The following is a 72,089-nucleotide window of genomic DNA, read 5'->3' as shown; positions in this document are numbered from 1 at the left end:
AGTGTAGCGCCTGCTGGCGCCAAGTTGTCACAGCAATCGCGTGATTAACCTGTGCTTTTAATACTGAACTTGAGTCGACTAATGACTTTATGGCTCCGATTATTTTTCCGAAGCATCTTCGTTTTTATCCTTTTTCCTAACTAATTAAAATAGCTATCATTTTTTGATTATATTATTCTTTCTTTTGGACTTTATTGAAATTCCAACACCCGACAGTTCATGTGACTTTTTTCCTTTTTTATTTTTTCTTTTTGAGGGAGAGAGTCGGATACCCTCCATCAATCATAAAAATGACGGAATTTTTGCGCAAAATTGTTGTCACACTTCTCTTGCTCACACAAACATAAACATAACAAAAAATAAATTCGTAATAGCATAAATATACAAAATGTGTCTATAAATAATGAGTTTGAGGCAAAGTTCTATAAAAAAAGTCAAAATAAAATATACACAGGAACAAACTACGACGATGGAGGACGTAGGCCCATCATATCATAAAATTGCGCCGTACGAGGAGTCACCTCTCCACCAGCTCCAGTTCCAGCTCCAGTCTCCGTAGGAGGAGGAAGACTCAATATAGGACCACTCCACCCAGGATCAACATGAGGCTGAGGTTGCGGAGGCTGCTATGATGACGAGCCTACCTCGTACATCCCACCACCTCTGAAAGCCGAGGTAGCCTCTCCTACCGGTGCAGCATGAGCACCCTTAGAAGAAGATCCCGAGCCCTCAGCAACGTCAGCACGGGCAGCCTCGGAGCGACCACCTCTACCCCCTGATGAAGTACGACGACGTCTTGAGCTGGACCTCGCCGGATCCCTCTGCCCCTTAGGTCTCGCGCGGGTATGAGAAGCGATAGGCTGGCCCTGCAAAAAGAATTAAATCAGAAATAGGGCAAAAATTGAAACAGTAATGCAAGGAAGTATATAAAGAAAGACTACCTCTCGGGTGACGTCATCCCGATGGTAAGTGGCCGCGTTCCTCATCCGAACGAGCTGGCTCCGGAAGGCATCTATACATCGTGCCATCGCCGAAACCACCTCACGTGAAAACTGTCAGAAAAATAAGTCAGTAAACATGCGTGATATATGGACAAAAAATAAAAAAATTGTGGGTAACTAGGCTTACTTGAGTCTGGTGGCGAGGAATGGACCGCTCTACGAAGCGCTCACCCTCGGGAGATGGAGAAATCATCTCCTCAATCGGCCCGTACATCCCCTGATAGTGGATGGACATACGGGGTGGCACGAACTCAGCAGCACCGTCCTGATAAGACAAAAAGGTCAGTAAAACATTACTTGGGGCTACTTCGTGGAAAGTAAAGAACTTAAAATCTTACCCTTACATCCTCAGCCGATACAGGGGCAGGAGCTAACAAAGGGAGTAGCTCCTTAGCATAGCACCGCCCGAGGATCACATAGGACCGCCAAGGGGTACCAGCTCCCTCAGACATGCTCGACAACCGCGCCTCGTCCAACATATGACGTGGTGGAGCAGTAGGGACGACGAAGACATCAGAAGAATGTTGTCTAGCAACCCTCTCTCCTAAGTACGCGACCGCTCCATAAGTCCCCAAGAAATAGCGACGCTCAGCAGAATACTGTACGGCTAACCCAGGGACTGTCCAACCGCCCCACGGCCGGTACCTCACCTCAGGACCCTACAATGAACATCATTCGGGCGAAGGTATACTTAGAGCATCGCGAAAAAGCAAAATAAAAAATAAAAGTCGTACCGCGATAATCCGGTTTCGGACATGTGTAGTGGACATGTCCACATGGTGGCCGCCCCAAGAGGCGCTCACTGGAAATCCCCGTGGCGATGGTCTCGCCGGCGCAACAGAAGGAAAATACTCGTAGAACCAGATCTACAAAGAGTTAAAAGTGTGAGTAAATGCTAAACTAATATGCAAAGTTAAACTTTATAGGGAGTGAATGTTTACCTCTACGACCTTCCAAAAGGCAGACAATTCAACGTTCGTCCCAAAGGACCGGTGTCGACACGAGTCCCTCAGCGCATGAACAAAGTCAGCATAGGCCAAGCTGGCCCAGTCATAAGTCTCGATCCGGTGAAGATCACGGACAGCAGGGAGGTAGTAAAGCAATGCCCTACTAGCCTTGTCAGGGGAGAATGTCCCTGACAATAACATCAGCACAAAACTGAGTCGTCTCTCGGGTGGTCTCATCGTCATCAAGAGCCGCTGCCAGCGTCGAGCGGCGAATTCCCCTAGCGCTAAATTCAGTCGTCTCGACCTCAGCTCAGGCCCGAATAGCGATCGGCCCCAACAGCTCCTCGACCTCCGAAGAGAAGACGTCGATTCCACTGTCAAACGGCAGTGGCACAGAAGTGAACTCCAGTCCTGTGATGAGACTGAAGTCTGTAGGGGTGACCATCATCTCGCCCAAGGGGAAATGGAAGGTGTTGGTGGTGTCCCAGAAGAACTCCACCAAAGCGCGCATTACATGATGACCCTCGCTGGAGGCAATCATAGCCTCAGAGGTCTCAAACAGAGTAGCTAGCCCGCAAGACTCCCATAGGAGTCTCGTCTCAAGATCCCTGGCGATGTAAATCCTGTACAAATCGCCCAAACCATCACATCCAGAGTCGTGATGTCGTGTCCTCTCGGGCGCGATACCATGTCTCACCCTCTCAGAAATTTGGTGGATAGGGGCGAAGAACAGGGTCCGCTCATCCCACTCCGGAAGTCGACCAAGCGAAGTGGAAGGCGTGATGTCATCCTCTACGGGCTCATGCTCCCGTCTAGTGTTTCGGGACCGTGAACTCGAGCCTCGCTGTCTAGCCATGCTACATTGTGCAAAATTATCATGAATTAAGGTTCTATAGTATCTAAGGTTCGCCTAGCCGCATGATACTATGTTCGCAAAAACAGAGTACGTAGTACTAAAATAGAGCACAAATTCAAATTGAGCATAACGGCATTTTTTCAAGCAATCAAACAATCTCTTTCAACACTATAGTGATTATTGTGAAAAATTGGACAATAATTGCTAGCAAAAATATCAAGAACAAGTCACATTGTTCTTCACGACCTTAAGAGGTCCAACAATGGCAAATTGCTCATTTCTTCACCAAATTGAGTCAAACAAGTCTCAAATTACTCCCAAGGCAATATATAAACATAATCAAGCAATTTCATGGCATAAAACTTGATAAACAAAGCAAATTGAGCATTCTAAGTTTCGAATTTTCATGAAATTCGTGAATGAACATGCCAAATCATGAAAACTGATGTGTGTTTGAAGAAAACTTACATAGATCGGGAAAGTAGATGAAAAGAGCTTTTATTTGCAACAAATTTGAGCGAATTCGGTTGAGAAACGAGCAAGCACTGAGCAATTGAAGTTTTCGGACTTTCTTTCGAGCAAAATCGTGACGAGCAGCAGCCAAATGAAGGGGAAAGGGGTATTTAAGGAAATCCTTGTGCTGACGCCAAGCCCTATGTATTGGCGTCACAAATTAGGCTTGGCGCCTGGCGCCAATATCAGCGTCTGGCGCTATTGCTAATAAGGTGGCGCTGATGGTTTTTCAGCGGCGCCAAATCACCCAGCCACCTGATGAGGTTGTGCTAGCCTTTTGCAAAATTTTTGAGTTCCTTGGTACGCCAGTTAGCCCCTCTAAGCAATTTGACATAATTTAGTAATCGGCTTGATTACGTAAAGTGATCGACCTGATAAGAGATCGTCTCACTTAGCTTAAAGCGCCTAAGCATTGGCTCATTAACAAAAGGCACCGACGTATAAGTTCAAAAGCAAAAAAGCACCGACGTACAGGTTCAAAGCAATAGAAGCGCCGACGTACATGCATAGCGGGAGCAAAGTTCAGGCAAACTTTTCAAGAACGACAGGCGTGGATCTTCGGTAATTTCCTTTGGAAAATTATCGCATCAAATGAGGATGACTTCAAGAGAAGATATCTTCGACAACATTCCCTAGCTTGCGGAGAGTTGTCACAAACAACTGGAGGTAATTTCGTGCGAAGTTTTCTTCGATCATATTCCCTAAGGCATGGAAGATGGTCATAATGCGGATGAGGATTATTTCAAGAGAAATAATCTTCGATAGTATTCCCTTTGATGTGGAATATTATCAATGCGGATGAGGATTGTTTCAAGAGAAATAATCTTCGATGGTATTCCCTTGGACGCGGAATATTATAATAGCGGAGGAGGATAGTTTCAGGCGAAGCAATATTCAAATTTGGAAGCAGTTACGGGCGTAGCGGTTTTCAAGCAGGATGTCATTCTCTAGCTCGTAGGAGGTCATCAAAAAAAAATCGGTTACTTTCAGAGACGTGTGCTTGACGGTGCAAGATACGCGTTTCTTAACTCTTTTATCTGTTTAACTAATGCTAGTTTTTCAGGTATTGGCTTTACTAGAATGATTTAGGATCGCAGAACATTCTGAATCATTCTCCGACCCTATCGATACTTTGACTTTCGTTTTTGAAACTTGCGTTTCTCCAAACTCAGTCAAAGTGGGGGCTTCTGTAGACACCCATTTGTGTCTCCCCAAAACCAAACCCAGTGATGAGTACCCTTCACGTCGAATCGTAATCGAATGAAGCAAAAGTGTGGAAAGTTTAGTGTTGCGGAAAGTTTTATTTTCTTTTCTCTTCTCTCTGTTTTTGAAAACTTATTTTAAGAAAACAGCCAATCCAGTCTGGTTGGTCGAAGATATGGGTCCAATAATAGTGTAGTTGGATGGGGCTTGCAAAGACCTTTCCAACGATATATTATAAGCCCAATTCCGATGAATATTGACGAAGTTATGGCCAATTTACCAAACTGGGCCCGGTTTGAGCCTTATATACGGCCCAATGATTTAGGGGAGGGCCTAATATGATTTATCATTCCTAATGTAATTAGGAATGGTTTTAGTCTTCTAGATTCTTCTAGAAGGTTCTTTTCATTCCTAATTCAATTAGCATTGATAAATTGACTTTTGTTGACTTTTCAGAGTTTTAATCAAAATCAAATAGCTTTTTCGAGGAAATTATGTGATTTTATCCTCCAATACGGTAAACTTATCAGATTTTCGAAAACGCGTTAAAAACAGGCTTGGCGCCTAACCCCAGGCCTTGGCGCCTAGAACCAGGCCTGGGGCCTGGCGTTAGTGTTGGTTCCTGGCGCCAGTTAGCCAAGGGTGGCGCCAGCTCTGTTTTTTGTGCGTCAGACTCTATTTTGTTTAATTTATCTTTTTGGCTGATTTTCTTTATAAATATCGTATTAAAAACTCCGTTTCATTCATCATCTACATCCAATTCTCACCTACAATTAGCAATCATTCATTCTCTAATTCTCTCTTAATCATTCACCAATTTTCATGATCTACAATCAGTTTTAATTAGCATTCATTCATCGTTCTTCTCTAAACTTTGTTTTTTCAAACAAAATTCCGCATTCGCAAGATCTAGAAACACCTAGCCATATTCGAAGTTGCCTTCGCCCTAGACGTGAAAGGTTTAATTTCTAAGGGTTTGGTCCCAAGTCTCTATTTCAATTATTTAATTTAATTGTTTGTTTATTATTTTCCTTGAAGTTACTAACGTGTGTATTTTGTAATTAGAAAGAGGTACGAGACATCAAAGTAAGTACTTTAATGGTTTTAATTGATGTTATGATGTAGATATCATGTTTACATTGTTATTATCATATTCCTAGTATCATGTCTAGGGTAATTTTAATATTAAATATGATTGTTACGATGCTTCTTATGTTCTTCCAAATATTTATGATTGTTAGTATCATGTTAGGGTTAAAGATTTGATTTTTATTGCTTTAGTGACATGCTAGGGTTTGTTATTAATCTTGTTAGTATCATGCCTAGGATCTTACTATTATTATTATGCTTTAATATTAACATGATTATGATTATGATTACAATTGTTATAATTTATGATGATTATAATTATTATATTGATTATTTATTATGTTGCTTGATATCTATTGTTATTGTTTCATCACGCCTTTATGCATGTTTAAAGGGAATTTGTACTTGTCATCATGCTTAATAAGATAATTAATAATCTTGTTTAGGGTTAATCGTGATTATAATTCAAGTGATCGCCAATAATAATTTATTTGTGCATTAAATTAAACCAACATAGATAAACAGGTTTAGGGTTAATCCTATTGATTGTATGTTAGTCAGAAAGCGCACATGAATACGATCAGAATAAAGTAGAGGTCTATTATTAGGGCAGGTTCAATCTCTTTTAGGTTGGATTTGTACCTTCATCCCCGAACCCCTGTTTGGTTCTGGACCTTATGGAGTTGACGATCTCTTGGATCGTTAAGGGGTGTAACCTTCATCCTTGCGAACGGTTTACAAGTTTCTAAAAAACTTGTTGGCGACTCTTTTGCTCTATCTTCTTCTCTTTTGGACGCCACCGTACTTTAGTGTATGATCACAGTGGGGTTCAAGCTAGTGGGATTAAAGCTTGAAGTTATTCCCTACAAGGATACAAAATGAATTATTTTGGGTTTAAAAGCACGAAAAGAGGAAAATAAGTTATGGTTTGGGGAAATGGGCTTAGAATTGGGTTGGTTTATGAAATGTATTGGAAGACAAAGAAACCCAAGTCCTAACTCCATCGCCGATGAAGATGCCGACCACGCTGGCTCTTTACTCATCTCTCAACTATTGGAATCACGATCTCTAGCGGTGTTACCTCTCTTATACTTCTTAATTTTCTAAACTGTGGTATATAAATTGTTATTGTTTTTAAAACTTGCAATTAAATTGTACTTATCTAAACTGAATCATGTGATTTTTGTTAGATTGTTTGCGGTAGAGCGAAAAACTTTAATTGAGGGATGAAATTAGGTTTTTGTATCCTGAGCGTTAATTTGGAGGGAAATCTGTTAAATTGAATAAGTAGGTTCGGTTATTGGTTATCGGACTAATATGATTTGAAATGCCTAAGAGTACTAGTCAACTGATTGCTTTAATCTTCTTCTATTTTTGTTTAATCTTCTACGACTTTCATGATTATTGTTACATCTCGCTTGCCTATGGTACTGGGAATAAAATTAGACACGAATTTATCATGACCCAATGTATAATTTATGTTAGTGTCCACTTAATTAAATAAGGACACACCATTGTGAGCTAATATGTAATTTCAAGTTTTTGCAAGAGTATGGTTTTCTTAAGTTGTTTATCTCAAGTATTCTAAACCCTTTACATGATTAACCTCCTGGAAAATGTATCTCTAAAATCTATCAATCAAGTTGTGATTATCAAGAATTCAACTCATCTGATATGAACAAGTAAATTTTATATTACATATAATCAATCAAACAAAATGTAGTGATTTCTTTGAGGTTGATGTTTTAATTTTTAACTAAGCATGATGTATCTCAAAGATAATTCAGTTTAAATATTAATAATATCTCTCTATTGTCTATGTCATTAGAGAGGGTAAGTGAGTTTTTAAGAAAAAAGAAACCTACTCTGCATGTGATTATGTGTAGGCTTCCTATAGACTATTCTAATGATGCTTATTATAAGATAAGTTTCCAATGTTGGTATATGTTTGTGGCTTAAGTAAATGTCATGATATAATAAGCTTTGTTTAATGTGATGAATGATTAGACCCTAGTCTTATCTTACATGATATTACCTGATGGCTTTGTATGATATTATTCATTGTGAGAGGTACATAGCCTGTATAGGTGCCTTGCATGTTATTCATTTACCTTGAATGCTGCTGACTGTTTCTCCATTCCCTATTCTGCTGGTTAACTATATATTTTTGCGAGAGGTACAATTTATATATCTATGAAGCACATTGTTTTTTTTTATCAGTTTTTAGACAGATTTTGGAGAAATAGAGTTAAGGATCAGCTTTGGCTTTGGATGTTTGTGTCACATACAATTTTTCAGCACTCCTACAATTGGCAATACGTATCATTGATGCATGTGGTAATGATGATGGAAAAGTTCAGAAATTTTATCTATACGTACGAGTCATCTTCAGCAGGTACTTCTCTACAACCTAGTTGTATCATCCCACTTTTCTACACTCCTAAGTGTAACAGTTCTAACACGATAGCAAGGCCTTTGATCTTGGTATTAGCATTAAAATGCTAGCAGGTTAGCCGTTTTAAGAGTATAATAGTTTTCACTTTCATCTGTCCAAATAATTTACTATATGTGGGTAGAGTTTTGCATTTTGTTTCGGATATGCTTGTATATTACATGTACGGTGACCAACTAGCTATGGCTATGGATGGAGGTCGTCTTTTTATGTATGGGAAGCAATATGTATCACTATTGGAAGACAGTATTGGAAGACAGAGTTGTAACTCTGTCATGGTCATGGAATAGCTTTCGGGATTTATGCAAATGATTTCCAGCTGCTGCAACCTAATAATTTGGTGTCCCGGTTGTAGTAAGCTAAAATTCCTTATAGTGTCATGTTGTGGTTAAGATTGCATTTTCTTGGTACGTCATGTAGCAAATGGAAATCACTCATTTGCTTTTACGGTGCATATTTTTCTTATATACCTTTGCTTTTAGGCCCACGAACCTTTATTTTGAGAATAATTGAACTAGATATTAGATATCATCACTATCAAGACAAAATTATCGTTTTCAATTCATTTTAGTTTAAATTTTAAAATGATGTTCATAACTCTTTTAGAGTTTAGATAATCTTTTTGTAATTGTTGTTATATGAAACATGAGATAATTCATTATGAAGTAATAAATGATAACATGCAAATTATGCTACAATTTGTGATCGAAGAATGAAAATTTCGACTTATAACTTTGTTAAACATAGGTCCCTTGATTCTAGAGCTTACTAGTCACTATTTTGTTGGGAGATTGCATCTAATTAATTATGTGCTGGAGATAAATATTTGTACTAAATGAGATAATTAACCAATTCTAACCTTATCTTGTAAAAAAAAAAATATTATGCCATCAGTCATGGGATAAGGGTCAGGGAATGCATAGACTATAGGGGTGAGCAAAAAATCAGGGTACCCTGAATCGGAACCGCAGGTTCCGGTTCCGGGTAGCAAACTGGAGAACCTTTATGGGTGTCATAAATGGCACCCATTTGATGAGTATTTAGGTTGTTTTTACATTCTTTTCATAGCTTTCATGCTTAATAAATGGTTAGTTTTAAGCTTTTGGTCTTAGTCTTACCTTTCCTCTCTTATTTTGTAGCTTTTGTGCATTTCTATGGTTTTTCTAGTCTTTTCTCTTTATTTTCTCTATTTTCGTGGTTGTAGGTATTGTACAAGGTTCGGGTCTTGATATTGGTGATTTACTAAGGTGGAGGAAGCTTTTGTAGCAAGCTCATGGCAATTGGAAATCTCAGGATGCAAGAAAGTGGATTCTCCAAGTTCTAGCTCTTGCGCTCTCAAGTCGTGCTCTTGTGAATATGGGGTGTTAAACCCACAATCATGTGCTTTTGGGACTACCTCACTTATTGTACCTCATCATCATGATTGTGCGTTCATTCAAAGACCTTAGCGAATGCACGAAGCCGCAAGAAGATCGAAGAAACCCAGAGATGCGCGGGCACGCAAGGCATGGGTGTTGGCGCGCCACCCTTGCAGCACGGGCGCGCCCCCCCTGCAGCGTGGGCGCGCCTTCCTGGGTATTTGTTTGCTCAGTTTTTTTTTTCGCGCCTCTATAAATATCTTTGTAAACCCAATTTTTGGGGAAATTTTAGAATAAGCTTCATTTCACATTTTTTATCATTTTTCTTAGCTTAGTTGAGAACTTCTCTATCTAGTTTTAGGGTTAGTTTAGGAGTAGATTTTAGAGAGAGAAAGTGAGGAATTTCAACGGTGATTGAGAGATTGAAGATTCAATGGTGAAAATTGCGTTTAAGATCTTCTCTATTATCAATGAGCATTTTTAACTCTATCTCATTTTATTGCTTAGTTTGATTTCATATTTGTTTGGTTTGATTTTGATGTTTCATTGTTTATTAGTGTAGTTGTTCTTCACTATTGTTGATTCGTGATTTCTTTGGTTGTTAGTTGATTTGATGATGATGTTAGAGTAGTTGTTTGTTAGGAATTGGGTGAAACTTGTATGATTGATTGATTGTGCTTAATTTGGAGATTGTGTTGATTAATTGTTGAGATTAAAGTGATTTATGGAAGTTTGCATGTGTGTAATTTGATTAGGCCTTGAGAATTATGCTAGATTGCATTGTAGTTTCTAATGATACGGACCATTGATTTAGGAATTGCAATTGTCGATTGAGCTTGATTAGTGATGCTCCTAGTTAGAGTCTCTTGTAGTTGGCGCTAGTTTGACCTCTAGGAGATAGCTTATTAACTCTTTTGATTGAGCTATCCATTTGTCTTCACAACCATTTATTAGCATATTGTTCCCGAGTTGCTACAATTGTCATGATTACTTGTTGATCCTCGTTCCTAGTGCTTTATATGTTTGGTTTCTTTGTTTGTTAGTTGTTAGTGTTCTTTGTCTTCGACCTAGCTTAGGCACATAATTGAGAGCGCTTGAACATAACCGTTCCTTTGGGTTCGATCCTTGACTTGCCTCTATACAAATATATTGGTTTGTTAAGTGTTTATAAATTTTGTTTGACCGAGGGAGGATTAGTTTCAACGACCTAGTTCTACCCCTCGTCAAAATGGCGCCGTTGCCAGGAAATAGTGTCTGTGTTTGAGTGGTTTTTATTGCTTGAGTCTAGGTCTTTGTATATACTTTTCTCTTATTTGTTTTTTTGTTTGCTTTGTGAAAAAATGGCATGTCTATCTTTTCCTCAATATGATAATGAACCTTTTTGTGAATATTTCAATAGACTAGAGGGATTTCTTGACTATCATCGTTGTCGTCTTCGGGAGGCTTGTGAGATTTGTTATTTTGGTTTGAATGAGCAAACTAGGGATATAGTTGAAGGAATGCATCATGGTAGATTTAGAGAATTTTCAATTGATGATGCTTGGGAATTTTATGTTTGGTTTGCTTGGGAATAGGGGTAATCGTGCTTCTAATTTTTATGTGCAATGTGTTAATTCTTCTAATGCTAGCATGATTTCCCATGATGTGTCACATGATCCCATAGTTGAACCTATCAAATGCTTCCTACTCTATTTCCTCTTTTGTTCATGATAATGAATTGCATGCCCAAGTTAACAAATCTCATATGTTTGAATGTGCCCCCACCCCCCAATGTGATATCTATGCTCGTGATCTTAATGTTGATTCTTCCAATCTTGGTTGTACTTCTTCTTCTCTTGTTGAGCCTCAAATCTCTACACCTTTTTAATCTCCTAATGCTACTTGGGAAGCTTAATGGAGGAGAGGATTAGTGAAGAGCTAGAACGCCAAATATCATCCTTGATGCTTGCTATCAAAAACTCCAAATCCAATGTGTGTGTTGAGAATGATAATGAGGATATTCACGAGAAACCAAGAGTGTTTGAGATTGCTATTAGTGAGCATATGAGTGAAGGAAAGGGAGTAGAGAGTGATGATGATTTTGATGATATTTTGAATCTTGACATCTCTTCCTTTGTTGACTGCGATGAGTCTCAAGTGTATGTATGAGACTCTTCCACCCATGAGTATTTAGACTTGTTTGAGGTTATGTCTAATGTGTTTATTGAGTGCCAAAGGAATTCCCATAGCCTTTTAAGTAAGTTCATTGAGAATGCTTCATGGGAGAGAGATGATTTTGAGATAAATTTGCATCCATTCATGCATGGTTTTGAGACTTTGGGCTTTAAGGAAGTTGAGGGAGTTGTTGTTCATGAATGTAGTGGAGGAGATTATGTGGTTCCTCTTGGGAGTTGGATGTTTGAGGGAGATGGTGATCATGAGTGTTCTTCTTTTGAGGATTCTATAATTAATTTCTATGCTCTTATGGGTGATTTGAGGCATGGTGGTGAGGAAGAGTCCTGTAGTGAGACCATAGCCCCTATTCCCTTCTTTCATGTCCCTTTCTCAAGGAGTTTCAACCATATCCCCTACACTCCTATATTCCTCCCTTCCTTTGTTAATGAGTCCATCAGGGACCCTCTTGTCTATGATGATTTGTATGTGGCTCATGTGTCTTCAGTTGAGGAAAAGGGTGATGTTGCCACCCAAAAATATTTTGAGGACAGTTTGCCTTCTTTTTCTTCTTCTTTTTCTTTTTCTTCTTATTTTGTTGAGTTTTCTTTTAATTCTTCTTCCTTCTCTTGGCATCTCTCTTCTCATAGGTGTGCACTAAGCTTGTTGCATGCCTTATTTTTGTCATGTGCACACTTACTTTCTTATAAAATGTGTAGCAGTGCATTTGACAAGCTCTTGCGTTCGTTGCAATATTATTTACTAGAGCGGTTAAGCTTGGACCTTAAGCAAGCCTTTCTCGGGGAGTAATCCCTATTTTATTGCTTTCATTTTCTTTTCTTTTTTAGAATAGATTTTCTCAGGGAAATGTTTGTGTGCCTTTTGCTAGGTACATGACTTGATATACTTTAGTGCTTCGATTTGGATCAAGAATCAAGGAAGTTTGACTCCTATGTTCGCTATCATATGGAAGGAAAGGTTCCATTCTTGAGAAAATTAGCTTTGAAAGGTTTTATTGGGTCATTTGCGGGTATTTACACCCACTAATATCCGGTAATATCCTTCCTTGCTCTTTCTCAAGTGGATGATGACTTGTTGGACATATGTTAGTTTAATTAGATTGATCTCCTTGTTTTCCCCACCCATGGATGATTTGATTTATGTTTAAGTATATTGTCTAATTCAAGCTTGGGGGAGGGTATTCTATCATGTTTGGTGGGATATTGATTCATATATGCTATGCACCTTTGTACATGCTTTTCCATGTTTTTTATTTTGAAAAATCTCAAAAAGATTTTTGTTTCTATCAAGGCAAATTCGCAATGTGTTTTTGTTTTGTTCTTAATTTGGACATATTACTTTTGGACTTGTATAGTTGAATGTTTTTCTTCTTAAATGGTAACAGTGTGCACGGTTTGAGAGTACGCTTGGTTGATTCTAGGATAAAGCATGCTAAGGTAGTTGGTTAGAACTACTGGGACCATGAAACCGAATTCTACTTGTTTGTGGCATGTTGGTAGTTGCCTCCTATAGTCGAATTGATACCAATAGTGAGTTTTTGTTACATCCATGTGAGGTTCATTATTTTTCAAGCCTTCAACATATATTTTCATGAGCGGCATGGATCCTTGACTATTGCGGACCTAATCTAGAATCTTGACTCATAATTCTCAAACTCGAGACCGAGCCATCTAGGGAGGAAAAAGGCATCTTTTCAGGGTGGTAATTTTTCTTTTCTAGGTTAGTTTTCTTTCTTTTTAGTTCATTGGGTTTGCATTTGCCTTCTTGCTAACCATTTGAGTTTTTTCCCTTCTTTTCAAGCCACATCCTTAGATCTTGAGCCTTTTGTTTCATTTTGGTTTCCGTTCTTGGTTTTTGTGAAGCAATGGATCATTATTGTTGGAGTTTGTGGTGGAGGAGTTTGGATATTTGGTTCTCTTGAAAGCAAGTTTATGTTGTGATATTTGTGTGAATAATGGCAAATGAATAAATGAAAAAAGATGTCCTAAATTAAAGAGCCATGGACAATTTCTTTGAAAGAAATGAAAATACAAAAAATAAATAATAAAAATTAAAAATTAAAAAAATTAAAAAAAAAAAAGGTGAAAATAAGAAAAAACAAAATTATTTTGATGTGATTCTTTTCCCCTTTTCAAGCATTGAGGAAAATGCTTCCTTTAAGCTTGGGAGAGAAACGTTTACGCTCTTTGTATATATGATTGTGGTTATAGCTCTGAATAAGCTTGGGGGAGTTAGTTTGTTTTTGTTTGGCGATTTCTTGGTTATAAGGATAAGGTTTGATCATCCTTTGCTTCACTAATTATGAATACCGCCAAATTTTAAAATTTTAAGCCTACCCTCACCCTTTTTTTCCTTACGTTAAAACCATTAGGAAAGACCTTTTGACCTAGGGGTTGAGTCATATATCGGGGGAGGGCATTATGAGTTAAAGCCAAAGGAAAGGGGATGCATTGTCAAGACGTCGAGTAGCCCAAAATTATCTCTTTTTCCGGTTCCTTCGTGGAACTTTTGAGATGCTCACTTGGGGAAGATATGAGACTAGTACGGAGAATGCGGTAAGATCGTTTAGGATGAAAGTGGATTGCGTTTCACTAGTTCCTATGCTTAGCATATTTATGTTTCAATCAACCTCGGGTATCTTGAAACATGCACTCCCTTACTTGTTTAGAAAGATTTGCATTCATCTGTGCTTGTACATTTGGAAAAGTCCTTTCATGAACATTTGTTTGCTTTTCTTGTATTTTAGTTTCTTTTTCATGCTTTGCCTTGTTTGTATTATTACGAGAGTTATAGGTTAATCTCTAAGGAAACCTTTACGAGCGCATCACTCGTCCTCTAGGGCGATCTAGGGATTTAAATATGTTGTCTATAGTTGCTAAAATTGACCGTGATTTCTACGAAAGTGAGTTAGTGTATATTCTTGTCTCTTCTTTTCATTTTGTTTGTTTGAATAAGCTCATCATTTCTCCCTTGGTTTTGTTTTGCTCGAGGACGAGCAAAAGGTAAGCTTGGGGGCATTTGATGGGTGTCATAAATGGCAGCCATTTGATGAGCATTTAGGTTGTTTTTACCTTCTTTTCATGGCTTTCATGCTTAATAAATGGTTAGTTTTATGCTTTTGGTCTTAGTCTTACCTTTCCTCTCTTATTTTGTAGCTTTTGTGCATTTCTATGGTTTTTCTAGTCTTTTCTCCTTTCTTTGCTCTATTTTCGTGCTTGTAAGTATTGTACGAGGTTCAGGTCTTGATATTGGTGATTTACTAAGGTGGAGGAAGCTTTTGGAGCAAGCTCATGGCAATTGGAAAGCTCAAGGTGCAAGGAAGTGGATTCTCCAAGTTCTAGCTCTTGCGCTCTCAAGTCGTGCTCTCATGAATATGGGGTGTTAAACCCACAATCATGTGCTTTTGGGACTGCCTCACTTAGTGTTCGTTATCATCATGATTGTGCGTTCATTCGAAGACCTTAGCGAACGCACGAAGCCGAGAGAAGATCAAAGAAACCCAGAGATGCGCGGGCGCGCCACCCCTTGGCGCAGGCGCACTACCCCTGCAGCACGGGAGCGCCTCCCCTGCAGCGCGGGCACGTCTTCCTGGGTATTTGTTGCTCGGTTTTTGTTTTCGCGCCTCAATAAATACCTTTGTAATCCCGATTTTTGGGGAAAGTTTAGAATAAGTTTCATTTCACATTTTTGATGATTTTTCTTAGCTTAGTTGAGAGCTTCTCTCTCTAGTTTTAGGGTTTGTTTAGGAGTAGATTTTAGAGGGATAAAGTGTGGAATTTCAATAGTGATTTAGAGATTGAAGATTCAATCGTGACAATTGCGTTGGAGATCTTCTCTATTATCAATGAGCATTCTTAACTCTATCTCATTTTATTGCTTTGATTGATTTCATATTTGTTTGGTTTGATTTTGATGTTTGATTGTTGATTAGTGTAGTTGTTCTTCATCTATTGTTGATTCTTGATTTATTTGGTTGTTAGTTGATTTGATAATGATGTTAGAGTAGTTGTTTGTGAAAAATTGGGTGAAACTTTTATTATTGATTGATTATGCTTAATTTGGGGATTCTGTTGATTAATTGTTGATATTAAAGTGATTAATGGAAGTTTGCATGTGTGTAATTCGATTAGGCTTTTAGAATTATGCTAGATTGCATTTTAGTTTCTAATGATATGGACCATTGATTTAGGAATTACAATTGTCGATTAAGCTTGATTAGTGATGCTCCTAGTAAAGTCTCTCGTAGTTGGCGCTAGTTTGTCCTCTAGGAGATAGCTTGTTCACTGTTTTGATTGAGTTATCCATTTGTCTTCACAACCATTTATTTGCATATTGTTCCCGAGTTGCTATATTTGTCATGATTACTTGTTGATCTCCGTTCCTAGTGCTTTATTTGTTTGGTTTATTTGTTTGTTAGTTGTTAGTGTTCTCTTTTTATCTTTGTCTTCGACCTAGCTTAGGCACATAATTGAGAGCGCTTGAACATTACCGTTCCTTTGGGTTCAATCCTTGACTTGCCTCTATACTAGTATGTAGGTTTGTTAAGTGTATAAATTTTGTTTGATCGAGGGAGGATTACTTTCAACGACCTAATTCAACCCCTCGTCAAACCTGTTGTAACAGGTTCCGATTCAGGTTCTGAATTTATTGGAAACGGAACCTGTAGGGTACCCTGTACCTGATAAAAGTATCACTTAATTTCAAATTATACACTAATTCTTACTTAATTTTTAAATAATAAATATCAAAATTACAATTATAAAAATTTATATATTAAATTTGTTAGACAACTACTATTAGTTTGTCTTATTTGCAAGTTGCAAACATTATAAATTACTGACAACCAGTTTTTTATTAAAAAAATCCGCGAAATAATTAGTGAGTATATTATAATACAGGGTACCTTGAATCGGAACCGGAATCTGTAGGTTTCAATTCCGGTTCCCAATTTCTAAGAACTTGTTCAACAGGTTCCAATTCCGACTGTTGCAATATAGGTTCCTGAAATTTTTCCAGGGCACCCTTTTATGCTCAACCCTAATAGACTATAGTGTTGACAAAGGAGAATGGAATAATGTTGCACGGATTATGCTGTTAAATTCATTCTATGATAAGTGTATCAAATATTGTTATATGTAATGGTGATGTAATAATTTGATTCTACATGATTATTATATAAGTATATAGCCCCTCTAGTAAATTGTGATGCAGCAATATAAGTTGATAGCTCCTCCTGTGAATTGTGGTGCAGCAAAATTATTATGCTGAGAACTTAAGATAAACATTTTTTTTTTTTTAGCAGTAGAGACAAACAATGTAATGCATCAGTTTGGGGACTCGGAGAAGTAGAAACAAATGGGGCTGACAAATGAAAATTATTACTTATTTCTTACTCATACTCTAAACTAATTAATGTCAAATATATGAATTGATGAGTAAAGTTGTAACTTATTTTTGAAGTTACATTGTATGCGTGTACTCTTAATTTTTAAATATCTATGCAATTTTCTTTTCTTTTCTTTTTTTTTTTTGTTTTTGTTTTTGTTTTTTTTTTTTTTGTTATAGTTATATAGATTCATTGACATATATTAATGTTCCTATGTAATAAAAAAATAATAATAATAATAAAAAAAAAAATAAAAAATTAATAATAATAATAATAATAATAATAATAATAATAATATGAATACGAATAAGAATAATGATAGTAGCCGTTGCATATGGGACATGTCGTTGTGTTAGCCTTTGCCATTGCATTAGGTGTTTCATGATAATTAGTAGTTAGTACTCTATTGCCACGGAATGCTGCCGTTGCATCAGATATTGATCTAACGCAACGGATCATTGATGCTATCGCATTAGGTGTCATATGTCGTTTCATTAGACCTATGCCACGGTACATTGTCGTTGCATTAGGCCTAATGTCACGGATTTTGGCGCCTAATGCAACGAATTTAGGGGGCTGCAATAGATCAAAATGTAGTAGTGATAATAACTTCACACCTTTGTTTTATTAATTGTCACCATAGTCAATTTAGGGTTTTTATTATAGTAATTTACTTGAACCTCAATCTTACAAATGCAATGCAAATCCCCTTTCGTTTGAAGTCATAGATTATTCCACTAATTAGATTTGACATTGCGAATATACTAATCATCTAAATGGTCATGAAAATTCAGGAATTCTTGCAAATGACTAATTAGACTCCCATTTGATCACTTTGATAAAGAATAAGATTTATCAAGAAGTAGAATGACTAGAGATGTGAATTTATAAATTTGCTTGTCATTTCAAATGGTATTATGTGGTTCTTTATGATAAGGCTAAATAAATTATGCCCCTTGTGGCAAATGTCAATTGTAAAGCCCTCGAGCCTAACAATTCCTTCAAATTTTTTTCTAAAAATCTAGGTTTCTCTACACTTCATAGTAAATGTTTTTGGGTTTCTCTACTCAACTTGTAAGGTCTGAATTCTGAACTCACTTTACTTTTATTTTTGGATTTTTTGTTTCTTAAAATTTCAGCGTGTTTTTTTTTTTTTTTTTTTTTTGTGTATATTTTTTTATATAAAGAATTTTAACAATTTTTTTTGGTGTTTATGATGCGTTTGAAATTTTGTGAAAGTGGAGTACTTGGGATATATTCTTGGTTCATGTAATCCCCCACATTTTTTCGGGAGTGTGACTACGACTTTATTATTTTTTTTTTTTCCTGTGGGTATGAACATTATGTAAGTTGGGATGTAGGGTGTAGGGGTGACTAATTTTGAGGAATTTGGATGATGTCATTGAACTGAGTATTAAATGCTACTAAGGAGTATCATTTCGGGATGAAATTGGATTACACTAGTGCTACCATTAGATCAGATGAAGAGATTCCGATGCATTGAGGTAGGAGATTATGAGTTTTCCCAAGATTTGTTAGAGATTGTGCGAGAGCTCAAAAGACTTGAAATGAGTTCGGAGCAAATATTCGAGTACAGAGCTGAGAATCTTGCTCTCAAAAAATCATGTACAAATCTTGTTGTTAAGGATATTGTCTTTATTGTTGAATGTAGATGCAATGAGGATCTTTTGAAATTCTTTCTTTTACCAAATGTCATGGTAATATAAGTTAAGCTATTGTTTTAGCTTGGCCTCTCTTTGAAACAAAATGTCCATATTTAACTTAGGAAAAATTGCCCAAAATAATCTCAGCTTTGGTCCGTCTGCTAAAAATAATCCCACATTTGGATTATTTTTTAATAGTCCGACCTTTAAAGCCAATCTTCTTTAACCTTGGTGACATGTAACCGGTTGAGTAGGTTTTTTTTTTAAAAAAAAAATAAATTAATTTACACTTGTTGCCTCTTGATTGGTCAAAAAATTTAAAAAAAAAAAAACAAAAAGAAGGGAAAAACTAATTAAAAAAATAAACCTAGAACCAGGCCACCATCCTACCTAGACCCGAAACCACCGCCACTTGCCCATGCCAATTGGAATCCCAACTTAGCCAACCAAACCTCAAAACCCCCATTAACCCAAGACTATTAAAAAACAACCAAACCAAATCTCAGGAAACAATTAGGGAGTTTGATGCGGACAGAACTGGGGGCAAGGGAGGTCAACACAGCCGAAATTGTTTCCTCAGGGGATTTCGGCACGGCTGGAATCAGGGGACATTTTCGGCACGGCTGGAATCAGGGGACATTTTCGGCACGGCTGGAATCAGGGGACGCGAGATGGGAGAGGTTAACAAGTCTGGTATCAAGGGCATGGGGTGGTCAGCGAGGTCGGCATCGGGTGACGGGGAAACGAATCGCGGGCGGATTCGAGGGACTATGGAGGTCGGAGGTCGGCACAGCCGGCTACGGTACGGTGGCATTGGTAATCAGCGCGGCAGGTAGGTTGTTTGGCTAGTGGTTAGGTTTTAAAATTAATTAATTTTTTTAAAAAAAATCTTTTAACTTTTTATTTTTTAGACCAATTAGGTTCCGACACGTGTCAAGTAAATTGCTATAAAAAATTAACAAGTTAATTAACTTGTTGGGACTATCTAATGAAGATTGTTGTTAAAAATCGGATTATTAGAAAATAATCCAAAGGTGGGTTTTTTTTTTTAGCGGACGACCCAATGAAGGGATTATTCCAGGCTATTTTTCCTTTAACTTAACCATAATTAAAAACTTTGAAATTTTAGGCTCCGTTTGGTTTAGTGTAAAAATTTTTCTTAAAAAGTGAATTTTTTCCCCATTTTTCTTATTTTCTTTTGTTTTCTTTGTAAAGGAGTGGAAAAAAATTTTGCCAATGGAGGAAAATTGCATCTTTAGTCGTAGAACACATTTTCCTTAAGAAAATAAGGGAATAGACATTTTCCACACTCTTTTTTTATTGTCCTCTCATCCATCATCTCATTTTTACCTTTTTTTTTAGGAAAATTAGAAATTAATAGTCCCACCATTGTCATTTTTGCTCAAAACAATCCTACATTTTCGAAATCTGAAAACAATTCCACCTTTAACCCTCATATACTCAAAACATGCCTTTTCACTTACAACCTGTTAACAACCTGCTAAACATGTTGTTTTTTTCGTAATTATGTTCTTTAAGCTTAAGTCACCCTCTTCAAGTTCCTTCAATGGCCACCACCCCCCTTACCTGAAATCCGACCACTGCATCCACCCCCAAAACCTTGAACCAGGTTACCCATGAATTTCCTAAATCCGACAACCCCTTATCAAAAATAAACTTCAAATTGCAACCTCAAATCGAAAATCAGTTATGAGCACCATTTATTTTCCTCAATAACACTACCATTGCAGAGATCCAATCACTCTTAATATCCAGATTCTAAGCTATAATTTTTGTAACCCCAATTAAAGGAAACTTGTCTTAAATTAAATCCATCGAAGAAAGCTTGACAAAACTTCCTCATTGTTCTTCATTGCCATATTTTCCCAAAGAAATTAACACCCATTTCTTCGAGTCGGTCTCAGCCCAGCAATTTGCTGGGGTTAAATTTCCGAGCACGGGGGTGTTTTGGTATTTTCGCATGGGCTTCAACTTAATATGTATGTATTGCTACTGTTGTATACGTATTAAAATACTAATATATAATATGCCTCTCCCGTTTCCCGTTGGTTTAATTCCCGCTTTTCCTTTGTTCTACTCTCTTCCTTCTCTGAAGCAAGCTTTGTAAAGCTGTTCATTTTCTCATCTCTTCTCTAATAATCTGAATATCGTTGAGCAATTGAAGTCCTTCAATTCTAAAGAAGACCTTGTGGGTTGTTGGGGGAAGTGATATTTGATCAAAAGTTCTTCGACGAAAGAAAATTTTAGAGAATTTCGTGCGCAATTGATCGACAAAAATGAGGTGTCGAGGTGAGTCTCTGAATGATTATGTAATTACTGTTACAATTGCATGTGACTTACTTGGTTAGCAAATTTCAAGCTAATACATTTTATAAATTTTGAAAATTCCAAATTCCTAATTTTGAAATTTATGTTGTTGTATGTTCTTAGGTTTCGTTGTTTATATTTTTGCAGTTGTACAAAATTTAGGTTGTTGTATGACCTAAGTTTGTACTAAATTTTGGTTTTATACAACAATTTAGTTGCTTTTTACTTGAAATGTCAATAAAAACTTTGCAGAATTTAGGGTTTCGTGATAATTTGTGATTAGGTTTGTGATAATTTTTGAATTAGGGTATTTACTCCTAAATTAGTAATAAGTAATATAGATTTTAATAAGACTTTTATAAAAATATAAATGACAAGAATTCTATTAGCAAGTAATATAGATTTTAATTGTGGTTGTAATATGACTGTATTATTAATATAAATGACAAGAATTCTAATAGGTAATAGGTGTTAATATGGCATTTCTTAGCTCATCATTGAAATTATGGCACTGATGTTGTTGTTTATGATGTTTAAGCATGCCCTGAAGTAGTGAATGAGGTTAGGTTTGCTCCTCCCTGTAACTAATAAGTTAGGTTGTAGTGATTATAATTGTCTTAGGGTTTCAACAATGATTGAGATCAAAGTAATGGCAGCTTTAGTTGATGGTTTTTTTAGTCTAAATTAATTCTGATTGTTTTGATTATCATGTTGGTTCTTGTTGTTGTTTGTTGCAGGTGAGAGAGGTGGGAGTGTTGTGAGAGGTGGGAGTGTTATGAGAGTGAGAGGAGGTTGGAGAGGTGGGAGAGGTGGTAGTGTTGTGAGAGGTGGTATTGTTGGTAGTCTTAGTAGAGGTTGGGGTGGTGTTGGGAGAAGGGTTGTGAGAGGTGAGAGAAGAGGTGGTGATGATACACCTTTTGATCCTTATTTAGAAGAGGAACCTTCATTTGAAACGTATTCTATGGATGATAGTGAAGAAGAAGAAATATGTTCAAGTCGTAAAATTCATAGAGGGGTAAAGTTTCTTTTACCTAAATTTAGACACACTAACTATACTGTTGTTTTTCCAATGATTATCTATATTTGCTTTGTTTACCAATGTAGGTAAAGGAAAAGGGAAGGCCAAGGGGAAGGCTAAGATGGTGAAGCCGAAGAGCGTGATAAAAGACATTAATCCGATTGTTTACACGGTATTTTTATAAGTTTGCTTTGTATGTGGTTTTATTTAGTTCATTTTGATTGATATCAGTTGTATAAAGTATTCTGATGATTGTTTCTTATTATTTTTGTTTGCAAAAGGATAATTCTAAAAGTGTAGGCGGTAGGCTAAAGGAGGCTGGGAAAGTTATCGAAACGTTCCAACAATACGAGAAGATTGTATGTTTGTTGAGAAATTTGTTGTTATGTTTTGAAGCATGAATTTGAGACGTTAATGAAATTCTGCCTTTATTTTGCAGTCAATGAATGTGAATTGCCCTCTTGAGACATTTGGGAGGGTATTAGGCAAATTTGATGAAACAAAGACTCGAATAGTCAGAGATATGGGTTTTGGCACATTATTTTATGCTATTGGGAAGAGGTTACCTCGACAGTTGGCATACTGGCTGTGTACTCGGGTAGATGTTGATAAGAAGTGCCTTCGCATGACAGATGGGATAGTTAACCCTTTTTCTTCTATTCAGGTGCATTGGGTTCTGGGCATACCTCACGGACGGAGACCGGTACCAACAAAGGTAGTTGATCAGGAGGTAGAGGACAGTTTCTGGATAAAGTACCGCACCATTTACAATTCTAGGACAGAAGGGATAACAAGGAAGACTTTTATTGAAGCTTTGGAGGCTCCATGTACTGATGAGGACAAGTTTCGGCAGCTTTTTGTGTTGCTGATGTTGAATACACTCTGTTCGACAACTTGTCATCGCATGAAGAAGAAACATCTGCATGCAGCTGCAGTTGCAAGCAGTGCTAAACTGTATAACTGGTGCTCTCTCATTTTGGCTGAGTTATTACATGCGATGACAAGCTTTTCTAAAAGGTTTAATAACAATGGTTTTTCCCATGGAAGTGGTGGGTGTACTTTATTTCTGTCGGTAAGTTGACACCTCTAAAATATCTGAATGTAAACCTTTTTTCATTCATTTAGAAGTCATAAAGCCGAAGTTGATGTTTGTTTATGTAAAAGAAGTTTTTGTATCTTGATAGACTGAACAAAATTCCACTTGAGTGGAATGAGTTTCCGAGGCTAAAAGTATGGACTACAAAGGAGATGAGCAAAGCTTGTAAAGAAGATCCTTTCCCAACGGGTGACTTTGGAAAAAAGGGGGTAATTGGAATATTTATTTTATTAAATAGCTACAATCTTATAGTTGTATAAATTTATTTTTTACTTAGGATAGTCTCTAGACGTTTCGTATGGTGGGGATGCTGGTCACCCGTTGAAGGCAAAGGACTGTTTTCCAACTAAAAGGAAAAGAGACGAGGCGGATGAAGTAGTAGCTGATATTGATGATGAGGATTTGTCATGGCTTACCATAGATATGAAAACTAGAAGAACTCTAGTTAAAGAAGAGTATGCCTTTCAAAGGAAGAAAAAGAAGCTAGGAGGTAATTACATAATTTTCTCGTGTTATTGGTACGGTTTGGTTCATAGCGGTTCATAGTTAGTTATATAATTGTTTCATTTTTTTGTTGTAATAAAGAAGTACTGAATGAGGACCCTGAAGAAGAAGGGAGGAAGAAAAGGTCTGGACAAGATGAGGTGAGTACAAAGAAGAAGAAGAAGAAAGCGGAAGAAGAAGAAGAAAGTAAGGATGACAGCAAGAAAAAGAAGTCGGTAGGTAATGTCATATTCTTGTGAAATTAAACATATTTTCCAATTGGCTTTGTGTCTCAGTAATTGAATTTTTTTTTAAATTGGTTATTGTAGACACCCATTAGTGTCTCCCCAAAACCAAACCTAGTGACAAGTACCTTTCACGTCGAATCATAATCAAATGGAGCGAAAGTGTGGAAAGTTTAGTATTGCGGAAAGTTTTAATTTCTTTTCTATTCTCTCTGTTTTTGAAAACTTATTTTAAGAAAACAGTCAATCTAGTTTGGTTGGTCCATGATATGGGTCCAATAGTAGTATAGTTGGATAGGCCTTGACAAGAGATTCCCAACGATATATTATAAGCCCAATTCCGATGAATATTGTGGAAGTTATGGCCAAATTACTAAACTAGGCCTGGTTTGAGCCTTATATGCGGCCCAATGATCTAGGGGAGGGCCTAATATGATTTATCATTCCTAATGCAATTAGGAATGGTTTTAAACTTCTAGATTCTTCTAGAAGGTTCTTTTCATTCCTTATTCTATTAGCATTGATAAATTGACTTTTGTTGACTTTTCAGAGTTTTAATTAAAATCATAGAACATTTTTGAGGAAAAGATACGATTTTATCCTCCTGTACGACAAAATTTATCTGATTTTAGAAAACGCGTCAAAAACAGGGTTAGCTCCTAACTCCAGGCATTGGCGCCTAACGCTAAGCCTAGCGCCTGGCGCTAATGTTGGCGCCTGGCGCTAATGTTGGCGCCTGGCGCCAATAAGCTGGCGTTGGCGCCAGCTCTGTTTCACGTGCGCCAATGCTCTGTTTTGATATTTTATCTTTTTGGCTGATTTTCTCTATAAATAACGTATTAAAAACTCCGTTTTCATTCACCTACACCTAGTTTTCATTCGCAATCATCAATTCTCTCATTCTCTTTTAATCATTCATCATCTCCATCTCTCTTTCTTTCTTTTTCTAAACTAGTCTTTTACAATACAAAATTCCGCATTCACAAGATCTAGAAACACCTAGCCATATTCGAAGTTGCCTTCGCCCTAGACTTGAAAGGTGTAATTTCTGAGGGTTTGATCCCAAATCTCTCTTTCAATTATTTAATTTAATTGTTGATTATTATTTTCCTTGAAGTTACTAGCGTGTGTATTTTGTTATAAGAAAGATGTACGAGGCATCAAAGTAAGTACTTTAATGGTTTTTATTGATGTTATGATGTAGAAATCATGTTTATATTGTTATTATGATATTCCTAGTATCATGTCTAGGGTAATTTTAATATTAAATATGATTGTTAAGATGCTTCCTATGTTCTTCCTAATATTTATGATTGTTAGTATCATGTTAGGTTCAAAGATCTGATTTTCATTGCTTAGTGACATGCTAGGGTTTGTTATTAATCTTGTTAGTATCATTCCTAGGATCTTGCTGCTATTATGCTTTAATGTTAATATGATTATTTTAATTATGATTTATGATTATCATGATTATGATTATAATTGTTTATGATGATTATGAATATTATTATTATTATTTTTTTTATGATGATTATTATTATGATAATGATAATGATTATTATAATTATTATTATTCTTATTATTATGATTTTTATTTTTTTGATTATATATTATGTTGCTTGATAAATTATTTATTGTTATTGCTTGATCACACCTTTTATTCAAGTTTAAAGGGAATTAGTACTTGTAATCACGCTTAATAAGATAATTAATAATCTTGTTTAGGGTTAATATGATTATAATTCATGTGATCTCCAATAATAGTTTATTTGTGCATTAATACTCAACCAACATAGATAAACAGGTTTAGGGTTAATCCTATTGATTATATGTTAATTAGAAAGCGCACATGAATACGATCAGAATAAAGTAGAGTCCTATTATTAGGGCAGGTTCAATCTCTTTTAGGTTGGATTTGTACCTTCATCCCCGAACCCTTATTTGATTCTAGACCTTATGGAGTTGACGATCTCTTGGATCGTTAAGGGGTGTAACCTTCACCTTGTGAATGGTTTACAAGTTCCTAAAACTTGTTGGCGACTCTTTTGCTCTTTTTTCTTCCCTTTTTGACGCCACCGTACTTTAGTGTATGATCACAGTAGGGTTCAAGCTAGGGGTTAACGCTTGAAATATTCCCTACAATTTTTGGCGACTCCACTGGGGAGGATTTCTATTTTAATTCCTGAATTTATTTCGGCAATGATTTAGAATGAGTGGATGAGACTCGAAACGTTCTAAGTATTTCATGTGCGTAATTTTGTTTAACATTATTGTCATAAGCATAAAAAAGATCTCATTGGAAAGACCATCCGTAATGAGTTAAAAACATAGGATTTTACACGTAGGAAATTTGAGAAATATCTTTCACAACTAGGACGGAAATAACACCGCGCGAAACTGGAAAATTTTATCGAGCACAGAAAGCTGCTGAGGCATGTGGGAAGTAGTGCCAGGGGCCAGAGCATTGGCGCCAGACTTTTAGCCGTAGCGCCAGACGCCAGTATTGGCGCCAGGCGCTACAGTCTCTGTTTGCTGGCGCCAACTTCCCTCAATACCGAGCTAGAAATATGCGTTCTAATTTCGACCGGTTTTTCATATTGTTTGCTCGATCCTACTTCCTGATTGAATTTTTTCTCACTTTTCTGAAACCCGTATGTGTTCTACATATGGACATAACCCTCTAGGAATTCATGCTCCATCTACCCGATTGAACGCTCTGTGCAACAAAGGGTACATCCAAGAATGTTGAATTCACCAAACCATGGAAGCGAGTTTTTTCTAAAACTCGCGGTGTCCCATCCACTCGAGCCAACCCTTCACGGTTAGGTTTCCGCGCGGTGCATCCGGACAATTAACCATGGACCCTCTATTGACTAAACCATGTCCCGAACTTTAGAGAACTAGAGCCATAGTTAGGGTGCAAACTCATTGCATCATATTGTGTCTACTTGACTAATTGTGCATTATTTGTTGTGCATATATTCTATGTTTCTCTTAACCGTTTGTTTGACTTGTGTTGAGGTTAAATAAATTAATGACTTAAATAACTTTGCGTAATTAATTAATTAATTTGAGTTAATAAAGTCTAATATTTTAATCAGAATTGACCTAGTAAGACTTTAGGCATACCCCAGATGATTAATAACACCGAAAACAGTCTCAGATTGAAGCTCCACCATTGGCGCCAAAATCTGAGCTGTAGCACCACACTGTGGAGTGTGGCGCCAAGCGACGCTATGTGGTCTGGCGCCAAGATGCACAGTGTGACTCCAGTTCTGTCGTTTGGCCGACAGTTCGGAATATTGGTCTAGTCATCACCTAGTGTCTAATTAATCAGTTTGCTAATTAATTCGGTTAAGTTTTGCTGTCAATAGTACTCGTTTGAGTCGTTAATCAAGTTTAGGCACTACGTCCCATGGTCTTACACAAGAGTCCAAGCATGTCACTTACACACAACGCACACACCAATACACATACTTTGACCATGTCTAAGAGAGTCTTGTGTGCGCATTTTATTCCGTCATTTTTTCAGGGGGGTAAGTCGGATATTAATCCTCCAATTTAAAAAAAAACTATATTTAGTTCCTTAAAAATATGTACATTATTTTTGCCAAAAATATGCACCAATTTTTTATTTTTATTTTTTATTTTTTCCTCCTTAAAATAAACCGTAAAGTCAAGTTGATTCGAGAAAGAAAAGACCTCTACTTGGGAGTCCATAGAAAACGCTTTCGTTGATAGGTACAAGTGCAACATTCAGGTCGAGACTGACCATAGGGAACTTGAAATCCTCAAACATAAAGAGAACGAAGGCTTCACCTCTTTCTTTAACAAATGGAGGGAAACCTCAGCTAAGATGATCAAGGTGCCAAGTGAAAAAGAGTCTGTAAGATTGTTCATAAAAAATTTTCAAGAAAAATATTCCAAGCATCTCAAGTATCAAAATAATCTCCATACTTTCAAGGCCGTCTATGACATTGGGATCAATATTGAAGATGACCTGGCTAAGTTAAAAGTTGTCAACAATAACTTCAATAGTGGCTGGAAAGGAAAGAAGAACGACAATCCTTCTTCTTCCAAAATCACCCACTCAAACCATGTTAGCACTTTTAATTTAGGTGAAGTCCTTGCTATGAACAATCAAGGACAAAAGAAACCATTTAGGAGGAACTTCACTCCTATTGGCATGAGTTATGACACCACATTTGATCGATTAAATGCAAAAGGTCTTATAACTCCTATCAGACCATTTGGGGACCCACCAGTCGAGAAGAGGTCGGCTAATTGGAACCCTAATGCACACTGTAAGTATCACCAAGGTAGGGGCCATCTTACCGAAAACTGTTGGAAGCTTAAGGAAGCTATCCAAGACTTAATCGACAACAACAAGCTGCCATTGCCCCCTACCAGTAAGAAGCCAAGCATTGATAATGCACCTCTCACTCATGCCTTGGCTATCTCTGACGAGGAAAATGAGGTTGACCCCTCGTCTCTCATTAGACCTGTCAAAGAAATCTATGCCATAGAAGGAGGAGGAAACCTTCTTTGATGTTAAGGATAACCTTCCAGAACCGGAAAGTAAGGAAGATATACAATTGCTCACACTGTCTATGATGGAGGTATCGCATTTACTATGTGAAGCTCTCAAAGCTATAAAGGAACCCCAAAACAAATATGACGAGGTTCCACTTCTGAAAGATGAACCCAAGAGAGAATTCACACCCATGAGAACGACTTATGAAGCAAAGCGTTTTCCTTTACAAGTCACTAAAAGACCTAAAAAGAGTAATAGAATCTACACTCCAATTGGGATCCCATATGCACAAATGTTCGAAATGCTCTCCGAGAGTGGCGAGATCAAACCTCTCGAACCGAGACCATTCGAATCATTGAAAAGGACAGATAGGTATTACTGTCAGTATCATCAATCAGGGGGTCACACTATCCAAGAAAATCTCAAATCCCGGTAGAAACTAGTCCAAGTTCCACAAGAAAACGATGCAACCATTAATGGAGTTTGGGATAGTGATGAAGAAGATGTCTATCTAAAGGACATAGTAGGACCTCCACCTTCTATGTTATACACCATAGATGACTTTTGGGCTGAAGAAGACTCATCGATAGACGTCCTTACAAGATCCGGGAGAATGCAACCTCTCGTTTCAACACAACCTATGCCAACCACACAACAAGTTCCCTGGTGAGGGGAAAACTAGGTTGTTATCTAATCTTCCCTCCGTCAAACTAAATTTATAAACACTTAACAAACCCTAATACGAGTATAGAGGCAAGTCAAGGGTCGAACCCAAAGGAACGGTAATGTTCAAGCACTTTCAATTATGCGCCTAAGCTAGGTCGAAGACGAAGGTAAGAGAGAATACTAACAACTAACAAAACAAGTAACCAAGGAAATAAAACACTAGGAATGGGGATCAACAAGTAATCATGTCAATTGCAACAACTTGGGAAGAGCATGACAATCAAAGGTTGTGAGGACTAAATGATAAGAGCAATCAATAGGAATCAAAGAGCTATCTCCTAATTGTTAAGCTAGGGTTCACTATGAATAACAAACTAAGAGAATCACAATCAAAACCAATTGATAATTGCAATTCCTAAATCAATTGTTCATGTCATTAGCAACTACAATGCAATCTAGCATAATTCTCAAGGCCAAATTGAATTACACACATGCAAACCTTCACTAATCACTTTAATCTCAACAATTAATCAACACAATTCCAAAATTAATCACAATTAATCAATCATACAAGTTTCACCCAATTCCTAGCCAATAACTACTCAAACAACATCATCAAATCAACTATCAACTATAGAGAACAAGAATCAACAAAATATCAAGAACAATTACTCTAATCAAATATCAAAATAAAGCCAAACAAACATCAAATTAAACAAAGCAATTGAATGAGATAGAGTTTAGAAATTCTCATTGATAACTAGGAAGATCTCCAACACAATTGTCACACTTGCATCTTCAATCTCTCAATCACCATTGAAATTCCTCACTTTCTCTCTCTAAAACTACTCTTAATCTAGCCTAATCTAGAGAGAGAAGCTCTCAATCTAAGAGAGAGAAAACTAAGCTCTAAACTAATTCAGAAAATAGAATAAAAGTTGGTCTCTAATTATCCCCAAAAAATGGGTATTTAAACTAAGCTAAGAAAAATAATAAAAGAAGGAAAATAAATAAAATAAACTAAGAAAAGGAAAAATAGAAATAAGAAAGGAAAAATAAATCAAGAAAAGAAAATAAGAAAAGAGAAATAAAAATAAAAGAAAAAGGAAAAGTAAAAATAAAAGATAAAAGAAAAAGAAAACAAAAATAAATCAAAAGAAGTCAGCTTTGATTTATTTCGCTGCTCATCCTCCATTGAAGGTCATCACCACCATCACCGTCCATTAATCATCATCAACTTCAATCACCGCCACTCATCTTCATCATCTATCATCAAGCATCAATCAAGGCCGTTGGATTTTCATTAAAGTCACGTGAGGAGCTTGTGATACGGTTCAAATTGAACCCATAAAGCCGCGCCCGCGGTGGTCTAAACCGCACCCTCTCTAGAGCCACCGCGTCCGCGGGAAGACCTCGGGACAACCGCGGCTACTTACTGCCTGATTTGTGACATCGAGCCCGCGTCCGCTCCTCTCACACCCGCGTCCTCGGGGAATTTCAATTGAATTGGGGGAATTAAAGGAGGTTGCGAGGGTGGTGGCTGAGCAGGGGCAGCAGGGGCAGCAAGGGCTGCTATTCTGATTGGTGGTGTTGGTGTTGGTTGCGGCTTCCAGGTGGCTGGTGTAGAGGCTGCGGCGGATTTGTGTGAGGTTGATGTGGTGGAGTGCGTGAGTTGTTAGGTGGGTGAGGGCTGCGATTGGTGGTGGTTGTGGTAGAAATATGGGAGTTGCGTGGCTGGTTTGTGTGATGTGGGGTAGAGTGCGGTGCGTGGCTGGTGGTGGAGATTGATGGTGGTTTCGGTGGCTGCGTGGTAGTTAATTGGAGGTGGTAAGGGAGTTGCGTGAGGTAGCAGGGGATTAGTGTTGCTGTGAGTTTCGTGGTTGATTGGAATTGCGGGGTGTTGGTGTGTGTGACTGAGATTGGGAGGCTGGTGGTTGTTGCGTGGCTGATTGGTGTTGTTTTTGTTGCTGTTGGTGATGGTGTGAGTGAGAAGCTGGAAGCAGGGGAAGAAGGAGAGTTGGAGCAGGGGAGATGGTGAGGTTGTTGTTGCAGTTGTGGTGTAGGTTAAGAAAATGGGTGGTGTAGGTTAGGCTGGCAGCAGGGGTTGGCTCAAAGGCAGCAACTTGACTTAATTCTCGGACGTTGAACTCGATCGACTAAGGACCCGAAAACACCTACAACCAAAAAAAAACATGAGGAAAGGATCGGGACATAATAAAATAAAAATAAATAAAGTAAAAATAAATAAAGTAAAAATAAATAAAGTAAAATAGAATATAAAGGAAATAAAACTAAAACTACGAATTAAGGACTAAAATAATGAAAAACACATAAAAACTAAACAAAACTCAAAATGAGTTATTAAAATGGAAAACCAAATAAAACTAAGAAAAATATAGGAAAATAATGAAAGAAAATAGAGAAAAAGAACCTAAATCTTATTCTTTTGAGCGCCATAAATGCCGCTCATCATTCCCATACCTATCATTGAAGACAATGATATTGTTAAGCAGTTTAAGAAGACAAATGTTGAGATGAATGTACGTAAACTCTTGGCAACATCTCGAGAACATATGTTGGTTGTAATGAATGCCTTGGACAAAATTGGGATAGATTCTGACACTACCCCTGAGGGATTAGCCAACTTCCTCACAAGTGATCTTCCTAGTCAAATTAATTTGATCACCTTTTTTGACAAGGATTTACCCCCAGAAGGTGACAAACATTACAAGGCATTAAACCTCACGGTAGTTTGCAAGAGGATGAATGTTCCTATGACTCTTGTAGACAATGGATCGGCCATCAATGTCTGTCCACTTAGGACTGCGAGAATGCTAGGCATAAGGGACAAAGATTTAACTCCGTCTACACAAGGAATAAGGGCCTATGACAACACTCGTCGTCAAGCTCTCGGTAAAATTACCCTGAATGTAACGGCGGGAGCAATAGAACATGCCATTACTTTCCAAGTAGTAGACATTAAAGCTTCGTTCAATTTGCTGTTGGGACGCCCTTGGCTTCATGACCTAAAGGTTGTCCCCTCATCTCTCCACTAACAAGTAAAAGCTATAGTTTGGGGAATTCCTATCACCATCGATGCTTCGCCTATGAGGATCAAGTCTATAGAGAATCCAATCATTAATGTGGAGCACGACGAGGATGATGAAGATTTATGGGGCTTTAACGAAGAAGTCTCCTTAATCCAGGAGGATGAAAGGACCCCTCTTTGCCATGAACCCCATTCCAACATGATTGTAAATGCCATGCTGAAGAAACAAGGGCATTTTCCTGGGATGACCCTAGGAAAGAAGAAAGGAACGACAAAACCGCTGGAGTCACCTGGCCTCCCTAAGTTAGACACTTTCGAACTTGGTTTTGAACTGACTCGGAAAGATCTCAAGCGAGCCCAGGAAAAGTCAAAGGCACGTAGAGATGCTCGCATTCAAAAGAATGCAATCCCAATGGATCAGTACCCTCTTACACTTAATGGTCAATTTATAAAAGAAGGAGAGGACTATCCATGCCATGAATTTCCCGATCCATTTGTTGTAAACGACATAAGACAACCGGGATTTGAGATTTTCTTGGATTGCTACTTCACTGATGAAATCCAAACTCATGTCCACAAGGAGAAAGCACCCCCATGCTTTGACTTTAACATCATGGGATTACTGTTTGGGTGAGAAAAGACTGAGCCAACTTATAAAGAGGATAACTCCTCGCTCATTCAAACAGTCATACAAAGCGAACGCTTCAATCCCTCGAAGCTGATCACTCCAGCTGAAGGATCACTACAAGGGTGGCGCAAGACTATCAAGGTGACTACTCCAAGTGGAAGGAAGATATCCATCACGACAAAGCAAGGACCAATGTTTGAAGAGTCGTCTGAGTCAGAGTCAGAGTCGGAGTCTTTCCCCCTAGAGTCATCTAAGTCCCTAGTAGTAGCACCTTCCCCTCCTATTTCTTCTCCTAGAATAGTTAGTTATCAAGTCCCTGAGGACATATCACTCATTGATGTAATGATCTCAGAGTATAATAATATTTCTTCTCCTCCTTATTTCTCTTGTTCTTCTCTAACCAAAGATGACGAGCATTGCTTAACTAACAATGAAAAAGACAAAGAAATCATTAAAGCAATGGAAACACTCGAAAAGAAAACACCGGTAATTAAAGAAACTGAAACGGGTGATATCTCAAATGATTCAACCCGTAAAAGAGAAGTTAAAATCGGATTAACACTGAATAAACAAGAAAGAACCGATTTAATTAACTTACTTAAAAAATTCATCGATGTATTTGCTTGGTCATACGAAGATACGCCAGGAATTAATAGAGAAATAGCTCAACACACTATACCACTAATTCCAGGAATGAAACCCGTAAAACAAAAGTTACGTCGAATGAAACCCGACGTAGCTCTTAAAATAATAGAAGAAGTTCATATTCAAATAACTGCAGGTTTCATCAAGGTATCTAAATACCCTGAATGGGTCGCCAACGTCGTCCCAGTTCCAAAGAAAGACGGAAGGGTAAGAATGTGTGTCGATTATCGATATCTAAATAAGGCAAGTCCAAAGGACGACTTCCCTTTGCCACACATTGATATTCTGGTAGAAAACACGGCAAATCACGCGCTTCTCTCGTTCATGGATGGGTACGCAGGTTATAACCAGATTCTCATGGCAGAAGAAGACATGGAGAAAAAAAAATTTATAACACCATGGGGCACTTACTGCTATGCGGTAATTCCATTCGGGTTAAAAAACGCGGGTGCTACTTACCAACGTGCAGCAACTGCCTTACTCCATGACATGATGCATAAAGAAGTCGAGGTATATGTCGACGACATGATTGTAAAATCAAAAGACCGTTCAGGACATCAAGTAGCCTTAAGGAAATTTTTCGAAAGGCTAAGGAAATATAATATGAGGTTGAATCCATCTAAGTGCGCTTTTGGAGTCACCTCAGGCAAGCTTTTGGGATATGTCATAAGCTCTAGAGGAAAAGAGGTAGACCCAACCAAAATAAAGCAATCATGTCAATTCCACCTCCCAAGACTGAGAAACAGATTCGAGGAATTATTGGCCGGTTGCAATACATAAGTAGGTTCATATCAAAATTGACGACAATATGTGAACCAATATTCAAAAAGCTCAAGAAGAATGTACCAGTAATATGGGATGACGAGTGTCAAAAATCCTTTGAAAAGATCAAAGCCTATCTCGCAAATCCTCCCGTATTAGCACCAGCACTTCCTAGAATACCTCTTAGGTTATATTTGACGGTTTCCAAAGAGACAATGGGAGCTATGCTAGCACAAGAAGTAGAAGGCAAAGAGAATGCGATCTATTATCTAAGCAAGAAGATGCTCAAATACGAAGCACGCTATACGCCACTCGAGAAGTTTTGCCTTGCCTTGGTGTGGGCCACAACCAAGTTAAGACATTACATGTTAGTGCATACCGTCTTCGTAGTCTCCCGATTAGATCCGCTCAAGTATCTATTAGAGAAATCTACACTCAATGGACGCATATCGAGATGGATAGTCAATCTAGCCCAGTTTTATGTAAGGTTCATGCCACAAAAAGCTATCAAAGGATCCGTGGTGTTAGACTTTCTAGCAGATTTTCCAATAGAAGACTCGACCCCAATACAAGACAATGAATTTCCAGACGAAGACCTAATGTTTACTGAAGTTGATACTTGGACCTTATACTTCGACGGAGCCTCAAACCAAAAGGGATGTGGCGTTGGAGTATTACTAGTATCACCTAAAGAAGAGCATGTTCCAATCTCCATAAAGCTTGATTTCGACGTTACCAATAATGCTGCTGAATATGAAGCATGCGTGGTAGGCCTTGAAACAGCTTTGGCGTTGGGAGTAAAAAAGTTAAGGATATTCGGAGACTCTTCTTTGATCATCAACCAAATATCTAAAAGGTGGAAAGTAAGGAGCAAAAGTCTAGCCCCTTACCAAACCTATCTGGAAACTCTTACCGATCAGTTAGAGAAGGTAGAATACACACATCTACCTAGGGAAGAAAATCAATTTGCTGACGCCTTGGCAAGACTAACCTCGATGGTTAGGATTCCAACGGAAATCGAGCAAATGCCTCTAACCATAGAAAAAAGGCACAAGCCGGCATACATCTAGGCTATAGAAGATGACGAAGTAGTCCAAGGCGAAGAAGAAGAGGAAGAAGAACCATGGTACACAGATATACTCAATTACGTCACCAAAGGAGAATAACCCCCCCATGCTGACAAAAGAGAAAAACGAGCATTAAGGCTTTTGGCTTCCCAATATGTACTCATAGACAACGAGCTACATAAAATGGTACCTAAGGGTCGAGCTCTCTTATGTGTAGGAAAAAAGGATGCACAAAGAGCAATGAGAATAGTCCACGAAGGAATCTGTGGCACTCTTATAAATGGCAAAATGTTAGTCCAAAAAATAATGCGAGAAGGATATTATTGGACTACAATGAATAGCGATTGCCATCAATACCTAAAAAGGTGCTCTAAGTGCCAAATTTATGCCAATTTACAACATGTTCCTCCATCCATGCTCTACACCTACACGTCGCCATGGCCATTCTCTACATGGGGAATCGACATCATCGGCAAAATCACTCCCCCAGGAATAGGAGGCCACGAATATATCTCAGTAGCGATAGATTACTTTACAAAGTGGGTCGAAGCGCAATCATACGCTAAACTCACTGCAAAACATGTAGCACTCTTTATCTAAAAAAATATTATTTGTCGATACAGAGTCCCACATGAAATGATAAGTGACAATGGAACTCACTTTCAAGCCGAATGCGAAGAATTGCTACAAAAATACGACATTCAACATCATCATTCTTCCCCTTATAGGCCTCAAGCAAATGGAGCAGTCGAAGCAGCTAATAAAAACCTAAAGACTATCATCGAGAAAATGACGAAAAATTATAAGGATTGGCCTGACAAACTTCACTTCGCATTGTGGGGTTACCGCAAAACAATTCGCACATCAACGGGAAATACGCCATTTTCCTTGGTATATGGAATGGATGTCGTACAACCTGTCACCTAGACGACTTTTCTTTATCTTTGGTAGTACTTTTCTTCTTAGGAATTGCAGGTGTTTTGAATTCAACTCTTGCACCTAAGCGTTCCTTGGCAGGAATCACCCTGTCACCTAGACGACTCTTCACATCAGTTTTACCCTGATCTTTCTTCGATTCCTTTGAAGAATTCTTCAGCAACCACTTCTTCACATCATTGGGCAAAGAAAGAGGAACCTTTTGGGTAATCACTTCCCATAAAGTTCTAGCACTCCAGTAAGCATCAAATCTGTCTACTTCTTGGGAAACAGGGTACTCATAGGGAGGAAAAAGATCCCTGGAAGGAATATTCTGAAGCAAGCCGTATTGTCTTTTTACCCTGCAGAGATAATAATAAGTCATACGTGACAAACTTGGAAGACGGAAGAAAGGTTTCTTGTTGACACCAACCATCCTTTCTATTTTCCACCATGGGACGACCCACTTGATAGCAAAATTGCGAGATTCGAAGACCTTTCTCCACTCATGGCGCCCAATTTTAGAGAAGTGTTTCTTCCTCCTCACGAAGCAATTTGGAGTGTACTTCTCAATATTGTCCGGAGGGCTAATTAATCTTAGCCTTTCCATTAGCCACATCTGTAAAAAAATTGCAATGCAAATAAATTATTATTACAATACAAAAATATATTTTTTTGATTTCTGTAATTAAAAATATTATTTTTCTACCTGTAATAAAATTGGAGAGCCACGAAAAGGTGCTTTTGGGTTCCTTTTCAATTCATCAAGACTAGTCATAGTCTCTCCAACTATCAATGGCATTGGATTTCTCCCTGATTCAATTTGTTCTAGTACGGTGGTTATAATTGATTGGCCTTCATTATTTTTACCACTACTAAGAAAAAATTGATTAAGCATGCAAAATAAGAAAGCCCTTCTTCTATAAATATGAAAATATTAACAAAGAGGTTTATCAAAATAGTGGCATGCAAATTCTTTCAAATTAACTATGTTGCCATATACTATTTTTGATAGATCCCTTTCTTTTAAATTAAAGAAGCGCTCAAAATCCTTATAATAATATGCATCTACTCGAGGGATTACTATGAGGTCTATTGCAGGTTAAACTAAAATATCACCAAATTCTTCTGGCAAAGGGGTAATTTCATCATACCCTATTCTAAAGAAATGAGTATCAGTATTCCAATATTCTAGAGCGGTATGAATGAAATCTAAGTCAAGATCTACCCCTTTGATGCCATAAATTCCCCCCAAGTGAAACAAATCTAATTCTTTTCTGTCTCTAGCATTAAGAGATCGACACCATTCATGGGTGTATTGGGAGAAAGTTTTGGTGACTAGAGACATGATATTATTTTTTCTAAGGCCAAGAATTATTTTATTCGCTGGAATTATGAAAAGGATTGGCTAGGCAGGGGGCTATTTATGCACAATTTAAGAGTAGTTTTAATCGGGGTAAAATACGGAGACGACGCTAATTGGCGTCACACTCCACAATTGGCGCCAGACGCTAAGGCTTGGCGCCACACGCCAAGTGTAGCGCCTGGCGCTACACCCAATGGCGTGGCGCCAGCTGGCGCCAATTTTCCACGTCATCCGCGCTTTCTAAAACTGCGTTTTTACCTTAATCCGAGTCTGCTAATGACTTTACGAATTTTTTTTATCTTTTTTTCTAAAACATCATTTTATTGTTTTTAATTAATATAACTATTATATTAATTATATTATTCCTTTTTGGATTTTATTTAGATTAATTTCCAAAGTTTATTATAAACACAAGCTTTTATTTGCCATTTCCTTTTTTCATTTTTTCTTTTGGGGGAGAGAGTCGGATACCCTCCATCAATAAAAAAAAATGACGAAATTTTTGCGCAAAATCGTTTGTCACACTTTTCTTGCACACACAAACATGCACATAATAGTATGTATATACAAAATATGTCTAAAAATGAGTTTTAACTAAAAGGCAAAGTTCTATACAAAGTAATAAAAAGCACAAGTACAAATCACCTTGCGCAAGAGCTGATAAAGAAATAAGTCAGTAAACATGCATAATATATGTGGGCAAAATTTGCAAATAAATAAGCTTACTCGAGACTGGTGGCGAGAAATCGACCACTTTACAAAGTGCAGCGGAGGAATCATCTCCTCAATCGACCCGTATGCACAAACTCAACAGCATCGCAAAACCAATTCTGTGAAACCTTACTTGGGGGCTACTTAACGAGAGATAAGAGCTAAAAAATCGTACCGCCACATCCTTAGCCGATACATGAACTGGAGCTAACAACGGCGGTAGCTCCTCTACATAGCATCGCCCAGGGATCGTGTAAGATCACTAAGGGGAACTAGTTCCCTCTGACGTGCTCAAATAACCTCGCAGCACTAGGACACTCAGCCACTCGCTGGGGTTGTTCTATCTTCTTGCAACATATTTTGGGTTCCTTGGTACGCCAGTTAGCCCCTCTAAGCAATTTGACATGATTTTTAGTAATCGGTTTGATTGCATAAAGTGATCGATCTGATGAAAGATCGTCTCACTTAGCTTAAAGCGCCTAAGCATGGGCTCATTAGAAAAAGGCACCGACATATTGGTTCAAAAGCTAAAAAAGCACCGAGTACAGGTTCAAAAGCATAAAAGGCATCGGCATACAGGTTCAAAGCAACGGAAGCGCCGACGTACAGGCGTAGCGGAAGCAAAGTTCAAGCGGGCTTTTAAAGATCAACAAGCGGAGATCTTCGGTAATTTCCTTTGGAAAATTATCGCAAAGAATGAGGATAGCATCAAGCGAGGATATCTTGACGGCATTCCCTAGCTTGCGGAGAGTTGTCACAAACAAATGAAGGTAATTTCAAGCGAAGTTGTCTTCGACCGTGTTCCCGTAGACGTGGAAGATGGTCATAATGCGGAAGAGGATTGTTTCAAGAGAAGCAATCTTCGATAGTATTCCCTTGGACGTGGAATATTATCAATGCGGATGAGGATTGTTTCGAGCGAAGCAATCTTCGATATTATTCCCTTAGACGTGGAATATTGTCAATGCGGATAAGGATTGATTCAAGAGAAGCAATCTTCGATAGTACTCCCTTGAACGTGGAATATTATCAAAGCAGAGAAGGATCGTTTCAGGCGAAGCAGTCTTCTATATTAGAAGCAGTTACAGGCATAGCGGTTTTCAAGCGGGATGGCATTCTCTATCTTGTAGGAGGTCATCAAAACAACAGTAAAGCGGCAGCAATTCGGTTACTTTCAGAGACGTGTGCTCGATGGTGCAAGATACGTGTTTCTTAACTCTTTTATCTGTTTAACTAACGCTAGTTTGCAGGTATCGGCGTTACAAAGAGTGATTTAGGATCGCAGAACGTTCTGAATCATTCTCCGTCCCTATCGATACTTTGACTTTTGTTTTCGAAACTTGCGTTTCTCCAAACTCAGTCAAAGTGGGGGCTTTTGTAGTCACTTATTTGTGTCTCCCCAAAACCTAACCCACTGATGAGTACCTTTCACGTCGAATCATAATCGAATGGAGCGAAAGTGTGGAAAGTTTAGTGTTGCGGAAAGTTTTAATTTCTTTTCTCTTCTCTCTATTTTTGAAAACTTATTTTAAGAAAACAGCCAATCCAGTTTGGTTGGTCCATGATATGGGTCCAATAGTAGTATAGTTGGATAGGGCTTGACAAGAGCTTCCCAACGATATATTATAAGCCCAATTCCGATGAATATTGAGGACGTTATGGCCAATTTATTAAACTGGACCTTGTTTGAGCCTTATATGCGGCCCAATGATCTAGGGGAGGGCCTAATATGATTTATCATTCCTAATGCAATTAGGAGTGGTAAAAGTATTCTAGATTCTTCTATAAGGTTCTTTTCATTCCTAATTCAATTAGCATTGATAAATTGACTTTTGTTGACTTTTCAGAGTTTTAATTAAAATCAAAGAACATTTTTGAGGAAAAGATATGATTTTATCCTCCTGTACGGCAAAATTTATCTGATTTTAGAAAACGCGTCAAAAACAGGGTTTGCGCCAGACGCCAGGCATTGGCGCCTGGCGCTAAGCCTGGCGCCTAGCGCTAAGCCTGGCGCCTAGCGCTAGCATTAGCGCCCGGCGCTAATGTTAGCGCTTGGCGCCAATAAGCTGGCGTTGGCGCCAGCTCTGTTTCATGTGCGCCAATGCTCTGTTTTGATATTTTATCTTTTTGGCTTATTTTCTCTATAAATAACGTATTAAAAACTCCGTTTTCATTCACCTACAACTAGTTTTCATTCGCAATCATCAATTCTCTCATTCTCTTTTAATCATTCATCATCTCCATCTCTCTTTCTTTCTTTTTCTAAACTAGTATTTTACAATACAAAATTCTGCATTCACAAGATTTAGAAACAACTAGCCATATTCGAAATTGCCTTCGCCCTAGACGTGAAAGGTGTAATTTCTGAGGGTTTGGTCCAAAATCTCTCTTTCAATTATTTAATTTAATTGTTGATTATTATTTTCCTTGAAGTTATTAGCGTGTGTATTTTGTTATAAGAAAGAGGTACGAGGCATCAAAGTAAGTACTTTAATGGTTTTTATTGATGTTATGATGTAGAAATCATGTTTATATTGTTATTATGATATTCCTAGTATCATGTCTAGGGTACTTTTAATATTAAATATGATTGTTACGATGCTTCCTATGTTTTTCCTAATATTTTGATTGTTAGTATCATGTTAGGGTTAATGATTTAATTTTTATTGCTTAGTGACATGCTAGGGTTTGTTATTAATCTTGTTAGTATCATGCCTAGGATCTTGATGTTATTATGCTTTAATGTTAATATGATTATTTTAATTATGATTTATGATTATCATGATTATGATTATAATTGTTTATGATGATTATGAATATTATTATTATTATTTTTATGATGATTATTATTATGATTATGATTATTATAATAATTATTATTCTTATTATTATGATTTTTATTTTTTTGATTATATATTATGTTGCGTGATACATTATTTATTGTTATTGCTTGATCACACCTTTTATGCATGTTTAAAGAAAATTCGTACTTGTAATCACGCTTAATAAGATATTAATAATCTTGTTTAGGGTTAATATGATTATAATTCAAGTGATCGCCAATAATAGTTTATTTGTGCATTAATATTCAACCAACATAGATAAACAGGTTTAGGGTTAACCCTATCGATTGTATGTTAATTAGAAAGCGCACATGAATACAATCAGAATAAAGTAGAGGCCTATTATTAGGGCAGGTTCAATCTCTTTTAGGTTGGATTTGTACCTTCATCCCCGAACCCTTATTTGGTTCTAGACCTTATGGAGTTGACGATCTCTTGGATCGTTAAGGGGTGTAACCTTCATCTTGTGAATGGTTTACAAGTTCCTAAAACTTGTTGGCGACTCTTTTGCTCTATCTTCTTCCCTTTTGGACGCCACCGTACTTTAGTGTATGATCACAGTGGGGTTCAAGCCAGGGGTTAACGCTTGAAATATTCCCTACAGTTATGAATTTTTAGAAAACAAGGAGGAGGAGAGTAAGAAACAGAAAGAGAGTTAGGGGAAAGTGAACAAGAAGAAGAACAACAAGAAGAGGAGGAATAATAAGGACAACAAAAAGGGTGATGGTGAATAGATATTTTTATACTATTGCAACATTTTATTGTCATTTTTTAAATTTACATTGTCATTATGATTAATAATATATTATTTCAGAAGAAGAAATGGAGGAGGAGAGCAAGAAAGGGAAAGAAGAGAATGACAATGACAATGAGCATGTGCTTGAGAAGGATCTTGAGAAGGAGCCTGAGAAGGAGCATGAGCTAGAGAAGGAACTAGAGAAGGAGCCTAAGAAGGAGGTTGGGCTACAGAAGGAGCATGAGAAGCAGCTTGGGCTAGAGAAGGAGCCTGATCTAGAGAAGGAACCTGATCAGAAGGAGCTAGAGAAGGAGGCTGAGAAGGAGGCTAAGAAGAAGGTTGAGAAGGAGTCTGAGAAGGAGCCTAAGCTAGAGATTGGGAAGGAACTACAGAAGGAGGCTGAGAAGGAGCCTGAGAGGAAGTCTGAGAAGGAGCCTGAGCTAGAGGTTGGGAAGGAGCTAGAGAAGGAGCCTCAGAAGGAACCTGATCTACAAAATGAGCCTGATCATGAGCAACCATCAATTGATCATGAATTAACTGACCAACCATCAACTGACCAACCAAGTCATGTCATGAACATTGAGTCCACAAGTGATAAGTCAGAACTAGATTAATCATTCATTGATGCGATTGTTAAAATTTTTGGTGTAGACCAGTCTTTGGTTGATGCACCTTTAAGTAGTACGGGCTCGCAGTTTAGTGAAAGCAAGTACCTGGTTGGAAGTCATAAAGCTGATGCTGTTGGTGGTGCTTCTGCATTTGATGTTCCAAAGGGGGAAGGATGTTGAAGGTGTTGTTCATAGGGGGGAAGGTATCCTTGATGTTGAGAACAAGGATGTTCCAAAGGGGGATGCTGATGTTGAAGGTGGTGTTCATAAGGGGGAAGGTGAAGAGAACAAGGATGTTGCAACAACAGAAGAGGAGCTACCCAAATTGTCAGAGGCAAGGCTAGTGAAGGTGTAGCCGATGCAGCAAAGGGGATAGATAGCGTTATCTCGAAGTGCCCTGAGTATTGAAAACCTTCTGCCACCTATGACTCTGAAGATTAATCACAGACTACAAATGTGCAGAATAAGAGGCACCAACTCAGTAGGAAACAGAGGAAGATATTAAAGCCTCTTACCCTACCTATTTTGTATATCAATCAATGGCGGCCAAAGGGTATTCGTCGTTTCAGGGTACCTTTGCGTGATTATTTAGATGAGCACATGTCATTCAGCACAAGAAAGATTAGAAATGATGAGTATGTATAGCCTTGAAAATCTTTATTGTTGATCATCTTAATGTTCAAAATTTTTATTGTTTCCTTTCATTGTGTACATGATGCTTATATTCATGTGATTCGATGCAGGAATGAACCGACATTCTTTAGTTGCGATGGTGACTATGTCAAACTTACTTTATGTGGCCATTTGATACATAATTTTGGGGAGGTAAGTGATCAGGTACAATGCTTAATTCAATTGTTTTCATTTAGATAATTTGTTGTTAGTAACTGTAACTGTAATCATTGACAAGTGTTCCTTCTATAGTATGTCAGGGTTGCGGGACGCGTTTATAAAAAGGTGTGGGAGAGGCAATTCCCCGGTCGTAGCAGGCGATTTATGACTGATCCCGCATTTGCAGTTACCACTTATTCCTTCATTACCTACTTTTGATTTATAGATGTTTGTTTTGTATGCCTAACACACTGACATATTGTATTTTTAGATGTTGGTTTTGCAAGCCCATACCAATACCAAAAAGGTCAAAGAACTGGTGAACCTAGAGGTCATTAAGTTAGTAAAAATTTACACTCTCTACATGTACCCAACTGGGTCAACCAGAATCAATGTGGTATGAGTTTGCAACTATTTATTTGGCTCTAAATGTACTGTATGTACTCTATCAAAGGTCTACTTGTGTGTATGACAAGTCCTTTTGGGTCACAGATATTTGTCCCAGTTCTTCAAGAACACCACTGGTGGTGCGCTGCGTTTTCAATTAACAGACTGGAGGTCCTTATTATTGATTCAATTTTGACTACGAACGCGGCTTCTCGCAGAAAATGCAAATTAGACCACTTGGTGGGAATAAAATGCATATAAACTTATGAATTCTAGTCTGCATCTATTAATTTTAGAAGTAAGTAAGTTAAATAGTACTTCATTTCAGGCTGCAACAATGGATCTTGCATTTCAGAATATGGACAAAGATTGGCGAACATGAACCATTTGTAATTGGCTAAGGACATCCCTCAATATGAAATGTTAGGGAGACTTGTAAGCTTCTATACATGTTCTTTTGCCTTTGCTTACGGGTGTACATACAACTTCTATCTTAATAATCAATAATCATTATAATTGCTAATTTTTATTCCAACCAGAAATAGCTGTGGAATCCATATGCTGATTCCGATTAAGCGCAACGCTGACAAGTTGTTATCAGAGATGGCCGAAGTGAGTTCGACTATGTTTTGCCTTTTAATTTATTTTCAATTCGTAATATTGTTATTGTATCTTCTAATCACAATCCTAATCTTCTAGCTTCCCGATATGACATTTGAGAGGTCCTCGGTTGTGTGTGAAGACCTCTTGTCAGAGTTTAATGAATCGTGGGAAGATGTTATGCAGCTCCTTCAACCTCCTGTCAATTGATTTTCATTTGCTGATCAATGGTGGTTTGGTGTATTTTTTGGGAAGTGAAATTTGGGACTGAACATGGTTGTTTACTATTAATAACTTTAAAACTTTAGCAATTCGGAGTAAACTTTATTGGGGAAATGTGTAAGTAATATAACAACAACCTACAAGAACTATAAGATATGATTTGTTTTGCAATTAATAATGAGGAATGATTTTGTTTTGTTCAGCTAATTAGTATTTGTACATACACAATATACATAGACAATAACAATACACACTAATGACAATACTTGATATATGAATGATAAGGTCTATACAATGAAAGCTGGCCACTTATACAAAGACTTCTTGTAAAAAGAAAGAAAGCTTGGCCCTTATACAAAGACTTCTTGTAAAAAGAAAGAAAGCTTGGCCCCTTATACAATGAAAGTTGGCCCTTATCGGACCTTATACAATGTTGGCCCATATAAAACTGGGCACACTATAATGGATGGGATAGAACTGGGCCTGACATAGCTCACCCTTATATAAAACTGGGCCTTACATAGCTGACCCTTATGTAATAGAGGGACAAGTAGAGGGTTAATAATAATCTTTAATAATAGTAATAATAATAATAATAATAATAATAATAATAATAATAATAATAATAATAAATAAAATAATAAATAATAATAATAAATAATAATAAAAAAAATAATAATAATAAATAATAAGAAAACTATTTCGCATCTATTATCGACCACAAATACGTAAAAACTGTCTTTTTGAAAAGTATCAACACTTGAACATATCCGATATCTAATAATAATAAATCCATCCTAATTTCTTGAACATATTCAATACAAATAATAATATTACAAATAATAATAAGACCAATATCTAATTGTCACTAAAAATAGTATCAATAAAAGTACTCGTAACCATAATATTCATAATTTTTTATTTGTAATGACAATATTAATAATACTAATAATAATAATTATTATTATTATAATTTGGAAAGATTTTGATTTCGTAATGGTCAAAGGGAACTCGTTTTACTGTCATCCTGGAAAATGAACACTGTCAACGCTTGGCAGTGTGATGTTTAGTGTTCCCATGTTTGACAAAAATTCATTGCACCCAATCTAATTTCAGTTGTCATCCGGTGTTATTGGCACCCCCCATGTTGTTATCCTCTTTACTATTTAAGAATAGATTATATCTTTACGTCAACACATTCTCATTCTTAGATTATATCTCTTATCAATCAAGCAAAAAAATGGAGGAGGGCTATGAAGGTATGACATGCACTACCATAACCTACTAGGACCACATGATGAACCATCTGGTAAGAAGTACTTCACTTAATGTTATTATCAAATTATTTGTACTTGCATGTGTTATTTAAGGAATGATTGTAATTGTGCAGGCGCTTCCTGCTGACTAGAGAGATTTCCTTTCTCGCTATTCAAATGGAGTCAGGGTTAAACGTGGGAAGACGGGGCGTGCATGGCATATGACCCTCCTTGGGGCTGACGTTCCTTCTACCCGGTCTGTGTTCTTTGATCGATGAAGGATGGGATACCTTCGTTACGAACAATGCCATCGTGACCGGGGAGATTTTGAAAGTCTACTACACAGGAGAGGGCTTATTTCACGTTCGTATTTTTTCTGCTGAGAACGTGGAAATGGTTCCTACTTCACAAGCCCCATAGTCTTGTTTTGTAATATTTTTTTTTTGTTTTTTAAATATAATGTTTTGTTTTATTTTATTTTATGTTTAATTAATAAATAATAATAATTTTACATTATGTTTTGTTTGATCATTTTGTTTTTAATACTCTGTTTTTGTATGTTTAGTATTGAATTATAACTTCAAACTTCACTTAAAAGAACTATAAATTAACTATAAACTTTTTTTAGTTTATTTAACCTTTGCATGTGAAATTATAATTGAAATTTCTCTAAATCAACATTAATTTAAGTTACGCATATGAATGAATTACATTGAATAATTACATCATGTTAAGTATGAGTACGAGCCATTAATTCTTATTTCTTTACCTTCCTACTAAATCACATTAAGTATTATTTTATTTCATTATTTTCTTTCTAAATCACATTAGGTGCATATCGACATTAAGGTTTATTTGTTCTTCTCTGTCTTAAGTTGTATTCAATTGCTCTAGTCTTATTATTATTACTTTGACAGATGTAACATACATAAACAATAATACTGTTAATATTATTATTAGTAAAAAATTTACATTATATATGGTTAATACAAACGTGATATTATTAATTTTATTATTAATACAAACCATATTAAAAAAAAACATTATATATGGTTATTATTATGAAACATACGTAAAGAATTAATATAAAAATTTTATTATTATTAATATTATTTAGTTCTCGACAGCCGGAGGAGGTAGCCTTTCCACGTTCTCGGCAGAGAAAATGCGAACATGAAATAACCCACCAGCACTATAGTACACCTTCAAAATCTCCCCTACGATGATCGCATTGCCCGTAACGAACGCAACCCATCCCTCGAACAACAACACTGACACTTTTTTCGCTCGGAGGTACGTCAACCCCGAGGAGAGTTACATCCCATGCACGACCCTTCTTACCCCGCTTAACTCTAACTCCATTCGTGTATTTTGATACTAAAAGCCTCCAGTCATCGGGGAGGGCCTGTACAATAAAACAGGGTCATCTAAACACATGCAACTAATATAAATTGACCCTTATATAATTTGTTATATATGTTTATATATGTACAAATGGTTACGACTTACCAAATTGGTCCTCATGCTGTTCTTGTATGTTATGGTAGTGCATAACATACCCTCATACTCATCCATTTTTTAAATTCGATTAGTGGTTATTGATATGATTGAAAGAGAATGAAGAGCATGCAATTACTTAAAAAATAATATTTTTACAAATCAAATGTGTGTGTATTTATATAGGAGTAGAAATAGTAAAATTAGATACAACTTATTGATAAGTGACTTTTATGTCACTTTTAGGGGTGTTTATTGAATACTTTTCAAGCTTATTTTAATAATTAAGCTCATTTTATCCTTTATTTCTATTATTTTGCTTATTCTCGTCTTTTATCTTTTTATTTGAGTATTTTGTAGTTTTTAGTTTAATTTAGATTAACTTAGTTTTATTAATTCCTAGTTTCTCTCTTTTTATTTATTTTTCTTTTAGTTTCTAGTTTGTTTTCTTTATTTTATGTTATTTCATTTAATTTTATTATTTATTTAGTTCTAGCACTTTATTTTACTTTATTTATCTTATTTTATTTTACTTTTTTTGTCTTATTTTATTTTATTTTATTTTATTTTATCTTTTAAAAATCCCCTCGTGTTGTTTTTGGTTGTTGGTGTTTTCGTGTCCTTGGTCGATCGGGTTCAAGGTCTGAGAATTAAGTTAAACAACATGCTCCAAGCTACCACCCACCAATATCACACACCAATCCCCTGCTCCCTGCTCTCCCCTAACAACACCAACACCAACAACAGCCGCACCACCACCAGCACCCACCTATCACAGCCACAACTAAGCTCCCCTGCTCCACCACTTCCACACACAAAACAACAGCCACCAGCACCCACCTATCACGGCCACAAATAAGATCCCCTGCTTCACCACTTCCACATACAAAACAGCAGCCACCAGCTCCACCACTTCCACACACAAAACAACAACCACCAGCTCCACCACTATTGCCCCCTTCACCACACAAAACAGTAGCCACCACTCACCACGACACCAAGCAGCAACCCCGCAACATCCCCCCTATTTAATCCACTTGAACCACCAACACCACCGGAACAACCAATTCCCCTGCTCCCTCACTTCACGCAACAACAACAACCACCCAAATCACCACCAAACCACTCACCAATTAAGCCACGCAACTCACAGCAACCCAAACGCACAGAGCAGCCAAATTCGCGGCCGCGCAGCCCTGTCAGAAAGCGCACAAATGGAGTCCAATACAGTAGCTTTCGCGACCTGTGCGCGACTTCTTTGCGGGCGCGCAAATGTGGGTCAATCATGAGCTTTTCACGTGATTTTACTGAAAATCGGACGACCACGATTCCTTCAATTAATCCAAAGGCCGAGATTTGGTGATGCTAGATGATGATAATGTTGATGACCGGTGATTATGATGATTGTTTGCTGATTGATAATGGTGAAATGAAAGCAGGAATTTTCGGAGAAGAAGAAGAGGAGGGGTCTGACGGGTTTTGGGGGTTTCTTTTTCCATTTCATTTTCTTTTCTTTTATTTTATTTTAGTTTTGTTTTTAAATTTAGTTTTAATTAGTTTTATTTATTTTATTATATTTTGTTTAACTTGTATTATAAATACCCCTTTAGGGTTATTTTCTCACAACTTTCAATCAACATTTTTTTATTTTAGATAGATTAGATTAGTTTAGCCTATATTTTCTATCTCTTAGGGTTAGATTAGGATTTTCTCTCTCTAGTTTAGGAGTAGTGTAGAAAGAGAAAGCTTGGATTTCCATGGAGTTTTTGAGAGGTTGAAGAAGCAACTTTGTAAAACTTCTTCTCATCTATTCAATGAGCATTTTCTAAATTTCTCTCATCTTTATTTCTTTGCTTAATTCTTAGTTTTTGCTTTTTGTTTGTTGATTTGAGTAGATTAATTAGTTTGTTTGTTTGATCTTGTTTTTATTCTTATTTTACCTTGTTTTCCATGTCTTTCTTCATTATGTTAGCTTAGGTCTTGTTCTAGAGAATTGGATGAAGGTTATATTAATGAATTGAATGATTTTTCATTTGATTATCGAACAAAGCGAAAGTGTGAATAGTCTAGTGATGAGGATGTTTTTATTAAAATATCTTTTCTTTCTGTTTTTTGAAATTAATTTTTTTCTTACCCTAGTTTTGAAAAACGTGCATTCCAATTTAGTTTGGTCCATGATATGAGTCCAATAGTGGTGTAGTTGGATAGAGCTTTCCAACGATATTTTATATCCCAATTTCGATGAATAATGAGGAAGTTATGGCCAAAATACTAAAATGGACCCAAATCGGATTTTACCTACAACCCAATTGATCATGTGGAGGGTCCAAATGTTTAATCCTATTTCTAAACTAATTAGGATTAATTAGAACCTTCCATAATTTTCTAAAAGATCTTAATTATCCTTTTTGAAAAGATAAAATCAAAGAATTTGAGTTGAATAAAAACTTTCCTTTTATAAAAACTTTCTTTTTTTTTTATCCTAATTCTATTCGAATTTAGAGATGTTCAAAGACAGTCAGATATTATGTTTGTGACTCATTATTTGTATTCAAATTTTATATGGTTGGATATATCTTGAAATTATCTTTCCAATGATATATTATAATATTAATTCCGAGATATAACGAAAAAGATATGAATGAGATACGAAAGTCTACCCAAAACTGATACCCTTCCACTATTTAGGTCATATCTTTTTATCTACAAAATATTTTAATCTGATTCTAATTGGTTTGGAATTTGGACTTCAAGATCTTTCTAAAGACATATTATATGTCTTATTTGGACTTCTGGATCAAAAGATATGATAAAATCAAAATCCGCAAAAACTGTTGTCCATCGAGTTTTATTTCGATTCAAATTCGGATTCTTTTCTTATTCTTCGACCCTCTTTTTTCTCTATAAATAGAGGTCATATCTCCTTTTTTCCAATCATCAAATCTCATCAAGAATTTATTGATTGTCTCTCGCTCTTTCTAGCCTAGCCTTATATAAAAACAATTCATCACACATTAGCACTAGACACACCTAGCAAAGTTCGAAGTTGCCCTTGCCCTAGACGTGAAAGGTTTGATATTTCTGAGGGTTTGGTCTCAAATATTTATTTCAATTATTTAATTTAATTGTTTTAATTTTATATTTTCCTTAAAGTTACTAACATGTGTATTTTATTATTAGAAAGAGATACGATACATCCAAGTAAGTGCTTTAATTGTTTAATTGATATTATGATTAAGAAATTATGTTTAGATTATTATTTTGATTCCTAGTTGCATGTTAGGATGTTTTATTTCTTCCTAGTATCATGTTTAGGATAACAACTAAAAAGTTCTAATATCAAGTATGCTTATTATGATGCTTCCTATTTTCTTTCCTAATGGCATGTTAGTATCATGTTAGGGATAAAGCTTTAATCTTTATTGTTTAGTGACATGCTAGGATTTGTTATTAATCTTGTTAGTATCATGCCTAGGATCTTGCTACTAATATTATGCTTTATTTTTAACATGATTATTTTGATTATTATTATTATGATTAATTTTATAATTTTTATGATTATTATTATTTTTAATATGATTATTATATTGCTTGATGTATATTTATTGTTATTGCTTGATCACACCTTTTATGCATGTTTAAAGGAAATTGATACTTGTAATCACGCTTAATAAGATAATAATAATCTTGTTAGAGTTAATTTGATTATAATTCAAGTGATCGCTTATAATAGATTTGTTTGTGCATTAATATTCAACCAATATAGTTTAAACAGGTTTAGGGTTAACCTAATGATTGCATGTTAGTCAGAAAGCGCACATGAATACGAGTAGAATAAAGTAGAGGACTATTATTAGGGCAGGTTCTTTCTCTTTTAGATTGGATTTGTACCTTCATCCCTGAACTTCCAGTCATGGTTCCAGACCTATTGGAGTTAACGATCTCCTGGATCGTTAAGGGGTGTAACCTTCACCCTGTGCACGATTTACAAGTTCCTAAAGTTTGTTGGCGACTCTTTTGCTCTAGCTTCTTTCTCTTTGGACGCCACCATGCTTAAGTGTATGATCACAGTGGGGTTCAAGTTTGGGGTAATTCTTGAAATATTCCCTACAATATAGAAATCAAGTTAAATTGAAAACCAGGAACATGCAGGACATTACTAAGAATAATGCCTAATTTGAGTAAAACAGTACATGTGTGTTCAACTTTCAATTTCTTTCCATCTGGTATAGTGATATATCTATCATCATTTATTTTTGAGTATGATGTAAACATAGAAATATCAACACACATATGATCAGAAGCTCCACTATCTAGGATCCATTTAGGAACAGAAGAAGACGCTAAATAGAAATTACCTCCCAAATGAGAAGTTGCTGCTAAGCCAAGGGAACTCGAACCTCCAGAGAGTTCACCTTGCTCAGCTAGTTGTTGCTTATCAAGATATTGCAGAATTTGCTTGTGCTGATCTTGAGTTACTGACATCTTAACCAGATTTATTGATGCATTGAAATTAAATTCATCAAGCTGAGCTGATACTGCTACTCTTTTTCCTTTGTTCTTGAAATCAGAAGGATATCCATGTAACTTGAAACATTTGTCTCTTATGTGATTCCTCATCTTACAATGATCACAATACAAATTATTCCTTGTATAGAAAAAATTTCTTGTGTTTGAGCTACTAGAATTCAAATCATAAGGCTGTCCTGCTCTAGAAAACTTCCCTGCTCTAGAAGACTGTCCTACTCCATGAGATATAGGAAATCTGATGTATTGAACTGATTCCTATTATCATTTAATTTCTTAGCATAGAATGCTGCAGATTCTAAAATTTGTTGATTCCTTATGTTACTCAAATTCATATGAGTTTGTTCTTGAAACAACAAACTGTATGGCTTAGATACAGTTGGCAAAGGATTCATCATCAGAATAGTACTCTTTGTATGAGAATGATACGTGACTTTTATGTCACTTTTAGGGCATTTTTATGCTTATTTTCCGGTTTATTTTTTAATAATTTCCCTAGTTTTATGCTTTATTTTGCTTGTTTTCTTATTTTCCTTTTTTTTTGGTCTTTATATTTGAGCATTTTTGCATTTTACTAGTTTTTAGTTTATTTTCGTAATTTTATTTATTAATTTTTCTTTTCTCTCATTTTCTTATTTTATTTTACTTTCATTTTGTTTTCTTTATTTTATTTTATTTCATTTGATTTTATTTATAAGTTATTTTATCTTTATTTTATTATATTACATCTCTTGATATTACCCTGGTTCGAGGCACAAACTTTGAGCTAAGCAAGCTGCTACCCCTTACTGCTCATTCTGCTGCCTCTTATCCTTCATCACAGCACACCTTACCCTACACCACAACTCAACCTCCATCCCTCACTCTCCTGCTCCTCACTTGCTATCACCAACCTCCTTTGCTCCCCTGCTTTCCTCAATAACACCAATAGCAATAGCATCAAATCCGCACACTCACCCATTTTGACCACCATCCACCCAATAACAACAACATCAACGCAACTAACCCCACACCCAGACCACCTGCAATCGCAACCCGCAACTACTATAGCAGCAGCCCGCAACACCTACTGCGCCTCTCATTTCGCCACCAATCCTAGCCAACTCGCAACTCGCAAGCCACCGAACTCAACCTCAACAAACACGCAAACAACCCACTTCCCCTACATTCACCAACAACAACTCTACCAGCCACGCAAACCTCAAGTTCACCACCAAACCACTGGCAACCAACAGCGAGCAGCAATTCACTCACGCATTCCCACACCCAGCCACCGCACTCACCTCCAATCTACCACCAAAATCGCCACAATGCCACAACCATTTCACACCAACCCATTAGCCCCCCAATTCACCAGCACCAGCCACCTCAATACACCTCTCCGTGCAACCACAGCAGCCACCTGACCACAATTAACACCAACCCGCAAAACTCATACTCCTAAATTCGCACCTCCCTCACTCAAACACCACCTCCACGCAGCCACCACCAGCCACCGCAAACACTTGCGATTTCCAGCCAGCACTCTTCACCATTTGCAAACAATCGAAACTCAATTAAGGTCCAATTTGATTGAAGCTATTTGCGGCCGTGCAGCCCTGTCAGAAGGCGCACAAATGGAGTCTAAATTCAGATTCAAGGCAGTAGCATTTGCGCGACCTCTGCGCGACGTCTTCGCGGGCGCGCAAATGTGGGTTCAATCACGAGATTCTCACGTGATTTTAATGAAAATCGGATGGCCACGATTTGATGCTCGATTATAGTTGATTGTTGATGAACGGTGGTGATGGAGATGCGCTTCAATGGATATCAGAGCATCCACGAAATGATGATTTGTGGAGGTCTGATTGTTTTCAAGGGTTTGGATTTATTTCCCTTTTTATTTTTCTTTTATTTTATTTTTATCTGTTTTTCTATTTCCTTTTCTTTTCTTTATTTTATTTTATTTTCTTTTATTTATCTTTTCTCTTTATTTTATTTAGCTTAGTATAAATATCCATTTTTGGGGTAATTAGAGGACATTTTTATTCTATTTTTTCTTAATTAGTTTTAGGAGAGCTTATCTCTCTTAGGGTTAGATTAGATAATTTTAGAGTGAGAAAGTAGATTGTTACTCAAATTTCCTTATGGTATTCAACTTTGCTCAAGTTTAATCTTCAATCAAGCAAGACTTCAAGTATTTATCTTTCATTAATCCTTTCTTTAGTAATCTCTAATCCTTTCCTTTAGGTTTATTTATTTCCTTTATTGTTGCTTATTTTTGTTAATCTTTTTAGTTCATCTAGTTATTATTGTTTTCATTGTTTTAAATCATGTTTTGTTTTGAGTTTCTTGAGTTTGTTTCTAGTTTTTATACTATGTTTAATCTCCCTTCTCTAGGCTAATCTTTTAGCTAGGGGAAGGGGGTGGAAAATATGAGTTGATATTGGATGAATGATGATGGTTGCATTGAACTCATGTCATAAATTGATGAAAGACTTGATTTTTGATAGCTTGAGATTATTGTTGCACTCTATTTGATGTTTTCTAGTTTAAATGCATGAAAGTGATTTGAACTACATTAATATCATCTCTATTTTAATGATTGCATGAGAATGAGTTATTAAAGTGGAGATTTTATGGATTGTGTTTTTCTATTCTCTTGATTTGATTGTAACTAATAGGATGCATGACAATGATCTTTATTAGTGTAGACCTCTTTCATTGATTTGCCTAGACTAGTGCATGAGAATGAATTGTTTAGGTAGAAACTTGTGTTCTTTGGCATGTGATTCATGATAATCATTATTATTCCCCTCTTTCTTATCATATTTGACACCCCCGTATCCTTAGCGTCATTTTCCTTTGATTTTAATCATCAATTTCTTGCTTATTTGTAGTTTTAGTGTTCTTACTCAACAAAACCAACAAAAACAATCCCCTTTTTCCTCTTGCATTAGTGATTATTGATGTTGAATTAGTGTGTTTCCCTAGTGGTTCAACCCTTTACTTGGCACTAATTAGTTTGGTGTATGTTTAGGTATTATAAATGATTAATTTGATTAGGGTAGTAGCTTAACAACCTATCTAACCCTCGATCAAATTTTGGCGCCGTTGCCGGGGAAGCGACTTGTTTAACATTTATTTTTGCTATTGTTAGAGTCTTTTTATTTGGTTTCCTTTCTTTGATTTTGCTTGTTTAATCCTACATGTCACTGATAATCGTGTGCTTAGCTTTGTTGTATTCAAAGAGAGATATGGCAAGACAAGAGGATGACCTTCGTTTTAGGGAGTTTGGAAATCCGGAAATATATGAGCTCACGAGTGGTATACTTCTCCCGACCACCGAGACTAATTTCACAATCCATCCACAATATTCTAGGATGGTGCAAATTGAGCAATGTTCCGGAAGCGTAAGTGAAGACCCCATTGAGCATTTGGATCGATTCCTTGAGTTGTGTGCAATGATGTAAACAAATGAAGTGAGCCAAGATTACATTCGTATGCACCTCTTTCGGCAATCTCTCACCGGAAGAGAAAATAAATGGCTCAAGCTTTAAAGCCCAACTCTCTCACCACATGGAAGGAAGTTACGAAGGCCTTTCTCAAGAGGTTCATTTCCGATGAGCAAACCGCGAAAATGAGGAGGAAGATAGCTTCCTTTAAGCAAGAACCGGATGAAACTCTTGGGGAAGCATGGGAAAGGTTTAAGGATTTTATTAGAGCATGTCCTCATCATGAATTCAACCGTAATTTGCTCATGAGATTCTTTTATGATGGCTTAGAGCCAATGTCAAGGACCAATCTAGATGCGGGTGCTGGTGGCCAATTGATTAAGATCCCTCAAAGCCAATTTGAAGCTACAATTGAAGAAGTAGCTACTAGCTATTCTTAGGTAGGCCAAATAAGGTCCCAAGGGAAGCAAGGAGATCTTTATAAGTTGGAGAAAGTCGGCCAACTTAAGCACATAGTTGAGATCTTGAATGAAGGTCTTTCCAAGTTGAACTCAAGTGTTGGTTTGTGCTCAAAACCTTCACAAATCATTGATTTCTCATGTTCTCGTTGTGGTGAGACGGATCATGATGCATCCTATTGTAGAGAGTTCAATCTCAAACATGGTGAAGTTTTAAATTTGAGGGAAAAAGAGTTTGTAACCCAAGCTCAATCCCAACAACTTCAACAACCTCCAAGGCAAGAAAACTCTTACCCCCAAGATGGACCTCTCTTCAATGCACAAACCCAAAACTTTTCCTACCTTTCCAACCAAGTAGAGAACTCTCAAGATAAAAATCATGACCTGTGTCCTCAAGCGTATGAAGAAAAATCCCCACCCAACCACACACAAACCCAAATTCTTCAACAACGTCAAATTATCACTCAACAATTCCAAGAAATCAAATCTTACAATGAAGTTGTTGATTCGCAACTAGCCCAAACTTCTTCTCTCCATTTAATCACAAAACTCCCCTTACAATTATCTAATAACCCTTCACATACTTATCAACCCGAAACTTGCAAGGAGGACAAGGTTGTAGATGATGTGGTTGAGAAGAAGGTTCAAGAACAAAATGAGGAGCCATATGATTTTAGTGAACCAAACAAGTTTGAAGGTCCGGTTCCCTTTCTTTGTAGGCTAGTTGAGAATGTTGTTTTGAAGAGCCCTATGAAGGTGAGCGTATGTAGAGTTTATGTGGTTGATGATGTGATGGCTAATGAGAGCTTACCTCCACGTGATGATAAGGTGACAATGAGGTATGATGACTTCCTTGAAGTTCCCGTTTGGTTTGAAGGCTCTCTTGAGGAAGGTGAGGTTGCCCTTCCTAATATTGAGGATTCCAAGCTCGATCCCCCTTTTAGAAGGAAAAGAAAGAAGAGTTAAAAAAGAAGAAGAATCAACAAGAAGAAGAGAAAGAGAAAAGATGAGCCAACATTGGCTCTTGATTCATTCCCTCCTTTTCCTTGTGGTGATGTGAGACCTCAAGGAGTGCTAGTTATCAAGCTTGGGGGAATCTATGATTCAATCCTCAAGTTGATGAGGGTGATGTTCTTTAATCCACCTTGAATGAGGTGAAGGGTCAAGATGGAGACCATAAACAAGCGCTTCCCGGGAGGCAACCCGGAGGATTTCTAACCCTTTCCCCCCTCCTTTCTTTTTCTTTTTCTTTTTGTTTTATTTCTTTGTTCTCTTTTAATGTTTTATTTTGTGTCTTGTCTTGCCTTGTAGGTTGCTTTTTGGAAGTTTGGAGCGGAGTGACATTTGGTGAACTCTATTTTATGCTCCTTAATTCTTTTAAGCCAACCTCTCGGTGAGACCTTTCTTATTTTTACTCTTTTACTCTTTCTTTGAGTGCTTAGTTTAGGGCTAGTTTAGGAAGAAGTTTAATGGTTCAAGGATGTTTTCTTTTGGTTCTATGGAACCTGGGATCGTTGATGTTGTTATCGAACGATCACTTGTATGACGATTGGGACTTATTTGGATTTTATGCCTCGTTTCTGAACCTTTTTCATTTCTTCCTCTTTCTTTTGTTTTTTTTTTCCTTTTTTTGTGACAAACATGACTATGGCAAGATGAAAGGAATTTGTTTTGGAATTCGCTCATGCATTTGGAATTGGTTGCTTTGCGAATGTGCCAAAGAATGTGTTTCTTCCTAATTGATGATGACCTACGCGGTTTGAGAGTGCTTATGGTTGAGATGGACAAATTTTAAGCTAAGGTAGCGGGTTTAAGAACTATTGAGTACGTTTTTACCCTTAGTTCACGGGATAGTGGTAAGATGATGTTGCTCTCTATAGTGGATATGAACCTCTATAGTTGGTATTTGCTTACTTCCCATCCCTTATGAGGTTTAAATTGTTCAAGCCTTCATCAATTTTGTTGAGCGGCGTTTAGGATCCTTGACTATGCATATCTTAATCCTTGTGTTGTCCTCTAATTCCCAAGATCGTGACCAAGCAGCTCTAGGGGAGGAAAACGACACCCTTTTCTCATTTTTCTTTATCTTCTTTTGGTTTTGTTACATATTTTGTTTTTATTTTGCATTTGCTCCTCTTGCTAACCCTTTGAGTCTATTCCCTTTATTGATTACGAGCCACATTACAAGCCTTATGATCTTTCGTTTCCCTTACCCTTAGTTTTGTGAAGCATTTTGGTTTGAGAGGTTGTTTTGTGTTGTAATGAAGATGAGAAAGTATTATGCTCTTTGGACCAAGCAAGAAACTAAATTGTATATATTGTATGTAATAAAGAAAATGCATCCCAGAAAAAGCCGTCCTTAGTTAAAAAAGGCAAGGACATCAAATAAAAGTTTCAAAAAAAAAAAGTTAGGTTTTGTTTTCTTCCCTAAGTTAAGCATTGAGGACAATGCTTCGTTCAAGCTTGGGGGGAGCGTTATTTCGTTTTCGTATTTATGGAATGTTGGTGTTGAGTAAGCTTGGGGGTGATGACATTATTGGTATTTTTGTTTGATGTTTGGTGATGTCTTGAGTTTGTTTTTGAGGTTTGGTCACCCTTTTGCCTCACTTAGGAAATATCACCAAAATTTTCAAATTTTTACCCCGCCTTAACCCTTTTCCTTACGTTACAACCCTAGTTAAGACCCTTAGACTTTAGAGGGGTGAGATCAAATTTCGGTCGAGGGAGATAGATTTCAACCCTATGGTGAGAGTATGCATAGTTGAGAAGTCAGGATACTAATTCCACAAATTGAATATTTTTTTGGTTCCTTCGTGGAAGCATGAGGAGCTAACTACGGGGTGATTTGAAGCTAGTGGAGAGAACATGGACCGTCTTAGATGGGGCTAGGGCGGAGAATGAATTCTCTAGTTTTCTATGCTTAGCTTAGGTTTGTCTCTTTCAACAATGAGCACCTTAGAACGTGTTTTCCCTTATTGAATTGAGAAAGGTGAGTATTCTTTGGCGCATGTCTCTTCTTTTTGAGTCCAAATGGAGTATTTTCCGCCTCTGAGCTTGATTGGTTTTTCTAAACCTTGCCATGTTATGTTGGTCATGGTTGTGTTTGTTTTTTGTGTTTGCTTTTCTTTTCTTTTTGTTTAGCCTTGGTTTTTGTCTAGAGTTGTGGGTTAAGCTCTTAGGAAACCCTCACGAGAGCACACTCGTCCTCTAGGGCGATCTAGAAGTTTAAAGGGCTTGTCTTTTGTTGCTAAAATTGACCGTGATTCCTACGAAAGTGAGTTAATGTATATTCTTTCTCTTTTTAGTTTTTTTTCTTGTTGAATAAATCATTCCCCTTATCTTGTGTTTCGTGTTAATTTGCTCGAGGACGAGCAAAATTTAGCTTGGGGGAGTTTGATACTTGACTTTTATGTCACTTTTAGGGAATTTTTATGCTTATTTTCCGGTTTAGTTTTTAATAATTTCCCTAGTTTTATGTTTTATTTTGCTTATTTTCTTATTTTCCTTTTTTTGGTCTTTATATATGAGCATTTTTGCATTTTATTAGTTTTAAGTTTATTTTCGTAATTTTATTTATTAATTTTTCTTTTCTCTCATTTTCTTATTTTATTTTATTTTCATATTTGTTTTCTTTATTTTATTTTATTTAATTTGATTTTATTTTAAAGTTATTTTATCTTTATTTTATTTTATTTTATCTCTTGATATTACCCTCGTGTTTTTGTTGTAGGTCGTGTTGGGTATTCCGGGTTTCAAAGTCATATTCGAGTTCAAGGTTCGAGGTTCGAGGCACAAAATTTGAGCTAAGCAAGCTGCTGCCCCTTGCTGCTCATTCTGCTGCCTCTTATCCTTCACCACAGCACACCTTACCCTACACCACAACTCAACCTCCATCTCTCACTCCCCTGCTCCTCACTTGCTTTCACCAACCTCCTCTGCTACCCTACTTTCCTCAATAACACCAATAGCAATAGCAGCAAATCCGCACACTCACCCATTTCGACCACCATCCACCAAATAACAACAACATCAACGCAACTAACCCCCCACCCAGACTACCTGCAATCACAACCTGCAACTACTATAGCAGCAGCCCGCAGCACCTACTGCGCGTCCCATTTCGCCACCAATCCCAGCCAACTCGCAACTTGCAAGCCACCGAATTCAACCGCAACAAACACCAAACAGCCCACTTCCCCTGCATTCACCAACAACAACTCTACTAGCCACGCAAATCTCAAGTTCACCACCAAACCACTTGCAACCACCTACGAGCAGCAATTCACACACGCATTCCCACACCCAGCCACCACACTCACCTCCAATCTGCCACCAAAATCACCATAGTGCCACCACCATTTCATACCAACCCATTAGCCCCCGAATTCACCAGCACCTGCCACCTCAATACACCTCTTCGCGCAACCACAACAGCCACCTGACAACAATTAACACCAACCCGCAAAACTCACACTCCTAGATTCGCACCTCCCTCACTCAAACACCACCTCCACGCAGCCACCACCAACCGCCGCAAATAGCAACGATTTCCGGCCAGCACTCTTCACCATTTGCAAACAATCGAACCTTAATTAAGTTCCAATTTGATTGAAGCGATTCGCGGCCGCGCAGCCCTGTCAGAAGGCGCACAAATGGAGTCTAAATTCAGATTCAAGGCAGTAGCATTTGCGCGACCTCTGCGCGACGTCTTCGCGGGCGTGCAAATGTGGGTTCAATCACGAGCTTCTCACGTGATTTTAATGAAAATCGGATGGCCACGATTTGATGCTCGATTATAGTTTATTGTTGATGAACGGTGGTGATGGAGATGCGCTTCAATGGAAATCAGAGCAGCCACGAAATGATGATTTCCATGGAGATGCGCTTCAATAGACTTTTCACACTTTCGCTTTGTTTGATAATCAAATGACATGAAAGGTATTCATCACAGGGTTTGGTTTTGGGGAGACACAAATGGGTGTCTACAGTGGTCGTTTGGTTTACATGGGAATTAGAAGTTCTAGTGATTTTAAATTTTGTGGGAATTAAGTTCTTTGATCAAATTCATGGGAATTACAAAAAGTAAATTGGTTTACAATGAGGGAAGTAACTTCCCATAGAAATTCCACTTACCTAAGGGGGACTGAGTAAGCACATTTCTACATTTTGTTGGAAGTGGAAATTTCTAGGAAGTGTGACTTCTCCCATTTCACCAACTTTTTGTCAACCACACAGCCTCTTTACATTTCTTAGAAACTCCTAATTCCCATGATTTTAAATAGCAACCAAATAACCACTTAATACAAAAAAGGGCAAGAAATTGCCTATAGATTACCAATAAAATATAGCTTTGATACCATAAAAAGACAACTTATAACTTTATTTAACACTCAGCATCATGACAAATCATAAAGGCGTCTATTGAGTTTATATACTCTTCCATTTGAATTAACAGGTTCAAGTTGTCTTTCTTTTCTAACCACTAACAGCATTGGCGGCACTAAACACTTCCCTACACACTGATTAACTTTTAGATCTGGTAATGTGGTAATTGATTAATTTCAAATAACAAAGCAAAGACAAAAAATAAATAAATACGGCAAGCTACACATCCAATATTAAAGCAAGGTGGTCATTTCCTTCACATTGATAAAACAAAGCCTCTCTAATTAAGAGAACTTACAACTTTATTAGACGTGGACGCAAGCACGATAATCATCCTACATAAGAGCATTAGCTAGAGGATATCAAAGCTACATCCATTTACCATATGAAATCATAAAATTTAAACCAAAGTATTCACCGATTTCCAAAACATTGAGTATTGATTATTTTAATTGAATTGAAGTTCTCAACAAACTTTTCATAACTCAGTACTCTTCAGTCTAGTCTATAGTAACGAATAATAAATGAAGGCTTTTGGAAAAACAACTTATTTGAATACAGACCCTACACCTTAATAAGGCTTAATATATACACAACACTGAGCTCCTCTAATTGCAAGAGATATACATAACAAAGAAAGTGTATAAGAGTACGACAATAAATTTTTGGAAACTATTGCCAACAATATCAAAAACCTCTCCCTCCATCCTAATCTTTGACATCCATTTTTCACCCTTTGCAATCTTATTTCAAGATGTGGGGAAAAAAAATTGCCTTGTTCCAGTTCCACCTACAAGTGGCAAATTAAATTAAAAACACACTCATATAGAAGTCCTGTCAAAATATCAATGACTTGTTGATCTCCTTCCGATCCCCCTCCCCCAACATCCCTTTGACTATTGCCATTGGTATTTAGAAGCTAACATCACCTGGTTTTATTTGGCAAGACATTCATAAGGGTCTAGTATTAAATATGAGACAAAGAGTCAATTAGATTAACATTTCATGATAAAGAGCTATTAACTAGAAAATTCTAATAGGTTAGAAGCACAAAGTGTAACATCATGGAAAGATGAAAAGTTTAGTAGGAAAAATAATAATCATGAGATCAACCACTAAGAAGCAGTTGCTAACAATAACTGCGGTGGCTAGCCATCACACCTCACCAAGTGTGCTTGGACATCTTCACAGCTTCAATTCTCTTTGTCACATGCCCAAATGTTTAACTTGTTCCGAAACGGGAAAAAAAAAAAAACAACACATTTATTACATAGCTCCTCAAGACCACAAAAGATAAAAGAACTATAGTAATAAGTATAAAGGAAATAACATCCTAAACTCACTTCCATCTTTCCCATTTATTCTTCAAATATCCTCAGGTTTTCTTCCATGTCTTGTTCCTTTGTCTCTTATTCCTCTTGATTTCTGGTAGGCTGGTAGCGTGTTAGGCTCATCATCACTATTCTTCTTTTGGTTGTCCTCAAAATAATCTCTATGCTTCCTTGTGTCCGTGATATGCTCTTTTCTAGATGCCATCATTGGTTCCTCTCAATCTATCTCCTTATCATCATTTCTCCTGCGCCACTTCTTATCTTTGCTCTTCCTCTCACTGCTATTGTCTTCATTTTCTGTTTCATGATACCTTATCCTCATCTCTTTCCTCTATCTCCTATTCTAATCTCTTTCCTTAATCTCCCTTTCATATTCAGATTATATACTCTCCCTCTCTAATTCCCTTTTTTTCATTTCGTGTTCTCTCTCATTTTCTTTACCACTCCTTCCCTTTCTCTTTCCCTTTCTTTACCACTCCCTCTCCCTCTCCCTCTCCCTCTCTCTAATCTTTCTTTTTTCTCCCTCTTGTCTCTTTCCTCAAATTTTACGCCTTTCTCTTTATCTTATATATCCCCATCTTTATACTCTCGACCTTTTTAAGCTATTTGTCCATATCCATGTGTTTATCCATGTGCTCCTTTCTATCCGGTTACCTTTCCATCTCCTTATACTTAATGTAAACACTCCTATAATCTCTCCAATCACCTACTGTCCTTATCTCTCCCTATCTCTTTTACTCATATGTATTTAATTCATCATACAACAACAAAGTGTGAGTCCCAAAAGATTTTTGGGTTGGCCAATATGCATTTAATCATCATAAAACACAAAATATTAAAAAACAAAAAAACAAAACAAAAAGAAAAAAAAAAAGAAAACCCCAGACAAAAATAAGTAAAAGAGGGGGAGTTCACACCACCATTGTGATGCTTAAGTTATCTCTGAATATAAATAGTGGGAAAGAACCTTGGTATGAAATCTTTATAAAATATCCCAAGTGTCTTCGGAAAGGAGAGTTCCACACTTTGCTACACCATACGTGCCAAGAGTCAGAGCTAGTGACCAATGCTGTGTTTGCCTATGTTGTTGCCTTGTTGGCAAAGATACCAATGTCCACGTAACGCAGAGATTCCATCCCGGGTCTTGCCCAAGGATCGTGAGGTAGCTACCAACTGAGTTACATACCTCAACATCCGAGCCAGGTTCACAACTTGAATCCCTACACCTATATTAATTCATTAACTCAGCACCATAATTAAGCCATCTTTACATACAAATTTCAAGTTTCAACCAATTGAATAGTATACGTGGATCACTATGACTCTATATAATTTTAATTTTTCATGTTGGAATTATTAGAATAATACATCTTTGAATATAAATTACCCAACAATATGATTAAGTGTACCACCAAATACTTAATTTTACATTCAGATCAACACACCAACAACCCGCAAATGAAGCATCATAAACAACAAAATTCTTCAAAAATAAAACCTAAAAAATTGCTTTAAAATATAATTTAAATTCCATTTACATAAATCCACATTCCAAAGTCCCATATTCATACATCAATTGAGCAAAACTTAAATATCCCCGAAAAAAATGCTTAAAAACAACAGTAAGATCCAACATCAAAGTAAGAAACCATCAAAATTAAAACCAGTAAATTAAACCTTCTTAAGTGGATGTAATCCTCGTGAGACAAAGGAGGACTAGCAACATCGATTAGATACTGCTGACGACGTCGCTTTAGTCCACTCTTTCAGACTTCTAATTACTCGTAATAGTTTTGCATACTTTTGTTGTAATTTGTTTTGGTTTTTTTTTTTTTTATTAGAAACTACCTATTATAATATGCATTTATAGATACAACTGTCTTTTAGATTTTTCTATTTTAAAAAAAATCCTAAAAATTCAAAAAGTTTGAGCAACACTATACACAAATAGATTCATAAAAAATTATTTTTCAATAAGGCTTACTTTTATTTTGTACATCATCTTCGTTCTCTCCCTTTCTTGGTAGTTCAAAGTAAAAATTAGTTTTTAAAGATGCGGATCAAATATCTAACCAAGAACGTTAAGTCATTGATGTTCATTTGGCGATTTTTTTAAGGAAAATTGCTAGTTCACTCGCTGATTTCCCTTAAAGTATTTAAAGGGAGTTTAAACAAAAGAGCTATTTTAAAAATAGAATATAGGCAAATTGCTAACTAAATTGGCAATTTTCTATAGAATATCGAATAAGTTGGGATTTTCCCTAGCGATTTTTTAACGGATCGGAAAAAAACGGTTTTTTCCTCCGCTACGTGGACGATATATTGGGAAAATGTAAAAACTTGACCGTATATTGAAAATAAGGAAGAAATATAACATTATTTAGGGAAATCGTTCTCTTAAGTAAGCCTATGTGCTATTCCCTCAAAAAAAAAAAAGTAAGCCTATGTGCTACATGGCTCTCTCCTCAAGAACGCAGTGCAATTTCATTGTTTAATGTTTGAAGTAACATTTATTAAGATTTTATACCTTTATTTAACTAAAATAACTTATACAATTATTTAGATCTTTAACACTTTTATTATGCTAAGTAATATTGTCTTACCTCAATATTTTGAGGTTTTTTTTTTCATCCCTTATTTATTTAATGTTTTTGAAATTATAAAATTTAACAATACCATAACATCCATTTTCAAATTTTACACTAGACAAAAAATACAAAAAAGCTAACAAAAATCAATAACTAAATTTATAAATAATAACATGTTTGACAATTGCAACTGACTTGGGGCATCGCTCAGGTCAAAGTACTAATTACCTATTAAAATATGCATCTTTAGAAATAATTGTCTTTTAGATTTTTTGTTTTATATCAAAATCATATGAATCCAAAAAATTTGAGTAGCACTACCCACCTAAAAATTCATCAAAAACATTCTTTGTTAGGCCCCACTTTTATTTTATACATCATCCTCGTTTTCTCCTTTTTATTCTTGGCAGTAGATGCATCTTAAGTGCTTGACGCTTATGAACTTATTTGTTGCTACTGCAAGTTGGAGAAATGCCTAATGTATAACTGTGAAATGTTTTGTGAATGTATCACATGGCTTTTCTATGTTTTGATTCAATCCAATACTTTTCTTTTTCCCTCCGTTTCAAAATAAGTGTCATAATTTAACTTTACTATTCACATAATAACTTTGAATTGATTATTTTATTTATATATAAAAAGCAAATGTCATTGTATAATATGTTCTTTGATTAGTCATAATGTATAATTTTATAACATTAGCTTTTATATATTTTTACAAATAGATAATGAGAAAAGTTAATGGTCAATATTATGTCTCAACATATGCGTTTTGTCAAATTATAACACTAATTTTGAAATGGAGGGTTTTAGCGTAAGAATACTGATATGTCTATTTTATATAGTATTTTACCCCCGTCCCTTGGTCATAATTAGTAGTGTTTTTGGCCCTTTAGGGCTACTTTTATTACTAATATGTGTTTTCTAGTGTTTTCATAGTTTTGGTTAAGTTTTGCAAGGAATTAAACCTTTGGAGCATTTTCCTAGGATTTTTGTGAAGCGACTACGAGCATTGGAGGAACACGACCACTTTTGGAGCCCAAGGCCGGCTAGAGCCATCGAGCCGGTGATTAAGGGCTCAGTTATTTGGATCACGAGGCAATTGGACCATGTATTCGAGACCCGAGAGGAAATATGGATTGGGCCGAGAAATCTAGCCCAATCGAAGTCCAAGCCTTGAAGACGAAGACCGGGCCCGATCGGGCAAGCATACGCCCGATCAGGCGGATGCGCGCATGACTGCTATCAAGGAAAGGCGCGCCCGATCGGATGAGCATAGGCTCGATTGGGCGCGGCATATTAGACTAGGCGTGGTAAAAAAGGCGGGCCCGATCAGGCGCCCCTTCGCCCGATCGGGCGCGTGTTTTTCTAGAGCCTGATTAAGCTTAGTTTAATTCGTGTTTTAGGGGGAGTATATATACGTTTTGTACGGTTAATTAAGGATATCTCTCTCTCTCTTTCTCTTAGACTTTCTCTCTCTACTTAGTATTTTTTCTCTCTCTTAAATTCTCTTGAACTCTTGTTCTTAATTCCTTCATTAATTCCAGATTTAGTTTGGTACAATTTCTTCCCTTTTTAATTTCAGCTATTTCAATCATTTTCTTGATCATTTTCTTATTTATTTATTTGTTTGGTATAATTATGATGATTAGTGAGTAGTTTAATTCTAGGGTTTATGGGGATCCATAATTAATATGAAGGGATAGTTTGTTATTACTGATTGTTGATATTGCATGATAATTTCCTGTTGAATTGTTTTAATTCTTTGGAATTAGATTATGAATCGAGCAGATGTAATTCGATTGTGAATGTTTAGCAATATTGAATTGATGAATTGAGCAGATGTTGATTTAATATTAAAGGCTATTTTTAATAGGAACTTAGGTCTAATAAATTGCGAGAGCCTGTTAGGTCTTTGTTGATTAATAAATTGCGAGAGCCTGTTAATCATGTTATCTATGCATTGTTAATTATTAATTACTTCCTTCTATCCCGGAATATTAATTATTGGTGAACCTGTGACCCTAGATTTCCTTATTATTGATTCTTTTCTCCCTAAACTCATTCTTCGTAGTATAGAATTCACATTTAAAATATTGGTTACTTAGATAATTTAGATTATATTAATTAATTAGAATTAAAAAGACTTGTTTCCCTGTGGAGTTCGACCCTACTTCCCTATCTACCTTAGTTAGTGATTTAGGTAATTATTTTTTATTAGGGGATACGACTTTACCCTGTCAAAATTTGGCGCCGTTGCCGGGGAGACGGTTTCATTTTTATTTTCTGATTATATTTTTGTAGTCTAGATTATCCCCCTTTTTGCCTCAGAGAACATTAGTTATTTGAGGCAAATCTCATATTTGTCTCTAGTTCTCTGTTTATGCCCAGGTTCCCTTTTGATCCTGAGATCGAGAAATCTTTTCATAGGCAAAGGGGACTCTATAGACAAATTCTGGCTGGTTCTGAGGAGGACAACGATCGAAGAGATCCTCCCTCTGATTCTAGTGATACAAATATTCCTTCAGATTCAGAATCAGAGATGACGACCCAGAAGAAACTTAGTGATTATTCGCAACCAAAGCTCACAGATTTCCCGCACCTTACTCCTACTCCGGCTCTAGATGGAGTTCAATTTGAGATCAAGCCCCAATTTATCACTATGATAGAGAGGAAGCAGTTCAGCGGAGCTAAGGGTGAAGATCCTAATCTTCACATCGCAGATTTCTGCCAATATTGTAACACCATTAGACAAGCCGGGGTCACGCAGGACCAAATCAGGGAGATTCTTTTTCCCTTTTCTTTATGTGGCAAAGCAAAATTATGGTTTAATGGTTTGAATAGAATTGCACTTGGTATTACTGACTGGGAAACTCTTGCTTTGAATTTCTATAATAAATATTAATAACATGCAGAGAGAACAGCGGACGAAACATTATATGAGGTTTAGGAGAGGTTCAAGGATCTACAGAGAGAGTGCCCCCACCACAATCTAGCACAATGGCAATTGATCCAAGCATTCTATAATGGACTTGGAAATTCTTCTAGATCAGTACTAGATTCGGCAGCTAGTGGGAGGTTTATGAATTTAATTGTGGATGATGCATGACAAGTTACTGAAGACATGGAAATACACAATTCCCAATATGGGAATCCGAGGGGGTTTGCAAATAAGGGAAAACATAATGTCGATTCCGTATCCTTTTTGCAAGCTCAATTAACATCTATTTGCCAAAAATTAGATAATCTTACTACTGCTCCTAACTCTGTAGCTAATGTTTCTGCTGTTGCTAACCATGAAGCTTTTTGTGAAAATTGTGGAATTGTAGGTCATTGGGAGCAAGATTGTAGGAGCTCTATGGAACAAGTTAATGCCTTCCAAACCTATAGGCAAAATAACCCCTATTCCAATTCCTACAATGCCGGTTATAAAAACCATCCTTATCTTTCATACCGGAGTACCAATGTACAAAACCCTCCACCTCCACAACAACCACAAACAACAACCTCCACCACAGCAAAAATATTATCATCCTAATGCCAGCCAGAAAAGCCAAGCATCACCCTCATCATCTTCCGACCCTGCCATGACAGAAATTAGAGCGATGCTAGCTAATATGCAAAAGCACATTGAGAGTAGGGATGCACAAATTGATTCTATTCTAGCCCATAATAAAATCATGGACAATCAAATTGCACAACTTTCATCTACCCTACAATCCCGTCAGCAGGGAGCTCTACCATCACAACCTATCCATCCTACAGATCATGCTAATGCAATCACTCTAAGGAGTGGTTCACATTATGATGGACCTCCTATGCCAAAGGAAGATGGACCAGTTCCTGATCTAGATTCCTCTATACCAAACGGTAATCCTGCTAGCCCTGCAGGGCCACAAAAAGATACTAACCCTACTAATGATTCTATGCAAGGTAAATTGCAGGATAAGGGAGGAGTTGTGTGCAGAGCCCAGTTATCAAGCTTCCATTCCCTAATAGACAACTGAAGAGTAAGCTTGATAAACAATTCGGTTAGTTTTTAGAGGTTGTGAAAAACCTGCAGGTAACAGTTCCTTTCACTGATTTAATCATTCAAGTACCTGCTTATGCTAAATTCATGAAAGACATTCTGACTAGGAAAAGGGCCTTTAATGAAGAAGAAATTGTAGCTTTCACAGCGGAGTGTAGCGCTTATTTTCAAAATAAATCCCCTCCTAAATTAAAGGATCCTGGTAGTTTTTCTATCCCTTGTCACATTGGGAATGTTTTTATTGATAAAGCTTTATGTGATTTGGGTGCTAGTGTCAGTGTTCTGCCATCATCTATATGTGCTAAATTAAATATGGGGGAATTAAAAATTACTAATATAACTTTGCAAATGGCAGATCGTTCGGTAAAATATCCCTTAGGTATTTTAGAGGACGTACCTGTCAGAGTTGGTAAATTTTTTATTCCTGTTGATTTTGTTGTTTTAGATGTGGAAGAGGACACACAAATACCCATTATATTAGGTAGGCCTTTCCTCCACACTGCAGGAGCTATTATTGCATGATGTGAAAAATGGTAAACTAACCCTTTCTGTAGGTGACGATAACGTTACCTTTAATTTAGGGAAGGTTTTGAAAAGGCCTATGTTAGAGGAAAATTGTTGCTATATTGGTACAATTGATATAATGGACGATATTTGTGTTGATAGCTTGCCACAGGTCCTTGCGAAGGATCCCTTGGAGGAAGTTCTCTGCGGGAATTTATCTAGCGACAATGCAAGCATTTGGGGTAATGAGATACAGGATATTGAAAAGGCTCTTTCCTTCGAAGAGTTAAGCCCCAAGGAGACAATGAAGGTAGTAAACTTAGTTCAGGAATCAAAACCTGCAGAGGTCAAGAAACCTGAGCTAAAACCTCTCCCTTCTCATTTAAAATATGTTTTTCTAGATGAGCAGGAACTACACCCCGTGATCATCAGTACTGCACTCACTGACCTACAATCTTCCCAACTTCTAGGGGTCCTCAAAACCCATAAGAAGGCTATAGGGTACAGTATTGATGATCTCAAGGGTATTAGCCCTGATTTTTGAATGCATAGGATTCATCTAGAGGAAAATTACAAGCCCTGCATTCAACCCCAACGAAGATTAAATCCAAACATGCAGGAAGTAGTCAAGAAAGAGGTGATGAAATTACTTGATGCAGGTATCATCAATCCTATTTTTGACTCCAAGTGGGTAAGTCCTGTGCAGGTAGTACCGAAGAAGGGTGGGATGACTGTGATAACTAATGATAAAAATGAATTAATTCCCACTAGAACTGTAACAGGGTGGCGTATGTGCATAGACTATCGTAGACTAAATACCGCCACTAAAAAGGATCACTTCCCTCTCCCCTTTATTGACCAAATGCTTGAGAGGTTAGATAATCACAAATTCTTTTGCTATTTGGACGGGTATTCGGGATTTTTCCAAATTCCGATTCACCCTGAAGATCAGGAAAAGACCACCTTTACACGCCCTTATGGCACTTTTGCATATCGTAGAATGCCCTTTGGTTTATGTAATGCACCTGCTACCTTTCAACGTTGCATGATGAGCATTTTTTCTGATTTCATAGAGTCTATTATGGAGGTCTTTATGGATGATTTTAGCGTATATGGTTCTTCATTTGATTCATGCTTAATTAATCTCGCTAAAATTTTGAAAAGATGTAAGGAGTGCAATTTAGTACTTAATTGGGAGAAATGTCACTTTATGGTGACAGAGGGAGTAGTCCTTGGTCATATTATATCTAATAAGGGCATACAAGTAGACAAAGATAAAATATCAGTGATTGAGAAATTACCAACCCCAGTCAATGTTAAGGGAGTTAGAAGCTTCTTGGGTCATGCGGGGTTTTATCGCCGCTTTATCAAAGATTTTTCTAAAATTGCTAAACCACTGACACAGCTTTTGCTCAAGGATGCCCCATTTATTTTTACTGACGAGTGTCTTGAGGCTTTTAACAGGATAAAGCAAGCTTTGATATCGGCACCCATCATATGTGCTCCCGATTGGAACGTCCCTTTCGAGATCATGTGTGACTCAAGTGACTTTGCACTAGGAGTCGTGCTCAGACAGAGGAAGGATAAGGTTTTGCATGCTATTTATTATGCTAGAAAAACCTTAGATGAAGCCCAAGTCAACTGTGCCACCACTGAAAAGGATTTTCTTGCTGTTATTTATGCTTTGGAAAATTTTAGATCATATCTAGTTGGTTCTAAAGTTATTGTTTTTACTGATCATGCAGCATTAAAATACTTGATAGCCAAGGCGGAATCAAAGCCAAGGTTACTCCGTTGGGTTCGATTGCTCCAAGATTTCAACATTGAAATAAAAGATAAAAAGGGAGCAGAGAACGTAGTGGCAGACCACTTGTCACGTATCAGGTATGATGAGGGTAAGGATTCTTTACCTATAGATGATTCTTTCCCTAACGACAACCTGTATGCAGTTGTAGAGCATCACCCTTGGTACGCCGATTTTGCTGATTATATAGTGGGTGGTACTCTACCTCTTGACTTGTCCTACCAACAGAAAAAGAAATTCCTTTATGATGTTAAACATTATTTTTGGGATGACCCTTTTTTGTTTCGTGAGTGTGCAGATGGATTATTTCGCAGGTGTGTTCCTGAATGGGAGGTTCACGGCATCCTTACCAGTTGTCATACTTCACCCTATGGTGGACATCATGGCCCCACTAAAACGGTGGCCAAGATTAATGAGTCAGGCTTCTTTTGGCCTACTATGTTTAAAGATGCTAACACTTTTGTGCATGCTTGTGACTCTTGCCAAAGGACTGGTAACATTTCGCGGAGGCATGAGATGCCCCAAATTGGGATTCTCGAAGTTGAAATATTCGATGTTTGGGGTATCGATTATATGGGGCCGTTCCCATCTTCCAATGGGAATTGTTACATACTTGTAGCTGTCGATTATGTGTCCAAGTGGGGAGAAGCCATAGCTTCACCAACAAATGACTCCAAGGTAGTCATTAAGCTCTTCAAGAAGATCATATTTCCCAGGTTTGGCGTTCCACGAGCTATTATTAGTGATGGGGGTACCCACTTCCATGAAAGACAATTGGATAACCTCCTCAAGAAGTATGGCGTATATCACAGAACAGGGCTTAGTTATCACCCTCAAACTAGTGGTCAAGTTGAGGTCTCTAATAGGGAAATCAAGGCGATCCTAGAAAAGGTA

General features: G+C 37.0%; 2 protein-coding genes across 5 annotated transcripts; both read left to right on the top strand.

The window, feature by feature from the left end:
- Positions 1 to 21,536: 21,536 nt before the first annotated feature.
- On the top strand, positions 21,537 to 44,579 carry LOC110683763. Of its 4 annotated transcripts, none has more exons than XR_002503671.1 (11): positions 21,537 to 21,984; positions 22,074 to 22,159; positions 22,269 to 22,346; positions 22,427 to 23,059; positions 23,172 to 23,573; positions 23,669 to 23,806; positions 43,085 to 43,166; positions 43,266 to 43,358; positions 43,444 to 43,994; positions 44,099 to 44,171; positions 44,259 to 44,579. XR_002503671.1 is itself a non-coding variant. In XM_021860169.1 (8 exons), the coding sequence occupies exons 2-5, from the start codon at positions 22,109 to 22,111 to the stop codon at positions 23,190 to 23,192; spliced, it is 783 nt and encodes a 260-aa protein (XP_021715861.1). In that variant the 5' UTR covers positions 21,537 to 21,984; positions 22,074 to 22,108; the 3' UTR covers positions 23,193 to 23,573; positions 23,669 to 23,806; positions 43,085 to 43,166; positions 43,266 to 44,032. The 4 variants fall into 4 exon arrangements, 1 of the variants encoding a protein (XP_021715861.1); XR_002503670.1 differs by having other exon boundaries at positions 43,266 to 43,569; positions 43,665 to 43,994; XR_002503669.1 differs by having other exon boundaries at positions 43,266 to 43,994.
- Positions 41,632 to 43,001, top strand: LOC110683779 (proteoglycan 4-like). The gene has a single exon (XM_021860191.1). The coding sequence runs from the start codon at positions 41,820 to 41,822 to the stop codon at positions 42,345 to 42,347; it is 528 nt and encodes a 175-aa protein (XP_021715883.1). The 5' UTR covers positions 41,632 to 41,819; the 3' UTR covers positions 42,348 to 43,001.
- Positions 44,580 to 72,089: the final 27,510 nt, after the last annotated feature.

Source organism: Chenopodium quinoa, unplaced genomic scaffold (genome assembly GCF_001683475.1).
Source record: "Chenopodium quinoa cultivar QQ74 unplaced genomic scaffold, ASM168347v1, whole genome shotgun sequence".
In the NCBI taxonomy this organism is placed as follows: domain Eukaryota; kingdom Viridiplantae; phylum Streptophyta; class Magnoliopsida; order Caryophyllales; family Amaranthaceae; genus Chenopodium; species Chenopodium quinoa.
Note: the sequence above shows the minus strand (reverse complement) of the source record. Positions and strands in the feature narration are given on the sequence as shown.

Bases quoted from the DNA above. Each gene is read 5' to 3' on its own strand.
- LOC110683763 (XM_021860169.1), top strand. From the start codon at position 22,109: ATGGTGAAGCCGAAGAGCGTGATAAAAGACATTAATCCGATTGTTTAC. The intron at 22,347-22,426 runs GTATGTTTGTTG...TTTATTTTGCAG, and splicing joins TCCAACAATACGAGAAGATT to TCAATGAATGTGAATTGCCC. The intron at 23,060-23,171 runs GTAAGTTGACAC...GTATCTTGATAG, and splicing joins GGTGTACTTTATTTCTGTCG to ACTGAACAAAATTCCACTTG.
- LOC110683779 (XM_021860191.1), top strand. From the start codon at position 41,820: ATGGAGGAGGAGAGCAAGAAAGGGAAAGAAGAGAATGACAATGACAAT.